At 36.1% G+C, this 72,089-nt stretch overlaps 1 protein-coding gene across 2 annotated transcripts; it reads right to left on the bottom strand.

Moving 5' to 3' along the window:
* Positions 1–28,436: 28,436 nt before the first annotated feature.
* On the bottom strand, positions 28,437–71,685 carry FRK (fyn related Src family tyrosine kinase). 2 transcript variants are annotated; one of them, XM_015858635.3, is made up of 8 exons: positions 70,629–71,685; positions 54,282–54,403; positions 46,819–46,982; positions 46,095–46,263; positions 37,689–37,847; positions 33,275–33,456; positions 31,093–31,258; positions 28,437–29,288 (listed from the first exon to the last, which is right to left on the bottom strand). In XM_015858635.3, the coding sequence occupies exons 1-8, from the start codon at positions 71,051–71,053 to the stop codon at positions 29,080–29,082; spliced, it is 1,596 nt and encodes a 531-aa protein (XP_015714121.2). In that variant the 5' UTR covers positions 71,054–71,685; the 3' UTR covers positions 28,437–29,079. The 2 variants fall into 2 exon arrangements, with proteins under 2 accessions (XP_015714121.2, XP_085397928.1); XM_085541802.1 differs by lacking the exon at positions 70,629–71,685 and adding an exon at positions 70,190–70,510.
* Positions 71,686–72,089: the final 404 nt, after the last annotated feature.

Raw genomic sequence — 72,089 nt, 5'->3', positions numbered from 1 at the left:
GATGAGTCACTACCCTGCTCTTCTGACAGTTAGGATTGTATTCATGGGTGAGCAGGTACTGACCATCTACTGAAACGCACACACATTAACATGTGATGCTCTGAGTCAGCGCAAATCTTTGGTGCACAGCTTTAGCCCTAACACTGTGCAACTCAGACAGTTAGGGTATGCATCTATGTAGGAGAGGAGAACCCTTCTGCAGATGTGGCTACCAGGTTGCTTTATGTAGAATCTTGTTGTTTATGACTCTGTGATATCTGTTGGACCCAAAGCTCTGCAACAGAGTATGCTGTTGAGTTTACAGCTAGCATTCATCCATCTCATCTTTGAAAGATGACATCTAAGCAAGTTCTTCACACAGCTGCATTGCTCTCCTGATACTGCATTAGAGAGTGACCTATTAGAGATAAAAATTATCTTTCTAATAATTGACATTTTTCTCTTTCATCTTTCAGATTTTGTTCTTACCAGACTACACTATTACTGTATTGGGTATCAAGAATAGCACATTAAGCCACAGCAATATAAAAAATACGAATCATCTGACAACATATTAGGAGACTGTGGATAAACTCATATATTTTTATAATGGTTTAGTGAGTCTAGAGTACAAAATAGCTATATTTCAGTACCATTAATTTTTGCCCATACTTGAAGTATTCTAAAAGAGATAAAATTCAGAGTTACAGGGAAAGTAGACTGTCCTGTGCAAGATTTTTGTGTACTAGTAATTAAAATATATATTAAACAACTAAAACAGGCTGATGAATCACAACATTAAAGAAATCTTCTAGTAAGGTCAACTGCATTATCCATACTTCTGGTAAGCAATGGGGACATTAAGATGAAATACCAAACTCTTAGTAGCTAGCAGGAGGGAAAAAAAAGGATATTTTAAGGATATTGTGTAAATATAAAATGCAAGAAAGCTTTTAATGTTTTCAATTGTGCTAATAGTAGCCCCTTTATTTTGCTAATAATTAAGAACATATAATATAACCTCCAGAGGGAGGAAAAAAAAAAAAAAAAAAAAAGGAAATCATTAAAACAAAAACATTATTTTATCATTGACTAAAAAATCAATAAAAATGCATCATTTTTTAATAACAGCAAAAGTTCACTGATATTGCACTGGTTTTATAGATTGGTTTTATCGACAGCAACATATACCATTATTAGCTCTTACATAAGAGCAAGAAATTGTTCTGATCAATTTATGCTAGGGCATGAGTATTAGCTATTTTAATTGCTTGAATTTTAGCAGCATTACAAGTTCCACGGATAACTCAAGTAGATAACAATACACTCTCTTTCAGAAATAAAACTTGGCATTTCGACAAACATCATTGCATCCTGCTTTTGGCCAGTGCTAGTAATAAATAAAATGTGATGCATTCAATATTAAAAAAAATGAAAGTGTTGGTAGAATGGATGTTAAGTGATCCATATATGCAATAATAAGTATCATGGTAAAAAGCCTTATGCTACTATCCAATTTTATTTTTTTTTCCCCAAGGGACTAGTTAAGTAGCATTTCCAATAAATTATATATTATATTAACTTTATAATGTGTATTTGCATGAAATTTGTAAAAGAACATTGAATCTTGAATAAGTGCTTTTTTGTTACTGATTTTAATAAGGCCTTCTAAACAGGAGTTCACATCTTAAACAGCATAATTAAACACTAAGTCATCATTAAAATATCTTTACAGATGCCCAGACAAATCCAGTGGAATAATAAGAAGAAATAAGAATTAAAGGAAGAATAATAAATACTGTGCTATAGGGTGATCTTAGTAAAATAACTTTAGAAGTCATATTTTGTATGTGATAGGAAAGAGCTTAAGGTTTTATTAGACTAAGTTTTTAAGCACCTGTCTAATTCCTTTGAAACCAGCAGGAATGGAATACATGCTTCTCTAAAGCAAAACAGGCACATGTATGCATTTTGACAAGTTAGCGACTATACGGACTATACGGATTCATTTTTGTTGATTTCTTAGAGCATTCTTGAGAAATGGCAGCATGATGAATGCTCCATCCTCCCTGGACTCATATAAGGGTTGGTCTCAAAAGGAAGAATGTCTTCTAGATGAGGACTCCTTCTTGAGAAGGAGTGCTGTACCTAGAGACTCTGTTGTCAGTTTGGTGAGTCAACTTTTTCTTACCTGTAATAACTGATATTCCAAATGACAGTTTGCCTGGCATTGTAAAGAACTTCTAAGAAGCAATTGCCCTGATTCTATAGACCAATGTCTCCATTAGAGCATCTGTATATAGGGATAAGAGATTTGGAGGATATCACTGGTCTTTGAAGCCCAAGTGCACAGTAGACATGTATATTATTAAATACATCTGGACTAATCTATGTTGTATTGTACTTTCTGCACCCTTCATTGTACAAGGAGTCCATTGTACTCTATTGTCCATTCTCATGCCAGTAATATTAGCCCAGCAATATTAACAATATGGAGTAAATATATGAGGTATGGTTGAAGTCCCAATGGAGAAATAAGCAGGCAACTAGTTTCTGTACAATCATGTGGAGTTGTAAGATAACATTATAGTTACTTATCATCATCTCAAGTGCAGACACCAGCCTTACACCTTGTTCTGAGCACACTAATCTGTGTTTCCACAGAATGGAAAAGTCACAGTATTCCATTCTGTTGTATCTGGACCACTCCAGACACACAGTTGCAGCAGTCATATTTCCAGATCCAAATTCAGTCCAGACACAAGCAGGCACCAGCTTTTGGAAGACATTTATACCAGATGTGTACAGAATCTGTGAAGCAACTGTTGTATCAGCAAGTCCATCTGCTGTTTGGTCTACTTCTGTTTGTCATGTGTGACATCCTGAACATCAGCAAAGCCTTCAGTCAGAAAATTCAGTAGTGACAGAGTGCTGATCAGGTATTCTGGTCCAGCATCTTCTGGGGAGGTTTGAAAATCACAAAGTGCGATTACAAAATACTTATTTGCCTCTGAAAGATCGCATTTCAAAAACTTTATGGACAGGTAAACTATTGTAGAGGCCCATGGAGGAATAGTCTCAGGTTTGAGTTCTGATACATTCTTTTTCTGAACTAAATTTGCATTACAATGCACGTGTTTAAGTAACGTGAGGGGAAAAAAAAAAAAAAAAAGAAAAAAAAAAAGAAAAATTTCTTCCATAATAATATTTATGAAAACAATGAAAGTCAGGATTTTTTTTTCAGGCGAGGATTATTTTGTGCATCTAAGGCACATTTATACATTCCTTCTTAAGCACTGTACTATGGGAGAGGGGGATGGTATATCTAGCTAAGTTTATCTAAAAGGACCCTGAGCCCCCAGTATCTTCTTTTTCATTACACATCTCTAGCACCTTATTTGGAATTCTTTCCAACCTTTAGGTAACAGAAGTTAGAGAAGATGAAGACCTTAGTGCTGTCTTCAGTATTCTCTAAAAAAAGCTTTATTAGATAAAGTGTACATCCAGAGAATTGCACAGCTTTAATATTATGATGTTGGTTACTCTGGAGTATTGGATGAGAGTACTAATATAACACGAGAAAAATAAACTAGACACAAATAAAAGGCTAAAGGATTGTTCCAACTCAACTCAATTTGAACTTAAGTTTCATTTCCTCTGGGGCCATTCCAATCTGTGCCAGTTTTTCCATTTACATCAACCTCTGCTGGGATTTCATTGACGGTACTGTATCTGCTGAGAATCACGGTTTAAGGATACCATTAATTATGTAGCAATTTGCCTTATATCCTTACAGAAAAAGCTACTATTCCAAGGTTCCTTAGCAATTCAACATTTGGAATAAAGCCCACAATCAAGAGCATTATGGAATATAAGAGAGATGTTGTATCTTTCAAAAAGACGTATTTAAAACATTGAAAATTGTGCTATTTCAAGAACATTTTTGTGATTTTACCAAAATAAGTTAGTGTGGTTACTAAGAGATTGAGGGGGGTCGGGGGGAAGGGGGGGGGGGGAAGGAAGAAACAAACAAACAAATGAAAACAAAAAAACAAACAAAAAAACAAACCACCAATCTTTTTAAAATAGTCTTTTGCTTGAGAAGTTTATTAAGGTGAAGAAATGTAAAATATCAATTATCTTCCCTTCTTAGATAGAATAAAATTAGTGCTGAACTTCTGTAAGTCAAATTGTTTTAGCAGAGACTAAAGTTAAGCCCTGCCTGATAAATTATATATCATATTGATGTACATATAATGAATGTAAGTAGGAAAGAGACTGCAAGCGCACCACTATTACTGTTCAGAATGGATAGATCAACCATGCTATATAGCAAATCAATCTAGCATACTAGAATAGTACAATAATTAACTACAAATTAATGGTCAGTAAAGAATTAGGCACACAATAAGCCAACTTCTTAGCCATGCAAATTGGCACAAATGTAGGACCTGGCCTGCTCTATGCCTCATAAATCATTGATATTATAGACAATATGATGAGAAATCAACATCCAAAGGTTGCTTAATTTAGCCGTTGCCCAAAGGTGGGATCATCTGTACCAATGTCATACTTACAAAAGCTTGTCCAGTCTATTTTCAAAATTGTCCCGAAACATGAAGTCAGAATCACAAAATGGTTAAGGTTGGAAGAAACACCATCTTGTCCAAACTCCTACTCAAGCAGGTACACCTTGAGTAGGGTTTCCAAGACTAGATATAGAAAGTTTTTAAAGATCAACAAGAAGATTCCATAACCTCTCTGTGCAACCAGTGTCATTGCTCTGTCACTCATGCAATAAAGTATCTCTTCATTTTTAGATAGAATCCCTCGTATTCCAATTTGAGCCTGTTGCATCTTGTCAGTGGGCTTCACTTAAAAGAGTGAAGGTTCCATCCTCTTTACACCTTCAGATATTTATAGACACTTATGATCATGTCTCCTGTGGAGCCTCTTCTTTTCTTGACTGAATAGTCCAATAGTCCAAACTCTCAGCTTCTTCTCATAGGAGAGGTGCTTCAGTCCCTTCACCATCTTGGTGGCCCTCTGTTGAGCTGTTTCTAGTGTGTACGTGTCTCTTTTGTACTGGAACCCAGAACTGAGCACAGTGCTCCAGGTTTGGCCTCACCAATGCTGAGTAGAGGGCTTATCTTGACCTTGCCTGATGTGACCAAGAATACCATCAAACTTCTTAAAAGCAAGAGTACATTGCTGACTCATGTTCAACTTGGTGGCCAACAGGCCTCCTAGGTCTTTTTCCACAGAGCTGCTTTACAACCAGGGATTTCCTGGGGTTGCCCGAGGTGCAGAACTCTGCACTTTTCCTTGTTGGACTTCAGGAGATTTTTGTCAGCCCACCTCTCTAGCCTGTAGGACCTTCTGTATGGCAGCACGGCTCTTTGTCAAGGCACTCCCACTTCATGTCATCTGCACATTTACTGAAGATGCACTCTACCTCATTATCCAAATAATTAATAAAGATGTTAAACAGAACTGGGCCCAAAATCAATGTTGTATATTGACTCATTGACCCTAGCAGAATCCTTCTTTTTTTAATCAGAATTTTTATTTTCTAGAAGTCTAATCCAAGTCTTCACTGCTGAAATGCAGTGCTTCTTTGATACAAACACAGGTCAAGGAAAATAAATTGCAGTTTTTTTTTCATAGTCTCCTTTTCAGTCTTACTCTCCCATCTAAACCATCCCAGATTTTCTATCTTTCTGCATCAGCTACAGTTTATCTCTTCTTTTTATTCTCTCTTCTAGTCTTTCTCACTGTTTTACTCATGGAAGAACTACTATGATTACTGAATGCATAGATACCTCTGTATAGTGAAGTCTGAGCTCTTTAAATACATGGGTATTTGGTTTACTATACCAAGCTGTTTGACTGAGAAGAGGTTTTGCCTTGAAATAAGAAAATAAACCTGAGTATCTGTGTTTTGGCATCTTTCAATAGCAAAGACAATTGCATCTGATACTGCTATTTTAGAAGGATGAAATACATTCAAGAATGCCTAATCAGTCTCAATATGTGTGGGAGTTTAAACATGAAAGTGTGCATAAAATGACATCATTCTGATTTTTCCCCAAATAGGATGGAAGTCCTCTTATTCTCATATTACGTTCCGATGTGCTTTGATACTCAGCATCTTCTGAAGGGATTAGTTTCCTTCTTATAGATTTCAAAATCCTGTCAGATAACTTGCCATTGCATGCTGAACTTGGTGATGAGTTTCAGCAGGGTGAATTTCATTTTGGAGCAACAGGCACTAAAATTCTGATCCATGCTATCTAATAGGAAAGTGTAATCTATAATATTTTATCATCTGAATTTGTGTTTTACTGTAAAAACAGGGAGATCAAAAGAACTCATTCAGCATAATTATTCAACAGTGCGCTTCTAAGCTTCTGTCTTTGCAGTATCAGTGCCACACCTCAAACCCTCCTTTCAATCAAAAACTGACTTTAGGAATTGATCAGCTGAATTTTCATGTTAATGGGCATAACTACTTTTTCTCAGTGCTTGTTTTAACAATTCCAGTTTATGAATTATTTCAATCCTGCTTTAAACAAATTGAACAAGAGGACTGCCCTGTTCACCTTGCTAATCTCAGAAATAAACATTAGTAGACATATTTTGTTTTTGTTAACTCCAGGTTTTCTGGAGTGAAGTACTGAATGTCCTGGCAGTATCTCTCACGGAATCTCTTCTTCACAAACACAGTTTATTGAAGCAGTTTGTTTGGCCCAATCTTTGTTCTAACTTCCTGATATTGTTCACTTAATTGTGAACTTTCCACTTCAGTTATCACACAGCTACATGTATCTTGTTCCTTTAATAACTCCCATCAATCTCCCAGAATTCGTTCAAGTTACTTGCAATATCACCCTCACCTCCAGCTATTAAAGCTAGGGTGAATATTTCAAAAGCAGCATCTTTCTCATGGTCTCTCAGATAAATCTGTCTGTGCAGATCATCTTCAAGAGTACTGCAGTTCTCAGTACTCAGCAATATTAGCTCCAGTCCTGAAAACAGTAAACATTTACTCAGGTTCAGTACTGTGTTTATTCCATTTTCATTTCAGGGTGAGCCCATACAGTGCAAGCTCCACATAAAGCCCATTAAGTGTTGTAGATATGCCCTGGTTTATTTCTCTTAACCACAGAGTATCCCTGACATTCAGATTCAGATAGTATACCGCTGTGCATTCACACTTTTCTTCTTGCAGCTCACATATTCAGACAGCATGAGGTCCCAACACAATTCTTTCTATGTCTGTTCCCCGATTCTCTTGGAGAAGAAATCTGGAAGGGGTTTCAACAGGGAAAGATAGTGCCCAGGGTAAAAGTCAATCACTACATGTTTGTAGTGTTTCCAGGCTGAACAGCGATGTACTGGGCTGTAGGATGATTTATAAGCATAATTTATTCCTAAGGTCTTTTGATACTTGTACTTTTGATGCACTTCTTAATTAAGAACTTCCCTCACTGTAAACACTTTAGCACTATCTGCACATGCCAGTGCCTTATTTTTCTATCTTTCCTTGAAACACTTTTTGCGTATTCATCTTATCAGTAATAACAGTTGCAGCCTTAAAAAAAAATATAATAATCAGAGGGAGAGAAAAAAGAAAAATGAACTCTACATCTTATGTTCCTTAGCTTCATCACAACGCTTCCATTTTCTTTCACCTTCTTTTCACTGCTTTTGAGGTGAAAGGAATTGTAACAATAGAGTAGTATTACCTGCAGTCATAAGGGGTTCTACTAATTGGAAATGACTGGCTTCTAACCTATGGCATTACTTAAGCTTCAATGTTTTGTTCTAAATATATATTCTCAACTTGAAAGTTATTAGTGAGAGAAACATTGTCTTTCCAATTTATTCAAAACAGTTTTGAACCTTCTAATTCTGAGTGTTTCAGATCTTCTGCTATAGCTTACAGTTTAGAATAAGATCTGCCTCCGTAACAAAATTTGGTTAACTGGACAATTCAAATGAAAGGAATAAATTTCCTCTCACTGAAGCTTCTTGTATCTGCAAAAACATTCTCGGGGAAAAAAAGATTTATTTTTATCTTCGAAATTCTGAACTAATTCTGACTATAAACAGGCAGACCTTGAATGTTTTTTCAGAAATCACTGTTAAGACTGTAGTGATATTTAATTGTGAGATAAAGATTCAAGTTAAAAACTGAAACCTCTCTGTAAAGATCACAAAATTTCAAAAATTATAGGTAAGAAAAGGTTTGTTTAGATAACTTGTTCGTCTCGTTGCTCCTTCTACCAACTCAGACACATTGTCAGCAAAATCTTGCTGGCTGCAGTGCTCAATCTACATCACAAACCATCTGCTTGAATTTCCACCACTAGAGATGAAGAGTGGAAGTTTTATTCTGTCAGTCAGCTCTTACTGAGTTTTTTGTCTCATTACATTTCAAACTTTTAAAAATCATTTTGTTGCAAATAGAAAAATGCTTTTGTGGATTCACTGTGGTGAAAAACTCAAAACATAAAGTTTCACATGAAGCTGTAAAAAAGCAAGAACTGACCAAGGCAAAGCAGAGCTGAACTGCTTCTAATAACCATGCAAGCCAAAAGCTTACCTATATGCTTGAGGGGAGTAGAACAAAGGGTTAAATATCTATTTCAGTCAAATGCTGATTTGGTTCTACATCTGATTTGTTTCATGCTACTGTAAGCACCGAGGAATCCCAAGCACCTGAGATGGAGAGGAGAAAATTTTCATAACTTCTCCAGTTACTATTACAAGTTCCTAGAGTAACAATCCTAGTTCCTGTTTCTTCACTTGACAAGCTAGTGTTGTTAAAACTTCTTCAAGTAATTTCCATGAAAGCTTCATGAAACAGCCATTTTCAAGCTTCAAAACGTATACTGAAGAGAAGTCAGGATTTTGGGGACATGGGCTTAAATTCAGCTTCCTTGAAACTGTGTCTCTACATGATGAGAAGACTGGAAAAAGCAGGAATGGTCTCAAGTCTAGCCAGGCAAGTTCATTTGACACAATATCTTAAGAGTATATTCACCTTCCCCATAGTATATGTCTCTTCCAAAGAAATGTACTGAAACATGAGACTCTGTCTAATACTCTTTGGATGAGAGTCCATAATATTTTATGTGTTGGCTTAAGGAGATTTACTAATGGTCACTGGTGGCAAATATTTTTAGACTTCTGTCCAAGCCAGCATCCCTTATCTGATTCTAACTACAGATCACCTGCAGGAGGAAACTAATATTTGTGAACTTGCTGGCTCCATCATGCGTCCTTCAAACAACACGGCAAGGCCAAAACACTCCAGATTTGTAATTTTTCTTAATTTAAATGACATATCTGTTTTAAGAAAAAGTACTTTGAAATACAAAAACTGTGCAATACTTCTGATGACTGCACCTGAACTGCCTGGATAGAAATGAAAAAGTACATTTGTTCTTTGTGATAAGCAAATTGAACAGAGTGAATAGAATGCATTTTGTGTTATGCATTCAAAGCTGAGCTAGATTTTTTTATAATTTGACAGTGTTTTAGAATAATGATGATTGCAGTTAGAAGAGAGATGGCTGCTACATTCAGCACCAATCCTTCTTCTGGTTCTTTTTCATTAGATGGCTATGCTTTTGTGCAAGTCACATAATTTTCTGCCTTAGTTTGTCTACAGTTAGCAGTTTGCTACATAATAATTGAGTTTGGAGGTATATTCAAGCAAGTCATTGTACAGATTCACAAGATTTCTAGAGAGATCACTACATGCAGTCACAATGCTCCCTAATAAATCACCTGAATACTATTTGTAGCGAATAGTCAGTGTTATTTAAGTACCATGTACTCATTAAACAACATTAATTAATGGATATTACTTGCAGATTTTAATGCAAGAGAAGTAGAATCATTGATTATTTTGTGACACATCCTTCTGCACTATGTGGTTTAACAACTGAAAGAGTACAGGAGACAATTAGAGCTCTTGGGAAATGTTCAGGAAGTACATTAGTTGCCATATTTTGTCTGGCAGAATGTGGTTAATGTAACATCCTACAGGCAGAGCATTTAGTAATTAATGTATAACTGCAATTAATTAAGTGTGGGACTCATCTAAATGAATATTTATGTCAACAAATGTAGATATATACTTCCAAGTTACTCCCACTGAGCTCTTTTGTAGTGGTAGGAAGATGGCATATTTAGGACACAATCCATCCTAACCATCCAAACTACATCAAAAATGTACACTCTAAAGATTCCTTTCCTTCCATCTATGGTAACGACAAAAGGAGTTGCAATGACAAGCTGAAATGAAGATACTGGAATTATTTAGCTAAGAATAGGTAAGCTGAAGTCTCCATCCAAACTGAGAGTATATACACATAGGAATTTGATTAATGGTTCTACCAGGGAATTACTGAGTGAAATTCAGTAATTTATGCACTCTGTTGTGTTCCTGTTTCTTCATTTGCACTGAGATGATCATGAGATTTATTCAGTATGAAAACCTTTACACTACTCAAGTGAGGGAAAATATTTAACCACATGTAATAATGCTAAAAGTCACCAGTGTGAATGCCATTTTCAGTTCCTGTTTAAAAATGTCTGACTTGGTTTCAGCCAGTGATTTTACAAAGACAAAATGCCAGCTGTATTTATTTCTTATTAGATTAACTTTCCTCACTGAGCATTTCCAGTCCAATCACAACAAATAAATTTTCTCTTCAAATATTACAATATATCAATATTAATGCCATGATATATACATTTTTTTCCTCCATCACTACTTTTCTGCACTAGTTATGTCTTGCTTTTTCATAGTATGTTTTCTTTCAGTATACCACAGACTTAAAATAGAAAGCTGGATCTAAAGGCAATCTATAAATGTTAATGGTGGTGTTGCATTATTTTTATCCCCTTACAACAAAACTTCCTAATTAGATATTCATCCAGTGACACAATGAAGTATAGCAATAACAGGAGAAAAGGGATGTAGAGTCTCTTACATGGCCCAGAGCCAGACCTACAGCTATCTTGAGATCTAAGTGTGGAAATTAAAGCATGCACTTTAGAATATAAAGTAATTAGAGCAGTAAGTAAGTAATCTGAATGGCAGTAATTTGTTCGTCATTGCTAAACATAAGTTTAAGAAGATACTTAAATAAGCATAACATAATTTTAAAGTATAAAAAGTTTATAGAACTTCATTAGAATTCGTTACAATTGCAAGAAGTGCTCCTGCTTCTGACAACACAGGTTCCATGATTGGCTAGCAGTAAACTCTCATTTCAGGTTGCATAAACTACCACACAAAGTCTGGAACTGGTTGTATCTGAGAGGTATGAAACTCAGAATATTCTCTATTTTGGCAACAGGACTGTCTTGGAAGATATACTATCCAAACATTGAACTTCACTGAAGATCAACAGTGTCATCCATAACTCCGTGAGAAGATTTGATTGCTAATAATTTAGACACCAGTTAAGCGCACAGTTATAAGACCTGAGCTTAAAGGGAAGTTGGTTCTATTTTGAGCTAATAAACAAGAGTATGGGAAAAAATATCAGGGGGAAAAAAACAAAAGTTACAATTTCCTAAGGAGATGGATTGGTGTGTATGGAAGAAAAGAGACTGCACTGGAACCAGATGGAAGCTACGTTGAGTAGACAAGCCCAGAATGCAGTGAATGGGAAGTTTCTAATCTCACTCTCACTCACTGATTTGTGCTAAAAAGTAGTAACCTTGATAGATCTCGGGGCATGAAGGCACGGTATTGCAGTGGGGAACAAGCACGTATCTCTTTCACAATTAGGTCCTCCTGACAGTATTTTTTCTGTCATAGGATGTTTAGTCATGATTCGGCAAATATGTTGCACTGACAGCTATATCTTTTCCTAGGGCAATTTCCAACCTTGCCCCAGAAGTCAGGAACATTTAAAAAAATAATCTTTTTTACAGTCTATGGGATCCCCCAGCCTCATGTATTTTCAACTTTCATATGAACACTTTTACTTTTCTAGGTTATAATTGAAATTATTTGTATGAACATAAAATAGTTTCATGACAAAAAATTTTATTTAAAATCCTTAATATGGTGTGATTGTGAACAGGCCTCACTATGATTTACTTCTTGCCACTGGTAACTGGGTGACTTTCTTCCTTTTTGCATAAGACTGTAATATATACATTGGGTCATGAGTGAAACTTTACAAGGAGAAATCTCTCTGGGAAATGTAACAGAGGAAAAGTATTATTCCATTCTGATGTGAAACAATAGGAAAATCATTTTTTAGAATGTGTCAGCCTGACGCCATTAAATGGTGAGTCTGCTTCCTTGTTTCCACAGTTACCTTTTAAAATGCACCTTCAAGAGCTGCAAAATAATATGCAGATGTACATAAATCTGTTTACTATTGTTATTTTTACTGAAAAAATTTACTTAGAATTACGCAAGAAATAAAAACTAGATCTCCATTACCAAGCTAAAAATACAGAAAAGTGAAGCTGGAAAACAGTCATGTTTTAACGACACATTGAAACAGCAATCTACATTCCTCTGAGAGCCCTTCATCATGTCTGTGCTTATGTACTCTGGTTTCCATTAGATGTTTCTGGAGATGAGAACACAACATCCGTATGTGAAAGGCTATTAAAACATTAAGAACAAGAAGAAGCTAACCAGACAGAAGCAGAAAACAAATAGCTTGTGTATTGCAGAAATGAAATGGTGTGTATGGTCTAAATATAAGCATGGGAGCTCAGGATTTGTTCTTCTGCCTCTGGTGAATTTTATGACTTTTAAATAATAAACCCATGCCAAATTAGTTTACCTAGTAATGATAGCTGCACAATGACTGTAGAACAGCCTACAGGAGTTGACATTTCTTCCATAAAAAGTAGCTCTGTGCCTCATTGTCAAAGATGTATTAAGGGATGAGATAGTCCCCAGAGATAGTAATGACATTTTATTTAGAACTTTTGAGAAGATTTGGACAATATTCAGTATATATCAATGGCAGAAGAAAGGTCGCCTCTGACTTCATCCTGGCCTCTTTGTCACCTTCTTTTGCATACCTTGCCCATGATAAGAAATCTTGGACTTTCAAAGTTTTGCACTCTTTGTGTGTTCACATCTGAACTCCAAAGCCTGGGGTGGGTTTTAAGCAACTAAATGAGAAACTGTTTAATGTATAAGCCCAGAGTTTAGGACTGTATGTGGCAAGTAAAGCTGTTCGTATTAAGAAATTGGATTGCTTAGTGCTAGCCCAGCAGTGCTGGTGTTTGGTTACATGGGAACAGATAGTGTTGAGACATAGTCAAGTAAAGGTTTATTAATACAGTACTTAGTATTGCTGTAGTTGAAAAAAATAGACAATGAAGCTTTCTCAAGCCATTACACTGTCTCTATATTCATCTCCATTTTTCCCAGCCTAATAGCAGACATAATATTTGCATTCATAGATTCTAGACCACTTACATAGATTGTGCACTTCAATGTAAATCTAAGAGCAAAAGCCTAAAACAAACTAGTTATAAATTTATATCCTTGAAAAGCTACTAGGAAAAAAATAAATAAATCAGTTCTCTCAGTTCCTCAGAATCAAATATCTAAGCAGGTGCTACATTTATTACTATGGATGTATTGTTGCCAAAACACAAAAGGTAGAGATAGTAATCTTAGTTTCCAATATGATGTGTTGCAAGTATTACTAAAAAAAACTTACAAAGAGTGGATTCTCCTTCCAAATTAGATGAGCAACTAAAGATCTGATTATGTCCAAACAATCTCATAGCTTGTTGAGAAGTAATTACTGGATGAAAAGTAAGAAACAAAATATGAATGATTGCTCAGGAAATTATTTTGTAAAAATAAATTGTTTTGTAAAAAGAAGGCAACAACAAATTAGTTAACACTTTTCACGCTTTCCATCAAAAATCATCTTTCCTTTGTATTTCTTGCATAATTCTTCATTTTTTATCGATTTCAGCATTTTCTCTTTTTCAGTTTTTAAAGTCTAAAAAATAAGACATATTTTATCTTGAGATAAATATAACACTACACTTTTTTTTTTTTTTACACTGATTTTACTTAAAGTTTCAAGAAGTCCTCACTGCATATAATATGGAATTTATCCATCATTATATATTTCTGGTTAACTATACTGCTTTATGCACAATTTCTAAATCTGTAACCATAGCTCTAATGGATTCACTTTTTAAAAAAAAGGATTTAATTTTAAAAAGTAAAATTAATTAGAATTCCATTTTTAGTCTATAAACCCAGGGATTATTTGTGGATTAATATAACATTCAATATTTCAGAGATTTTATACGTTAGAGATAATTCACTTGAATTCTGTGTCAAGAAGTATTTGTGATATCAAACTATTATATTTAAGTGTTGAAATATTCTCTTCTCTGTTCTTGTTTCTTTCAGTTAGTGGCAAATCCTTGTAGAGACTAGCTGTGTGAAGTTCCTTAAAGGAAAACAATATTCTCCTTTTATAGAGATTTTAATATTTTCTGATTTTAATAATTCAAATTACAATGTAATAATTGCAATAAAAAGCAGAAGTGCTTCCTTTGTACAGCAGCAAATTCCAAGTTCTTTGACATAAAAAGAATTTAAATACATTTCTCTTTCTAGAGAAAGGAAGCATCTTAATATCTGAAGATAATTTAGATTCAGTATTTCACCATACTATTATTAAACCATACTGACATTTTAAAATTAAATACTTTTACTTGGATGGACATTTTTAAAATTCTTTAAACTCTTAAAAGAAATATTGAAAAAAAGCCAGAATTAGCATTTCTGATTTCTGCTGTGTAATACTTTATTTTCTTCTTCACCCAAATATATCCGGTGAAGAATTGCATAGGTCACTTCTTACAGAGCAAATTTCTTCTAGGGTTTTTACAGGATAAATAAATATTTTAAATATTATAGATTTGTCATCTGGAGGAAAGAGTAGGTCACTTGACAGATTCTCAACTGGAGACACCTAACTAAGCTCTTCAGTCTTTTATATGACTCACTTTTCAAACTTGCTCTTAACATAAAAGAAAAGGATGGTATTTATGTTTATTCAAGGGCATTGTGAAGGGCAGCATACTGCACAGCTAGTTGTGGAAATCCAACAACATTAAGAAACAAGAAATGAGCAGCAATCATTTCCCTCAGCATGTTTCTTGTCTATATGCTAAACACTTTTCTTTGAATGCAAACGAGCTTAGAGGTGGTCCTTCTGTAAGATACCAAAAGTTGTAAATCTTCTGATTAGAAAAATAAAATTAAGCTCTTCAATTAAGTACTTGCATTGCCTCCAGTATGTGACCTTTCATTTACGTTTATTTTTACAGGTTCTTCTATTTGATGAATTGAAAATGAGTTACAAACAGTTTTGGGGAAGATAAATTTTTATCAAAAGGTAGCTTATACAAAATGCTTCCAAGAAAATTAGATGCAAAACTAGTGGATTTGAACATATTTTTATGGACTGAATGACTACATACCATTGTATGTTTAAGCCATAATAAAAATTGCAGTTGAAAGTAAGAAAAAAAAATAAGCAGTAAAATGAGAGTTTAAAATGAAAGACTGAGTAATAAATAAGAAATACTTAAAGATTTATGGAAAGTTTTAAAAGAATATTTCCCAGTGCTGCATGTGAAGGCATACTAAGTAATAGAAGGTATCTTTTGAACTCATCAAATAGTATGTTTAATCATTACAGAAACTGAGATTTCCTTAAAATATAGAAAACACTGTGAAAACTGTTCTTATTCTTTCAACTATTTGTTCATAGGTTAGAGAAGTACAAAAAACAAACAAAAAAACCAACTCTGATAAAATAATCAAAACCAGATCTTTTTATTATTATTTCAGTACCATAGGTGAATATTTTAAATAAATACTTCACTCAGAGCTGAAGAAGCTGACCTCATATTTTCGATGATCTGTCTGCCTGCTCTTTATTAGCATTTGTCTCTGTGAATATTTAAGAGATCTTTTCTCTATTTTTCTACCCAGAATTGCAGTGGATATTCTGAACATAGATCAGTTTCAGTGTTTTTGAATCATAAAGGTGTCACATTCTCGGTAACTCTCTCAGCAGTTTTCTTCAGTATTACATTATTAAGAAACACTTTTTGTCTTAGTATATTTTAAAAGGATGAATGATGTTTTCGAAAGAATTTGCTTCACACAGCAACACGCACATTTGATCCAAATATCACTCTTACGATGTAATTCTTGGCACACTATCGCTGAGCCATGTAGCAAATGTTTTATCTAGTTTCTTTTCTTTTGTCATGTATCCTATTGAGATTTTCATGTTTTTTTCTGAGCTACAAAAAAAGAAGGAAGTTATTACTATTACTCCTGCTAAGAATGAAGAAACACTCCTTTGCATTCAATAATGAAAGCTGTCTGAAAAATTTCGTGTTTGGATCAGAGATCACCTCTACTTGTCTGTCTCTACTTGTCTTTGTGCTGCAACAACACATTTGGTTTCAAAACTTACAGTAAGTCACGTGCACAAAAGAACACTGGGCTCAAAGGACAAAATAATCTGACTGTAATTTAAACTGCAGCAACTGGCATCCCTTCCATGCTAAATTAGAGCACTTTGCAGTGATACACCACACAGATCCAAGGTCAGAATACATCCCCGAGGAGGCAATAGTTTTGAGAAATGCAAGATGCCATCTGCAATTTCTTCCTTGTCCCAGGGATGGAGAAACACTCTGTTTTTCCCTTCCACTTCCACAGTTCTCCAGCAATTTCAGTTATTATGAAAACTATCATCATGAGATATATCAAACTCCATTCACTCCACACACCCTTTTCTTCTTTCCCCACCCTCCAATTAGGCATGCTGGAGAAGGACTGCCAATTCAGCCTATTCAATAGCCATATTTATGAGTCATAACACAGGAGCTCCAGATGGAAGACACTGCCAACATCTCCCTCCAAAGTTATCACCATTTCAGTTCCCATCAGTCTACCAGCAGCTGGGAGTGAAGAATCAATCACTGCTTTCCCAGCTCCCTCTTGACAAAGACTCAGCAAGTTTTCCTTTGCATCCAGTCCTTGGGGAAGGAAAAGCCTGAAGCTTCTCACTAACTTACCACATGATTTTTTAGCCAAACTTGCCTTATGAAGAGGATTTTGTCTTAGCATTCTGACTTGGCTTTTTTAATCTGGAGAATTAAAACTTCTGGCTTCTCAATCTAAGCATGTGTCTTGCAGGTGAGGTCTCGTCAGTCTTGCTTCCATCCAAATGACAGAGGAGCATTGCATGCATTATTCTAGTGGCAGAGTAGCAAGTGGTTGGCAAGCCAAAGGCATGTCTGGGTTAGCATGCGGGAATTAAGCTCACTGAATAAATGTGATTGCTCATGCCCATTCTGCAGTTGGTAGTAGTCATAGGAGTTGGCTGATGAACTATGATAATGCTGAGAACTGAGTTTCTGCTCTGTAGCAGCAGACGTGGCAGGAGGTGGCTGTTCCTTGAGCCAAGACAAAAATTGAGAGTGAACAGTTGGAGCATGCTGGCAGCAGAGTTTTGGCATGAAACTGCACAGCAAATGCTAAGTAGTGCCAACATGACCTGCTGGGTGGTGCTCTGCCATCAGCTGCACTTGAGTATAACTGCAGTAGCCAATACCTTGAAGGATACCAAAGAAGCCACTGCATAACATACATAGTGTCTTCTAATCAGTTACAAGTACCAGCAGTAAACACCAGGGAATACTGCTCAGAATTACAAGGTTTGGCAGACAGACCTTCATTTCCCTTGAATAAAGAAGTCTCACCCCCAGACAAGGATGATTACTCCCACAAGAGATAATGGACCTGCCTCAGTGGGGATGGGGACGTAGACTGAAAGTGAACATTTCTCAGGAATAGCCTTCATTGCCCAAAATTTGCATCTTTTTGTTGTGACCAGGCCTGCAAATCTGAAGTCTCACCCAGGCATTTCTGCTACAGATTCAGTAAAAGAAAAGGAAAAAGAAACAGATCTACACTACACATGGTATTTCTGTTTCAGGGGCTCTGATGAGAACTCAGTCAAAGGTGTTCTGATTGTTACCCTTGGCTAGCCATGTGGTAGTGGTATTTTCCATGCTGCCCGGACAAGAGTGGGCATGATCACTTTACATACTTTTAAATATATTAATCTGTTAAAAATCTTACTCCAAGACTACTGGCATTGAATATCCAGGGGAAAAGAAATAGGGAGAAGGCTGAAGAAAGCCAGAGCTGCAGGACAGGGAGGATTAAAAAAAATAATAATAAAAAAATAAAAAAATTCAGCCTAAGAGAGAAAAAGCAGTAAAGACAAATTCAGCAGGGAAATGAAATAGCACTACGCACAAATATATATAGAAAGAAACAGAGAAGAAGGAAATCTGCTTCTGTAGGCTAGCCTTTTGTGAATATTACTTTTATCCCTAGATTCTATATAGGTAGCAGACCCTGCTTTTGCAGAAAACCATGCATTAGGAAAAGAGAGCTTGAATAACCTATGGGGAAAAAGAAAAAGGGCATAGGGCTAAATCATAGGAGTCAAGGATTTAAAAAAGTGAACTAAAGGTACAAAGCCAGAAAATACACTGACAAATTCATATATTCTACATAGTTGCTTCATTCAACATAAGACATTGTTCACTGTCCCCAGTCCTAGGAGACATTTTATTCACCTAAAAATATATCTTCATTTTGTTCAAAATCATATTTTTCTTCTGAGATACAGGGATGTCATTAAACAGAGGGCATCTGACATTGCCGCAGGGCTTCCCAGTTGAAAAAATGCTCTATAGACTGAGGGAATTTGGCACCCTTGTATTGATACTGTAATCTGAAGTAAAAATAGATGCCTTTTTGCACCTTTTATACTTAGAAGTCTCTGGGGAAATCAGGTAGATCACAACTGAGCTAAGATTCCAAATTGTCAATCAGAAGCAGAAGGAGTTTTCAAAATTTTAAGTAGGTGAAGTGGATCACTCCCAGTTTTGACCAAAAAAGTGGAAATGGAAGGAAACCCAGCCAAATTCCAGCTCTTACCCCTCTGATTTGTCACAGCATCCCTGAACAGATAACTTTCAGCCTACAAAGGAGTCTCTATGATTCCAGTAACCCCTCCTCCGCCACAATCTATCTCCCTTTTTCCCAAATTCATAATCGACAGAAGCCCTTGTGAAATGAAGTGATAGAGCAGGCTTTTTTATAGATGATATTCTTCTGTTTTGTTAGAAGAGTGTTCTGCCCATTCTTTAGCTTTCTTCTCCCAGCCCACCTGTCACAATTCAAAAATGTCATGTTAATCTTTTATAGGCAGACTCTTCCTGGCCTCTGCCTAGAAACAGTAGTAGCCTTAAATAATTGATATTGGTGTGTTTCTGCTCTACTTTCTTTTTTGAGCTCCAGTAAGCTTCCACAAAGGAGAAGAAGGAGGAATCAAATAAGCAAATGCTAGTAAGTATCTGCCTCTGCACCCACTGTTTACTCCCCTCTTTGGAAAGACAGGAAGGGAAATTCTCTCAAAAATGCTTAGGACTGAATAGAAGTCAGTGAATAGGGGGGCTTTCCATCAACAGCTGAAAGGATCACAGCCAGGCTGAGCAAGGATCTGCTTGTCAATATTGTGTTTAGTAGAGTGACTGAAATATATTTGGGTGAAATATGGGGCAAAAGGGCAATTTGACCTTGCCAGAATCGAACACCTAGGATCTTATATTGCCTCACAAGCTGTTCTCTAATTCAAATAATTTACGGCTTTGCTGAAGCAAATGAAAATAGATAGATAGATGACAGATAAATAGATAAATCAATAACAAATATAGTTCATGAAGGCTACAGGACTGCTGCAGTCTCCCTTCTTTAACACAGAACATTGGGCAGAGGGGAGACTCAGAAGCAGAGGTCTGGCTGGAAGCTCCCCAGCAACAGCCCCTGGCAGCAGATAGCTGATGGCAGCCAGGTTCCCCCATTAGTATCCTGATGCCACCAGCCTTTTACTCCCTGGTTCAAAGCAGATATTGAGGACAATGCTGTCAAATGCTTTGTGTGCTTTACTTCAAACACTGAGGATCATGGTGAGTGTCCTGCTGCTGCCTTCCATTTCTGCATGGCTGCCATCTGCAGGCAGAGAAGATGAGCCAGCAGAACTTAGCTTTTTAGGATTATACTCCAGAGGAATGAGGTTCTCACTGGCACTTCCTAAGTACAGGCATGAAATTGTTGATTATTTTGTGGCTTCTGGTTTGTCATATTAGAAATAAATTGGTGAACATCACGTATTAGTTGCCAGGAGATTTGTGGTTTCCTCTCCAGCTCTGCCCTGTGCTCACTGTGTTACCTACAGCTTGATGATCTCATTCACCAAAACTTTGAAAAATCCTTTCATAGCATTTTTATCAGTGCTGCTATTTTCTGCACTACAGAAGGAAATACAGTCAAACAGCCAAAGGAGTTTGTAGTTTTGAAATTGTGAGGTGGGTTTCTTGGAACTATCTTTTTCCTAGAGATGATCAATAAATGATATATTAATCCTACTGGACTCTTATGATGTCACAAGGAGACATCATGTTTTCACCTCCCTGTCTTGGAAACATCTAGAGGACAGCTCCAGGTTTTAGCTGTCATGGAGTCTCTACTCCAGTGCTGGCTTTTGGAGCAGAACACTTCCTCTATATGCATTCTCTGTTTTCGTCTGTCTTTTTTTATCTCACCTTCATTCACTTAAGATAATTATTTTCATCGTTTTACACTGCAAGTCACAAGTTATTCTGCAGCAGACCATTCCTAATCTATTAACTGAACCCAGTAACTGCATATCTGCACTAATATGGTGAAAGCTTTTCAGCTGAATATTTGCAGTGTATTGAACTTTTGTATTACCTGCGCTGAGTAAGAAGTTTTAAAGCTATTTTAAAGCAATTTTAAAGCTAGCCCAAAACACTGCTTAGGAGGATATTTATTAAACTTTCATCCTTCTCTTTTGAAACCAAGATACTGAACTTGGAATACTGCTCTGTTAGCCTTATAATTACCAATTTCTCAAAATATATCTCTACTTGAAATTGCAGGGAATATATCTTCCTTGCACTTGTTGATACTTTCTCTAGTCTACTTAAAAAGCTGCAATTTCCTAATTTTGAAAGGCCTACCTGAAACACTGGAAGGTTTCTTGACTGCCTTCATTGCCAGAGAAATGCATTCATGTTGAGAAAGTGCAACTGTAAGTTTTAATTTTAGAAGGAGAGAATTTTAGATTTACTCATAAAATATGAAAGATAATAAAGTAATAGATCAGACTTTTTAGCCTTAAGAAACAGCACCATTATAATTTAAAAATTGGTCATACTGTAACTCCAAATCAATATTTGAGACTTGCACTATATTTAAATTACATTGCTCTAAAGTATATTAAGAATTCAATGTTGGAAATACAGATATTCCACAGATCAGACTAACAAAGGGTCAACTTAATAAACAATTTATATCTTTAAATATGTTTCCCATAGTAATGGTCTAAAATCTATCCAAAATAAATCTTGTATAATATCTCATTATAACTCATAATTTAACTTGATGAAGAATTAAAGAATTAACTTATGGTTATTCTCTAATACTCTGCATGTTTTATCTCTGCCCTTAAGAATCATTTCATGTCATAATTGATTGCTGGAGCCACATCTCTTATCTCAAGGATAAATAAGAAAAACTTCACAAAATTATTTTAAAGCTTTGGGGATTGTAAGAAGTTGTGATATGAACTTATCAAACCTCCAGAAGCCACAGTGTAGATAAATCTTTAATCACTGTATGAGATAGGAATTAGCAAGCATCCTTCCTCTTGTCTACTGTGCCAATTTATTAGAGGAAAATTGCAGCTACAATGCGTGCAAGTGAAGTGAATTTTGTAAGTGTTTTCAGGCGTCAGACATGTAATGACATGAGCACATATAACTGTGATGACGGGTTGGGACATCAAAAATCATGCTATCAGATCATCTTCAATTTGTTTCATTCCACCACTGGCCTAATGTAGCAATCTATAGCATTATTAGGCTGTTCAGAACTATAGTACGAGCACAATGAGAGATGGGCTTGATACAGAAGTGCTTCCAGCTTTTCTCTACTATGGACATTTGTCTACAACTACTCTGTTGGATGGGGTATTTGTACACATATCCACTGTCTGCAACAATACATTATTTAAAGGTTGAACTGTCAACACTGCATGCTTCTGTAGGGTTGTAAGGACAGTCAGTGTTTCTCTTAAAGGCCTCCAAGAGTAACAAAGTTTCATCTCAGTTTTGTTCTCATGCTATTGAATCAAGGTATTTCTTTTCCCACCACCGTTTCCTACAAAACCAAGCTCAAGTTCCTTTTTCAGACACTTCTATAAGTTTCAAAATTTAACTGCTCTCACGATTCCTCTTTCATTCTAAACTCCAGTGTGATATAAATCAGACTAGTAATTTTAATTGCTTATAGTTTTAAGGATAACAAAGACTTTTATTCAGCCATTTCTCATCAACAGAAGGCAGTCTGTTGACTACAGTAGCAGTGTAGCCTATTATCCTAATTTATTTTATTGTGTGTCAGGACAACAACAACAACAACAACAACAAAAAAAAAAATCAGAGAATAGCTTTCCATGGCCAACCCGAAGTTTCATGGAAATTAGAGTATGCACAAAAGGCAACTCGTTAAGAAGACAGGCAAACCTGATGGTTGGACAACGAGAAGAGAAGATTGTTAATATCCAGATGGTAAGATAATAGTGTGGCTTCCAGCAACATTGCTGACTTTGAGAGCACGTGGCTTGTACTGGTTTCAGCTGGGGCAGAGTTGATTTTCTTCATAGTGTCTGTTATGATGCTATGTTTTGGCTGTAGGAGAAAACCAATGTCAGTTATACCCCAGTGTTTCAGTTGTTGCTGAGCAGTTCTGCACAGAGCCAAAGGGATATCCCATACGATATGACATCATGTGAAAAATCCATAAAACTATAACACTCAGAGAAACTGGCTGCAAGGCAACTAGGTTCATGATGTGGAATTCTCTCTCACATCAGTTCAAAGTTTGGGACTACTGAACAAATCAAGTTTTTGTAAGGTAAATTTATAAGGAAAATTTTCATACTCTACAGTACCTATTATCACATGAGGAATGTTACAGTCCAAAGCCAGCATATCAGTGGCTAATAGCCCCTGTTACATTGCTGCATGATGTAGCTGACTCCATAAGAGATGCATAGCTAATAGAACCTGTGGAATTTTTGAAACTCTTGACCTTGCTGCAGGATAATTCAGTTCTAGAAGAACTTGAAAGTTAAATTTTTCTTCTTCTGGTTTCTGAGAGCAGTGTGGAACTGATATTCTGGTAATAGCATAGAATTGATAGATATTTGTTTCCAAGAAGGTGTCTAGTGGAATGAAAAAGCTGAATGCATTGCATTCTATTGCTGGTCATTTTTAATTATTGACGGAGTAATAGAGTACTTTGGAATGCAAACAGCTTTGTTGTTTGGAAGAGAAAATTAATTTAGTGTAGAAACATGTGAGTAAAATTTTTAAAATGTTAAGAAAAATAAAATCACAGGAAAAAAACTGTGGAAAAACATACAAAACCAATGACAAAAATCTTACTATGCTTCTAAGCAGAGATATACATCTAGATACACAGAGAGACAGTAAATTAGAATAAGAATGTTTTGGTATTTCTAAGTATATATATTTGGATTCTATAACACATCAAAAAATCCAATCAGTATATTCAAATACTTACACCAAAGTAATTAGAGAAAAGAATACAATGCAATAGTTTTCTTTTCTTTGATAGTGTAAATAGTACAACCAGCTTATCTGAGGAGTCTAAATTCAGCAATAGCTTTGCTCTGAAATAGTTTTCCCATCTATTTTCAGAAGATATGTGTGATTGTAAAAGAATGATAAGCTTCCTACATTTCTTTTTTCTTTTTCTTTGTTCTTTCTTATTTCCTCCTCCTCCTCTCTCTCTCTCTTTTCTTTCTTTGTTTCTTTTTGCTTGGTTGATTTTGTTGATTGGTTTTGTTGTTAGTCCTGAAAGGTAGGACTAAAAAAAAATTCTCATGAGAAAAATTCTCATTCTTAGCATAAGTAAGAAGTCATTTTACTCTGTATGAGTTCCAATCCTCCTGTAAGAGCACTGATAAGAACTAGCAGGAGGGTGCAAGGGGGGATCTCTGTGTAAAGAAACAAATATGTTGCTGTTCACCTCGCTTCTCATATATCTGCCTGATTTGAATACAATTTACTTCTTTGAAAATACTGATGGGAAGCAAGGTACAATTTTTATCAAGTTCTTCAGTTAAAGTGATATGTAGGTATAGAAATTGTCTAGAATTCATTTCTAGAATGCTGAATTCTTCAACTATGCATTTTAGTTTTATCTACAACTTAATAAATGAGTGAATTGTTCCATACAATGTGGCTATGAAGGTTTTTCACTGATTTCCCCAGCTTGCTTTCCTATGTCATTTCTCATATTTATGAATTCATTTGTTTGTTTGTTTGTCATTCCTGAAAGGCCTGAAACTGAAAAATATGTTACATGGACATATGTAAGTCTTCACAGTTCAGCACTACATTCAAATGTATACAGAGTCCTTCTAAGCAAAATCTGTGGCAAGTAACTGAGGCAGAGGTCAGTCACCTGCTGAAAAACACATCATCCCAGATCACAGAATCACAGAATTGTAGGGGTTGGAAGGGACCTCTAGAGATCATCGAGTCCAACCCCCCTGCCAAAGCAGGCTCCCTACACCACGTCACACAGGTAGGCGTCCAGGCGGGTCTTAAATATCTCCAGAGAAGGAGATTCCACCACCTCCCTGGGCAGCCTGTTCCAGTGCTCCGTCACCCTCACTGTAAAGATGTTCTTCCGCACATTCGTGAGGAACTTCTATGCTGTTCTTAACTTCCTATGCTGTACTTTTGGGTATTTTACTGATACTGTCAGATATTAATGGACAGAACAGGAGCCAACAGAGCAGAGATTTACCAAAACTCTTTTTCTTTCAGAGAAAAGCTGTGCAGCATTTTTACCTGCTCCAAGGTCCATACACTACAAATAGCTGAAAAATTAATTGCAGTGGCCATGGGAACACTAGGTGGACAGGAGTCCATACCACTTCAAATGAGTAAAATAGTTGCACACAGAAAAGTATAAGGAAGAAATCATTTAAATGATTTGAGTCAGGCTCCATTTTGATGCACAGATAGCTTATTGAGCCTGCACCAAAGTGAAATCTTGAACTCTGATGGTCCATTTCCTTTCATGAGTTACAAATCCACACAAAGAAAATTGCTGCTTGTAGTCAAAGAATTCAGGGGACAAGTATGAGATATGAGTGATGGAAGGTTTCCTTTTGCTTTACTGTGTGTTTTGTATGTCTGTATATGTTCCAGAATACAAATAAGGCAAGAAAGCATTCTCCAATAGGAGTCAAAATTAAAAACCAAACAGTCTTTAATACTTAGAGATCAAAATGCAATTGCAATGCTCCATAACTTTTTGAAAAAGTGAGCATTTCAGAAAATATATGTTCTTCCTTTCTGATTGGGAATTTTTAAGTTATCTTTTGTAAGACCACATAAAATGATTTAGTTCTCAAAGAATAACTGAATTACATAAATAAAACATTACATAAAGATGTCTCAGTACAATTTATGTGAAGTGAATTTCTCAAGAACCGGTCTATTGAAGAAACTTCAGCTTATCTCTTTCTGATCCTTTTATGCTATCTAAACATAGGAATTTATGTCAGCTCAAAAAAATCTATTACTGTTTCTCATAACTGAATCCGTTATTTTCCCTCCATGATCCATCAGTTAAAAACAAGTGCAACAGGAGGCTCTGGCAGAACACTGAAAATAAGAGACTTCAAAATGGAATAAGTTAAACCTATCTTCCTGTGCACTATAACTGGAAATGATAACCTTGATGTTTAATTTAAATCAAGTCATAGAAAAGACTTCTGACTATAATTGTAATCTGTTGTATTAATAAAATGATTGTAAATTGGACTGAACTTGGAAAAGTTTTGCTTGTTACATTGCCTGTAAGCAAATTGAACTCTATGAAGGTTCACCACCCTTGGCCTCCTGACTTTCCTGGTAATGGATCCATCTGACTGCAGACACATGTAGAGATAGAGCTGAGGAAAGGAATGTTTAATTTTCCACATTAGTCTTTATTTCCAGCACTTTGCTGATTCCACTACATTGATGTTTTTTCTCTCCCTCTTTCCTCTGTCAGCCCAGGGAAATAAAGTAGGTGAAAAAATTAAACCTCAAATTAGTGAGACAACATTTTCCTGGTGCAACAAGGGCTGGCTTTAGGGTCAGGCAAAACAAGGAAGCAAATGCAAGTACACAGATTGAAGCCAGAATGGAAAATTACTGGTTTTCATAGTAGCATATGTGATTATAAGTTATGCCTCACTCTACTTGTCAAGGGCAGCAAAGCAGCTCTACCAAGCACCACTCTCTTGCAGGGCAACTTAGTGGAGAAAAATGAACATTCTGGTTTCATCACTTACATGTCTTCCTGCCTTTCCCTGATTTCCTTTTTGGCTAAGAAAAAAAGATTTAGCTGGTTGCTGGCAACACCAGTGAGGTATATATACCTACAGTAAGTCAAATGGGAGGGGCCAAATATTGCTTCAGTGCTGAAAACAAATGAATTTATTTGATGTGATATCTATAACAAGACTCATCAAAGTGAATCTATCTCCTGCTTTCAGCTAGCACTGCTACAAGATCCTTTTTACCTCCACCTGAGGACAGAAGCCAGCACAGAGCATCCTTACAAGCTGATAAAATCCGAAATTCTGAAAACTTTACTGTTTCCCAGTTTGTTTGTTTGTTTCCTGACAAATCACCTTTGGAAAAAGAAAACAGAAAGACTCCTCTGAAATGCACTTTTCTGGCCATTTAAAAGTTTATATTTCTTTTACCAGGATTTTTAATTGGGAAAACTTTAGTTTTATTTGCAGTATTCTTAATGTTCTCAGTCTGAAAAAAGACAGAGCTTGTACATCAAGACTGAAAGTTTGATACATAGGTCTTTCTGAATAACTGTGTTCCTGCTTTTACTATATAAAACTTTCCTGTGGGATTTGCTAACCACATAATGTAACAGGGCTAAACACAGTTCCTTGCTAGAAGAGAGAAACAAGGACTGATGGAAATCTGATATCACAAATAATATCTTGCTTGGGCCAGGAGCCAATAGTTAACATAAGTCTAGAAACAAATAGGAATGTTATTACTACACAAGACTTTCCCTGTGACTCTCTCAGATAATGCCATGCCAATTCTTATCAGGATGGATTTGGCAAGGCCATTTTACTTCTTCTTTCAGAATGGCAATGACTTTCCAAAATCATATGAATGTTGGGACAACTAATTAATTACTGCTCAATTCTTTACAATTGTAATTAGTATGCAGAGAGATACTAAGAGAAATTCTCTGAACAGAAATAGAGGTGAACAGACAACACTAGAGATTCTACAATGTAAGAATGACAGAGGAAAACAAATAAGGATAAGTATTCTGGATAGAAAGTACATAAGAGATGTGTGTGGGAAGGAAAACAAACAAACAAACAAACAAACAAAAAAGCAGTTCTGTCTTCCAAAAGTACAGGAAAAGGAAATTAAAAATTAGAAGCAAGGAACTGAGATGAATATATCTGAAGTATAACATGAAGAAAAGAGATGATAAAGAAAAGAGGTAATAAAAGACATACAGTTTTAAAGTAATTAATCTTTTATTTGTACTCTTTCTTGATATTAAAGGAAAAATGGTAACACATTTGTACTAAGCTCAAAGTATCTTAACACTGCACAGCTCTTAATTCCTGGATTATGTTGTTAAATAATTAACTGATGAATCATAAGTAAATAATTGAAACTTGGTTCTCTAAACCTCACAATTGAGAACATAAAAATGCCACAGTGATATTAAATTTTAGCACAACTGATAATGAAGTTAATTAGAAAAGTTGATAGAAAAAAAAAAAACCTTCTGAAGTCTACAGCTGTAAAAACTGCTTGCAGAAACATCTGGGTCCTATTTTCCCATGGAACAGAATAAAATAGATCGTCAATTATTTAAATCTCCTACATTAAACTTATATCTGGAGAAAATGGAAGCGTGGATTGCAAGTTCATCTGCAAAATACCTAGATGTGCTGTGGGCCTTGTCCTGTTGGAGAGGAAGGCTTATATAGTTGAAGGGTTACTCTAAAATGCTAAGGCAGTCATGATTTAAATTTCAAATAATTTTTTCTCCAACATTCCCAGACTTAGAACCAGAAAAAAAAAGACCTTACACTTCAATAGATGATAGTAACTCAAATACTAACATTTAAAACAAACTGCTTCAGAAATCTACTTATAAATGTGTTTATTGTTGTTAAAGAAGAACATTATACAAACTAGTAAAAATCACTGTTCACATCCAAACATGAAAATAATTCCTTTCTCCTCCCACGAACATCTCTTTTATTTTCTGATACAGCAAAAGAATGAGTACTTCAAGTCTAAGCAAGGCAACTAATCTAGATTTCAACATCATCACAGTCATGAAATTTCTATATTTTTTTAGTATAAGAGAACTTTCATAGCACAGATCCTGCTGTGCAGAGTAATCAAATTTCTCCACAAGGACGAACTAATAGGGATCAAAAATCTAAGAACCGCTAAATATGTAAATATTCCAATAAGGAAATTATAAATTGCTATGGTTTTATTAAAACAGACTTATTTCATTTATTCATTCTTGTGAGCTGTTATTTAAAAAAATAAATAGAAGGTTGTTTATATTTTAGAAGCCTCCACCCTTCCTGCTTCCTGATGTTTAGCCTTGAAAAACCTTTGCCGCCAGTAAAATCAAGTGTCTTCTTGTGCCAGTACAGGTGTGAAAATGTCCAAGTCCTCCTTATCTTCTCATCCAGTTCCCCATCTGAGGTTAAACTGATTTCCTTTTGGTCACATTCACTTACATTTCCTCCTTAGTCCCTGCCTTGGGGTTCATTTGATGGTGGCATGGCTGTCCATATAGGAGTCATTGTCAAAGAAGTCCTCCAGCTGGCAGTACAAGGCCTCAAATGTGGGCCTCTCACTGGGCTCTGTACTCCAGCACTTCAGCATCAGTTCATAGAGTGCCTTTGGGCAGGTCTCAGGCTGAGGGAGTCTGTATCCCTTGTCCAGCATCTGGATCACCTGGTGTCCTGACATACCTGCCAACATTTCAAGGCAGAAAGAAATAATCAGGTTACCTGTGTGTATCTGTCTCCCACTGAGACAAGACAACAGATTGCACTCCCCACCTGCAGTATGTCTAAGGGCAAAGTTGGGAGCAGGCGGGTTCTGTGCAACACTAAAAAACCACAAAAATCACTGGAGTTGCCAAAACTGCAGTTTAAAACTACATCCATCACATTTCAGTCCCTTTATCTCTAACTGCCAATACCCATGTGAAGCATTTCAAATGGATTTGTCTGAGTGAGAGGCTTCTGCTCTACTGCTCTACTATCAGTTTTTACCAGAATTATTTTGACACCTGTTTCATTTACATTTAAGCTAAAGATGAATCCCTCTGTTTACAGCGGCTCCAAAACCTCCCAATAAAATCTGTCCTGCTTTTGAATTTTCCTCACATTTGGAAAGTTTTCAATAACATCAGTCCTAATTTTCCTGTGCTGCAGTTATCCTGTGGCAACTGTGAGTCATGGAGAAGAAGCAGTTCCCTCATCTTTGCTATACCCTTTTTTGTATTAAGGCTATTGTTGCATTCCTTTTCAATTTTCTACTCTTTAAACTAAATCCTCAGCTATGTAATCTTTACTTCTTATTCTAAGATCTCTGAATTATATTTCCTTTGTACATTATCCATTTCCACCGTGGTTCAATGTAACCTTATCTCTTAACAGATCACCAAGGATAAACTCCTGAAAGTAATATCAAGAAAGAAAATAACTATTTCTACTGTGAAGTTAAAGGCAAACTATGCCTTTGCCATGGCATATTTTGTGTGTTTTGCTAAACATATTTTCAGACAATGCTGAGAACCATGGTGTTATCTATAATATAATAATTTGTTTAAATGTATGTGTGCAAAAACAATTTATATGAGAATGAGGTGAGGATTTGGGGCTTTGGGTTTGTGGTTGTTTGTTGTTTGTTTGTTTTTCCAACATGCCTTCCCAGGAGGTGAGGGTGGGAATCAAAAGGCAAAATCAACTCTTTTATGGTAAATATCACTGTGGGAGTCCATGAACTGTAGTATATGCTGAATGTATCAGCTTATAGGCCTTTTAAGATGCAGCACAACTTTTTTTTTTTTTTTTTGCTTCAGTCTTGCCCTTGTGTTCTCCCCAGCACAAATGTGTCAGTCAATCACTTTACTAATCTCTAGTGTTACTGCAGCCACTGTTCCTTGAGCACTCCTCAGAATGCTAGGCATATTGGTTGCTCCCACACCATTAAATCTATACTTGTGTTTGGTGAAATTTTATTTCTAGACCTTCTGATTCATTTCTTTACAAAAAATTTCTACTGCAATAGTCAAATATGAGGGAAGGGAGGAAAATTACCCCGATTCATTTTTTGATGGCTTCTTCCTGAAGTACCTGTGCAGTATTTTGCCTGTGATAGTCTGTTCTTTCAAGTGATGTTCACAGAAGAAGAAGAAAAGGGTGCAAGTAGGTGGGAGCAAAAAGACCTCCCCTTTTCCACATTACAGCATTTTTGATGAGGTGCTGGATGAAAACAAGCAATTGCCTTCTGTGTCTGTGAAATGCAGGTTGACTCAATCGAGAGGAAGCTTGAATGGCTCCTAATTACAGCCCTTGGGAAGTTTCCAGGAAGCCTGGGGTAGCCAGGTCTGCCAATGAATTGGCCTCATCTGATCAGCCAATTTTCCATATTTGTGGAAAGTTTCAAACCCTTCAACACACTTGTAGTACAAGCATTTAACTTTTTTATGTCATTCTTAAAGTAAGACAGCAAGTAGAAATCAATCTGTAGGTAAAAAATACTTACCAGGATATGGCATCTTCCCATACGTGATTATTTCAAAGACAAGTATTCCAAACGACCACACATCTGACTTAACACTGAATTTGTTATAGCGGATTGCCTCAGGGGCTGTCCACTTCACTGGCAGTTTTGTTTCAGCCCTAGCTTCATATATGTTTTCATTTTCTACCTGTCATGGGTGAAACAAAGAAACCTGATTTAGGAGCAGAGCACGAAAGCACCTGACCAAGCTAAGCTCATGCTTAAACTTACCAAATGTTTGCCTTTCATGGTATTAAAGCATGAACTTACAGAAGTCTTTCATTGAATTGGGCTTCACAGTTTAGAAATACTATTGTTCATTGGAGGCCTTTCTAAAGCATTTATCATTTCAAGCAATAACGCAGCACTGGAGTGGTTTGTGATTAATTATAACCCGCTACTGTGAGTTCTGGATCTGGCATGCAAGATTTCAGAAGTCTGTCAGAAGTGGCAGTGGATGGATCTTGCTGACACTAGAGACCAAATGTCTCTGTGTCTGTCATCAGTAAAGAGAGAAGGGAAGAGCAAGAGATAATGAATTTTGGAACCTTTGTTCTTTGATTTATTTCAGTGCTGAAGGGCTATTATCTTTGATAACAATCACTTAAACAGGTTTCAGGACCAAAGAACAATCTGAGTGATTCAAATTAGCATTAGCTTACAATGGCAGCAATTAATTCATGCAAAATGAAGAGAAAATACAGATAGAAAAAGGAAAACTATTTGCTTGGAAATGTGAGTTAATTTTAGTTGGTAGTAGAATCATTTGCATAAAGTTTCATAGAATGGACACCTAGACTCTGAACACTTATCCTCTTCTTAATTTTTAAATGCAGTTTAATGCACATCTGCCACATTCAAGTCTCTGTCAAGTTTTTCACATACAAATTCAGGCAAATGTAGAAACTAATTTGGGGGTCGGGTTTTGGTTTTCTAATATAGAGTGTCTTTTTCAGCTCCAATAATATAAAGCACTGAACGAATGGTTGTTGTGTCTATGTACGGACACACTTGGCATTTTGACTTAAAAGGCAGAATATTCCTAAGTCTGTCAATGTGACTCTATAACTGAGTATTTTAGTGAAGTTCAATTCCAACAAGAAATGTCAACCACTGTAAAATATTACATATAGTCAGCAATTTTCATTTAAAAATATATATTTTTTCATGTTAAAAATGTATAATTTGATTTTATGCACAACTGGAAAAAAAAATTAAGCAAAAGCCCTTTCAAGGTCTCTTGATTTCCCAAGAAATTATTTTACAGTTCAAAATGTAATAAATATGAAATTAAATTTCTGCTGATTGAAGGGGAAAAAAATAAAAAAATAAAAACAGCAAATTAGAAGCAGAGAGCAGAGGGCTTTTTTATCTGCTTTTGCTTCTCAGTGGAAGAGCATAAATCAATAAACACAATAATAAGACTTCAGAAAATATGGACTACATATTGAAATCCATAAAATACTGCAAATCAAGTCTTCCCAACTCAAATCATTTTCAGAAGTCGAAAATCTCATTTTTACCCCACAGCTCTTTGCTGAGATGATCCTCCTCAGCTTTATTTAGTATTCCACATTGTCAAAGCATAAAGACGGAAAAAATAAATAAATAAAGAAAGAAAGAAAGAGCAGAATGGGAAAGAACTTGAAACTGCATCAGATTTAAATGTCTGAGACACTTTATGAGCTTCACAGTTAGTTGTGCAGAGGAATAAGATCCATTTATGATTGCTACCTGCACTCCCAAGTATCTTGAAGGCAGTGGGGAACTAAAAACAGAGAAAATAGCTATAAATATATTTTTATATGTCTTCTCTTACAGGCTCAGGAGTATAATTCCTACAGTCTCTCTCCATGTGCCAGACACTAGTGTTGTGTATAAAGGCTGAGTTGCAAAAGGTATTGCCTGCCACGTTCCTTCCTGGGTGGCTGGGAGACACATACCAGGAGGACATCTTCAGATTGACAGAATGGTACAAACTGGCTTCTAACCTTGCATGGAATAATGCAAGTAGAAGATACAAGGGAACACACTAGAAAACCTTTTCTCTCTGCACATGCTTTTTTGCCTCAACCCAATTATTTAGAAGCTACTGTATATCCCTTAGTTGACCCCTTCTAACTTTCCTCCAGAGTTGTAGTCGATTTACCCTCTCATGACGCACCTTAAAAACTCTTGCAAGTCCAAAATCTGCCACTTTGTAAACACTGTGTTCACCAACAAGGACATTCCTGGCTGCCAAATCTCGATGGATATAGTTCTGAGATTCAAGATAAGCCATGCCAGAAGCCACCTGAGCAGCCATGTCTATTTGCTGTGGCAGGGAGATGTGGTAGCCTGCATCATCTGTTTTAAAAGAGATAGAAAAATATATTTGTGGTATTCAGATACTAACAACGTAACAGTTTACAGGTTCCGATAGTCAGTACAAATCAAGACAACTGCGTAGTACAATAAACCCATGACAGATATTATGGAATGGCACTATTTTAAGTGAGTCATACAGCTAGTATCATGATAGTGTGAAGGACTGTCCTATCTTGTCTGAAGGAGTAGATACTAAATATCTGGTTGCTCTAGGCTTATAAGAAGCTGGTGACAAAGAAAAAAAATATCTGCTGATGGCAATGCAGATGTTTGTCTTTCTGAAAAGTGCCCAACCCATCCCAAAATGCAAGCATGATTTAATGCCAGTACGTACTGGGTGTAGCCAAAGCTGACTACAGAGTAAAAATAGCCCTTCTGAAAAGTTCTCCAATGACTTTTTCTAGCAAATACACCATCTGCTGTTAAGTGTAACTCTCATTTTCACTTTCCAGTCCACTTATCTGCTTCATGCTGTTATCATTGTTGCTGCTACTCAACACTAGGACTCTTCCGGCTGCTTTCAAGCTGCCTGTTTCTCTGGTAGAACTTTCTGAAGCAATGTGCATGCCATTCCACTACTGTAAAATCAGCAAGAGCCAGAAGAAGAGATTTGCAATCAAAAATTGGCTGTTCAAACAAAGTAGTAAAAGAACTTTTAGCAGAAAAACTTGTTTCCACAAATGAAGAAAGAGTCTATAGGACAGGAAAAATGGCAGCCATAAATAGTAAGACAGGTAACAAAAAAGTGTCACTGGATTATAATAATTTAAAACTCAAGACCAGGGATTTTGTGGCATTTTGAGAGCAGGTGAACTCATCATAGCAAATAATTTGTACCCCCCAAGGAAATCTAGCTAAGCAAAATCAATGTTTTCTTCAGGCATCACTGACACCCAAACCCAAACTCTGGACCACGGAAACATGACTGCCTATTTCTGCAGCAATACTCAAAATAGCTTCAACTTTCTCTTTCAGAATCACAGAATGAATCTGAACAGTAACAACAAAAATCTAAGTGTTTGCTGCTACGCATTTTGGCAGTTCTCATTTTTCACTGAGTATGGTGACTTTTCCTTACTGCCTCAGTGTTAAAGAAATAAAACATTTATAGCTGGTATTTTGAATTGACTCATAGTAAAACTGTCTTTGTATTGGTTTGCATAGCTTCCTCCAGTTCTGACATTTTATCTGACCTAACCTTGCAATCACTCCTTATGAAGAGTGTGAAATACCATTGTTTACTAATCTATTTCATGACCTCCAGGTCTTGAATTACCTGCTCACCTGAATGTTCTAAGATAAATAGGTAAAAGGAATGAATTTTGAATGACTTTATTTGCTCTCTTTGTGTATTGTCCTCCTTCCTTTTTGAGTCTAAACTCATTGTCATTATAATCTACCACTGAGATTATTTATTTTTATTGTTGACTCAAAAATTCTTTTCTTCTCTCACACATGCTGCTTTAACCTTTAGAAGAGAGAGAGAAAAATCAGGCTCTGTAAAGACCCATGTCTTAACCATCAAGAAAATATATTATCAGGACACAGAATAATAAAGCACTCTGATGTTTTGCAGTTCTGAGAACTGACAAACATCTTTTTTCTTCTTTTTAATCTCACTGGACAAAGGTAAATCCACACATTAATCTTAAGTTGTATTTAATCAGAAAATAACTAAAGATGTACCAGTACCTGGATGAGTACATGGGTTTTGGAAACTAGTTTCTACAAGTTCCTTCATCAGCTCAGACTGCAAACTACCTCCTGGTGAAAGCAGACTAAGACACAGACAGATCTGAGAACAGGTTCATCCTTGCTCTGACAATGCTCCAGGCTGGCCTGCCTCAAGTTTGCTCCAATACAGAGAGCAGAGGAATGTCATGGCAGAAAGAACAACTCGTGTTTAATGAGCTGATTCAGTGCAGAACAGGAGTCAGAGCTGATAAATTCTCTTTGTGTTCTTTTTTTCCCCTCCAGGACATACAGGTGCACCACGTTAAAGAACAGAGACAAGATCCAGTTTTGTATGTGGAATTACTGCTGAAAAATGATCTTCTTTTGGGTCCTTTTTGGGATCTGAAACCATGTGGGTGCCTGCAGTAGCCTTTAGCAGATGTGCCAATTGAGTGAAAGAAAGCACAGGTGCTCTACTGCACTCACTATGGGAGTATTGCTACAGAAGTTTCCAGACTAGAGCCAGCTTCCATCTGTGAGATTCAGAGCAGGTTGGAAGAGTTTACAGCTGCATTCATCTCAGTATAAATGTGCTTTAGGGTTTTTTTTAAGTGTTTCAAATAAGGAAAAACTATAACAACAAAAAGAAATCCAAAGTTAGTATAACTTCCACATCCAAAACTGAGCGGTACTTATGAATTTATAAAACTTTCCCATGGCTGACTCCTTATCCTATAAAGAAAACATAGCATTTCTATGCCCTTTCCTACTAATATTTTTGACACTGATATCCTTCATTTATGAAAATTTTATGAGAGAAAATATCAAAGGCAGCTCAGGGTCTGCACCACATTATAAAAAATCACAGTAGCTCATTTAGGAAAGACAGGTAAATATTATCACTTACAGAATCTTGGCAATAAACATATAAATGCATATCTATCTGCCCAGTTGAGAGTATTTCATTGGTAATAATTCACCAAATTTCAAGACAGTTTCCTTGCCAGAAAAACAAAAACAAATCAATCAATCAAACAAGCAAAAAAAAAAACAACAACAACAAAAAAAAAACCACAGGTCTATCAGAACTGATAAACACTTTTCCTCTTTTTATTCCCCTCTCTGTGACTTCCTTTTTTTTACCCATGGACTACATACAAACAGCAGCCTTTTGGAAATTTTTTCTGATTCTTGAAGTGTCTGAGTCTCAACAATGCTTATCAGGAGCAATGCACTGACTCCCAACCAATGTGGATTACTTCCAGACAGAGCTTTACTCACGCTTCAAATCTGCTTTCTTATTACTCTCACTGATGACAATTGGTTCTCTGACCTAGTAAAATACCTGTATTTCTTCCCCTGCCTCTTAATTCTGTTTATCTCCTGGTGCATAGGCCATCATAAATGGAGAAACATCACCAGGTTTGTATTGGTCATCTTTACGGTTATCTTAACAAATGCCTGGAGACCAACTGATTTTCAATAGTCTCTGGTGCAAGATTGCAGGAATTAGTGTACAAATCAGACTGTGTGCGTTCACTGCCTACAGCAAGGCAGCTTCTATCCATATGCTGGCAACTAATTTACACATAGGCTGCAGAGCTAATGTATCCTAATGATATTGTGCTCCGTGTAAGAGAGACCAATTTTCACCTGTGTTAGCTGTGATTTATCCTGGCTTTCTCAGAGTTATTTCACCCATGCAATAGATATTTTCACAGACAGCAATCACTTTCTGATGTGCCAGGCTCTTTCACTCAGATAAGCAGAAATCTGTACATAAAGGCACAAATATGATACGGATGGAAATTTGTTCCTCACAGTCTCTGACTATTAGTATTTACTATTGTACACAGACATTCAGATAGTCTGCCCAAGTTCCTTCCAGCCCCTCTCTGCTTAATTCCTAAAGAGGCTGTCCCTCTATTAGAGATTTCTTTAGCTGTAATTGTCTGTGGTCTGAACCTTACTCAAGAAACTGTTCCACAGAGAGGATGGAGGAAGGACAGTGTTACCTCAGATAGTGTCTACAGTAGTTGCTAGGTTTTAAAACTTCATTTTTGATTATTATTTGCCTTTAGAAGAGTACATTTAAGTGCTCTTGATAAAGCACTCGATAACATAAGTAAGGAATAAACTCACAAGGAAAGACTTGCCCTGCTTGATCATAGATTTCAAAGATGTTAAGTACAGTTTGTGGAAATACGTCCATTTTGTGTCAAGTGTGATGACTTCTCTCTTGCCATGCTTATTTTTTTATTCTGTTGATGCATGTTCCTATCTACTTATAAAACTGGTGAAAAAAATGTGTCTCAGATGGTAAGAATCAAACTTTGAATGTCATTCTATCCTACTTCTCCAGTACTTTGACATGTCAAAAATTCATAAACCTCTTCCTCTTTTCTCATCCCCAAGTATAGCAAATAATGCAGTTTTTCATGTTAAATCAAGTGTTGTACTTCTATCTTTGATATCAGTGTGTTTACCAAACTGAAAGCTTGACATTCCTTGAAATGAGTTTATAGCTATATGCTTACTTTGAAGGTATTCTATAAGACTTCCATATTTCATCAGCTCCGTAACAATATAAATTGGGTCCTCCAAAGTGCAAACAGCATAAAGTTGTATAAGCTTTGGATGTCTCAAGTTCTTCATTATTTGTGCTTCCCTCAGAAAGTCCTTTGGATCCATTGAACCTGAAACAACAACATATAACAATACATAAGCTAAGGTTATAGGGACTTTACTACCAGTCTGTCAATCTTACAGGAATAACCACGATTGTTTTCTCTCTCTCAAAGTACATTAGCATCTCAAGTCTTCACAGTTCCCAGAGAAAACAGACAGCACAACAATTAATGAGTGAAATATGCTGTTGCACAGGGACAGAGAACATACTTGTTCTGGTCCCCAGGAGTAGAAGAGCTAAGATTAACCTCCCACAGGCCTCTCCCAGGCAGAAAAAAGGTGAGCGTAGAATGTTAAATGATACAATTTATACAAACAATTATGTTACATCTAGTAAACAAAATGCTCAGAAACTGAGGTAATAATAATGAACATAGAATTTCCGACAGAAAAAAAAAACAGTACTGCAGTAAGAAACTGCTGCACTATTCTTATCAGCTACAGCAAGTAAACAATGACAGCACTGAAAATACTTTAGTATATAGGGAACAGATCCATGCAATTTATATACATAAATGCAAATAGCTACTTATAATGTTTACCAATATAGAAACACATCAATAAATATATATAATTTCTTTGCGAATACTATTTCTATACTCCCTTTTAATACCTAGTTATCTTAATTGCTAATGATCTCAACATTTTAAGTACTACATAAGGTCATACTACCTCTAGTTCTATTCATATATGCAGTGGATCAATTTATAAACTAAGCCAAATAAACAGTGTAGAAATGGCACAGGGAATGGACGTAAGTGGCAAAGCTAGGCTTAGATTTCATACTTCCTGAGTGGGGGATTGATTAGGAAAAGATATGCACAAATGAAGAAAAAATGTTTTGTTTAGGGATTATCCAATAGTGATTAGATATTCTCAGACGTTTGGGGAAGACAATAAATAACACCTTCTTCATCATACTTGTAAAAACAAATATGAAATTATCCAGCCACTCAAATGTTTTTTTCTTACTAAATCGAAATATACTCATTAAGAAGAGACTACAGGGAAGAGTCAAAATCAAAACAAACAAAAAAAAACAGCAATACAAGCTTAGTCTGTTCTGTGTCATGTTTAAAAACAGGATTTTTTTCTTGGTGTAAGCAGACTGAGTCATTTAACAAACCAGCCATGCAAGAGTAAGAGTCTTTATTTCATTTTCTTGAACATTAACATTAGGTAACTGACAAGGTTCATTTGGGAGCTTAGCTCTGCATCAAACATGGATGTTTAAATGGAGTGAAATGCTGTGAGGAAGCTAAATGGCTCAGCAATAAAACTCCACCAGAAAATCTGTTCTACAGAATGAACTGGTAAATCAGCCTGGGTCACTTCACCCAGTACCTACCTTGAATGCTGCCACCTGAGCAGTTCTTCAACCAATTTCCCAAAACATAACAGCTATGTGTGGTTTCACATCCTTGCATCAGTGCAATGGAAATGACTGAAATATGCTGCTGACTGATGTTGTGAAAAGAAGAAAAAGCCACTTGACACTGCAACCTGAGAGAGCAAAGACTGTTGCAAGGGATAAGTGCTTCTCTTCCCTGGTGTTCTCATACTTTACTAGACAATCTCACAGGCTCCAATTTGACAATATTTTACAGGATGTCATTAGAAGGGGGTGGTGAAAGGCAATGGATTTCCATGTCATCAATAAGTGGATGGCAGCCAATAATACATCTCCTTAACTGGTACAGGTTATACCCATTTCTATTTGTCACTATCAGAGGAAAATGGGAAACTGGATGAACAGTAGATTACTGATGGATGTTCTCTATAAAGAAGAGATGATGAGAGTATGATGGAAAAAAAATAAATATCTGTAATGCTACCCTATGTCTTTTTTTTTTTTTTATTTAGAGCAGCATAGTCAATATTTGAACCTACCACAGATCCTAGATCTCCAGTCAATAAAAAGTAACAAATGGCAAGAAAAAGAAATTCCAACCAAGTAGAGCTGTGACCAGATTAGTAAATTCTTCATTTTTCTTAGCTAATATCTTTAACATATGTTAATGAATTGTTTGAGTGCTACCTACAAAAAGGGAGAGGAAACTAAGCCTGTCATAATAGCAACAAGAACACTACATTTCTTGGAGGCTGTTGAAGTAAATGAAATGTGTAAAATATAAAAGCCAAATGGAGTTTCATTTATTTATTTATTTATTTTAACTTGGTCATTGAATTACATGTTTCTAAAGAAGTAACCATTTTCACCTGTAATTGGCAAACAGAATGTGAGCAGCAAAGTACAGTAGGCAGAAAACACTTCATCAGAAAAGCAGGTAGTTTATGTGTCTTATAATACGCCAATTTGAGACTAGGTTGATCGCTACTTGAAGAAAATATGTATTAGATCAGTATTTTTTTGAATGATTTACAAATTGGTAAACACCAAAGTCCTTAAGAACCAAATGTTAGCTTGTGTTTATTTGATGTACTTTCTGATGTGTTTCTTTGTCAGAAATTTCTAATACAAGCCTACTTAAAGCAGATATATCTGTACCAATTACTTGTTCTAGAGTTGAGGTAGCTTTGCATTATGTGATTGACATTGATAAATTGAAAATGAGTTAGAAAGAAAGGTCAGTTATTTCTATCTAGTTTCCACTGGCCTAAATGTAAGTGGTCCTTAAATACTTGATATTAATTATATATTAGATTAAATATTTGATAAGCCCTTCTGGACAGACTTTGCAACTTCTGATAAACCTTCAAAAATGACTTCAAAGTAACCTTGTACTTCAATGAACTTGTGTAGAGATTACACTGAGCATTATTATGATCTTCTGAATAAGTTTGTGTATAACAAATACAAGTTCTTATTAACAAATGAGACTGAGTGTAAGCTTTTCAACAACATGAGGAGACAGGTATCCAGCAACCCTCAGTCAGTGTCCTGACCATACACAAGTGAACTTATAAGGTAATGTAAGGATATGTACTGAAGTAAATAGAGAAAATAATTTCTTTGTTTAGGAAAACAGAAAATTTCCTGTGTGAATTTTTTTTTTCATTGTATAAGCATTAAATATTTTACATACTAAAGAAGTGAGATTATTACTAAAGCTTCTCATATGACTACCAACCCAAAGACTATTTTGGGAATGCTTCCTAAACAAACTGCTTGGGAAGTTTCCATGAAAAGAGAGATACTTGGGAGATGGTTTAGAATATGATAATGACAAATGCATCTGTCAACTTGAGCAGGCATAAGGAACTTTCTCAGATATGATTAACTGGTGATGATAGATGTCTGCTTTATGTACTGACAGTTGAAGAAATAAGCTAAGCCCAGGAAATAAGTTCTATAGAATCCATCATGCTCAGCATAGGACAAAGTGCAAATCCCTGCTGCAACATTTTCCACTTAAGTAGAAAAAAGCAATGTCTTTGCAAGTAAATGAAAACAAAAATATGAAGTGATGTGCTCCGGAGTCTACAGCAAGACAGTGTTGTGCAGAGCAAAGAACAGGAAAAGTAATTGATGCCTTTTAGACCATTTTCTTATCTCTGATCTCTACACATCTTTGACTGTCGGTCAGCAATTCAGACATCTGAGATGATGTTCTTTAAAGACATACTTTTTTTCTCTTTCATTTTTTTTAATTCATAAATCCACCTTTTTTTTTTTTCTTTTTCTTTTTTTCCTTCTAAAATGTCACAGATACAGCCAAAGCAGAATAGACCAAGCAGCAGACAACTATCTGAGTGTTGGCATCACATTACTACTGCTCTTTCTTACAGCCACAGTATTAAAGATCTATAATTCTGTTCCTTCTAGATTAGAAGCCATAAATTTTAGTCATTGCAGCCTACAAAAATTAATGTTTCAAACTTACTCCCAGCTGAACTGTGTGTGTTCAGAGTGCTGCTGAAACACTTGAGCAGTTTGCATCTGGAAGCATGAAGGAGGATGCCATTGGCTTACAAAATGTATTTCTTCACTCACTGTGGAAAAGTAGTTCTCCATAGTGCAGTGGACATAGAAAACAAACAAACAAACAAACAAAAAACTACGCTGCTGATTTCTTTATTTTTTTTAGCTGAAGTTTGATATAATTGGATCCTCAGCTATGCACCTGCAAAATTTGCAGCTTATACTGCCTTTCTTTTTAGGTTTACTGTTAAGAGTGCAGATATCTGAAGGGTATACTCATGGAATTCTCCTCTGAAGGAGTTTCACTTCCCATGAACCAGCAACATATCCATACTGCAAAAAAGACCAAAGTTTTACAAGGCTGCACTAGGGATACTGTCACCAAGGAAGGTGATTGTACCCCTCTGCTCAGCCCTGGTGAGACCTTACCTGCAGTGTGCTGTCTGTTTCTGGGTTCTGCAGTATAGGAGACATGGACATACTGGAGAAAGTCCAGTGAAGACCCATGAAAATAGTTAGGGAATTGGAGCATCTCTCTAATGAGGAAGGGCTGGGAGATCTGGGACTGTTTAGCCTGGAGAAGACTAGGAGGGAATTTTACCAATGTATGCAAATATTTTAAGGCCAGTTGTCAAGAGAATGGTGCCAGACTCTTTCCAGTGGTGCCCAGAAACACAGTACAATGTGCGTAAACTGAAATACAAGGAGTTCCATCTGGATATAAGAAAAATCTTCTTCACTTTGATGCTGACAGAGCAATAGAACACGTTGCCAACAGTGGCTATGGAGTCTCCTTCTCCAGAGATCTTCAAAACCTGTCTTGATGCTTTCCTGTGCAGAGTGGTATTGCTTGAGTAAGAATGACCTCCAGAAGCAAATTCTCAATGTCTCTGAGTCTCACTCAGTGTCTCTGGGTAAATGCTAATTTGTGACATGTACTTGAAAGTACATCACAGGCATTCTGAGGGAGCACCAAGAAGAAAAGGAAATGAGAAGGAAATGACAAAGGAAAATGGGAACTCTTCAGCTTCTCTCCACCACACACCTGAAGAGACACTCTAAACAATTTCCTTAGCAGAAATCTCTTAAAAAAATAAGAAAAAAACTTCCTGCTCCACCAACAGTTATTTATTTTATCAGAACCAGGTCCTAGTTTGGAAATGATAGAGACCACTATATGGAAAACTGCACAGAAGATCAAAGAAAGAGGAGCATTGTCTATTATAGACAATATAGAGCATAGAAATGACTGCTGCTACATCCTGGCTTGTAGGCTACCTTACTGGTGTCTCACCTTTCTATGCCATTCTCCACCGGGTGTTTAGTGAAGTAGTGCTAAGGGTGTAACTAATATTGCCAAAACCAAGGAGGGAATCAATGACTACTGCTTATGGAATTTTACAAAATGTTTGCATTAGTTTCTTTTGCAGCATCAGGAAGATATAAGACTAATGCATCCTTTCAGCTACCCAAACCTCCTACTAGGTAGGACTTGTGTCTGCCCTAGTTCAATGTAAGCCATTGTGAAATCAATGAGTCAGCTACTGTTGGCCTTAATAGGCACAGTAGAGTTAAAAGAAAAAAAAAAAAAAAAAGGAAAAAAAAAAAAAAAAAAGGAGATGGAAAAGATATTGATTAATCAAGTCATTTCACCCAGCTAAACTACCATAACACAAATAGTATCACTACATAAGGAGCTTCTTCATCTGTACTGTACTAGACTGTGAGAAAGCAAGTTGGTGAATAATATGTTTCTTCTGATGTAAAATCTTAACTTTTAGCTAACAAATCTATTATTTTTATTATCTTATAATCTTTGGTGAGTTCAAATTTTTCTAGAAATAATGTGTTCTCTGTATCCCAGTAAAACATGGAATGGGAAGTGAATAGAATTTTAAAAAAATCTCCAAAGTTCAGTTTGGCTTTAAACACATTAAACTCTGCTTCAGTTATAAAGCTTGATTTCTCTAATTCTTTTCTTTTTCTTCATGTTGAGTGTTAATAGCAGTCCTTCAACTTAATAATATAAAATGGCAAAAAGAAAAAAATAGAAAAGAAGTAATCAAATTGCAGCTGTAACTTGGTATAAGTATCCCAATCAAGTTTCATGCATTTCTGGGTAGTCTTGTCAGTTCTGATTGAGTCCATTTTTAAAACAGGAGTTTCACAGAGAACTGAAAATATGCACTATTCCCATTATACAGAATGAGAAGATGATGAAATAGAGTTTTGAAATGAGTTATTAAGAGATGAAATGATTAGTTTAGCTTTGCATTTTGCATATGCAATACCAGATAAATGTCAGCTGCACATTCTTCATAGCGAAAACAAGTAGAAATGTATGAACTGCAATTAGTGCAAAATCTTATTATTTTGTTTGATGAGAAACAAATCTTTTCCTAGAATGCTAATTGCCTCATATTTTCTGGAAGATGGAAGAAAATCTGTAGAAGAAAACTTAAGATTAGCCTTGTTCTTCATTCCAGTTTAGTTAATTTCCTTCCTTAAATATTATTTACAAGATTTCGTGCTTTAGAAAGAACTGTTCAGTCTTTTGCAAGAAAATAAACTTGTCCATATGTTTCATTAAATCTTTACAAGAAAGTAAACATGAAGAAATTAGTTTGGAGAAGAAAAGCAAAAATTATACTGGACTGTCAAATGGATGGCTAGCATGTAAGAAATGTGATGCAATTCCCTGCCTCTACACAGCTGGACTTGCTCTCTCTTTTGGCAAAGAAAAAAAAAAAAAAAGGTTAACTCATAGAAAAAGCCCAGTGAAGATGGTCTTAAAAACATGGGACACATAAAATACCTGAGCTACTTGAAGAATACTGCTTGTAGATTCAAGGAGAAAAGGTCTGGGTACAGACTTCTTGTTTCAGATGGATCCCTGCCACAAAATGGCTTAGCACTGGAAATGTCTTAAAACAGTGAAATGGACAGAAATTTCAAAACAACTTACGTGTTTACTAGATCAGTATGGAGATGTGTCAGCTCACTGAAAATGTATGCTGCTTTTTACGCTAATCATAGAATCATAGAATCACAAGGTTGGAAAGGACCTGTAAGACCACCTAGTCCAACAGTCCTCCCTTTACCATGCCTACAGAAAAACCCCTAAACCATATCTCCTAGCTCCCTAGGAGATAACTATAACTAACTATAGGAGGACTTTAATCTGAACATTTTTCCTGCTTCAACAGAAAATAAAATATTCTTACATGCTTTCAATTTGCAAATTCAAAATTAATCAACATTATTATAAAATAAGATAATCCTAAAATGTACTTTAGATTCTTCCCTTTTCAGGAAATCATTTTACTCAAGTAGAGCTCAAGAATATCTAGTTGTTCTGTTGAACCAAAGGTCCCAATTTATTTTACTTCCTGAAACTGAATCATTAATGCTTAACATGAGCTTTCTTTGTTTATGACAACAAATTTTAATGTTATCTTTTACAAAATGTAAATGCCACTCATGCTACCTTTCTTCTCTATGGGATTTTTGCCATCTGCTGGCAGTTGTTTGTTGCATAGATTACTTTAAGGTGACGAAACATAATGAAGAAAAAATGTTAAAAGCTGTCTTAATCGAAAGATTATATAATTTTCAAATATTGTATATTAATGTTGTTTGTCAAAACATGATAAAATGCATTTAATCATTATTAATATTGAAGTACTTCTTAAATATGATGAGCTTAACACAGGGCATATTTCATATCATAAAGGAAGCCTTATAATATAGCACCTAGTTACTAGGAAAAATTGTAGGGACAACAAACCAGAATTAAATGGATTACTTCATCTACAGATTATACTTGGTCACTCAGTTCTATTCCAGCAATATAGTAGCATACCAACAAAGGTAAATGGTCTGGCCGGGTCACTTTTTTGAGTACTAGAAGAATTTTTGTGTAATATAAAAATTCTTCTAGCTCACACAGAAGCAGAAAACTATATTGTCATTCTAATGCATTGAATCATAAAATGTCTTGGGTTGGAAGGAACCCCAAGGACCATCAAGTTCCAAACCCCTGCCACATGGAGGGCTGCCAACCTCCAGATTTGGTACTAGACCAGGTTGCCCAAGGCCCCATGCAACAGGGTCTTGGACACCTCCAGTGATGGAGCATCCACAACTTCTCTGGGCAGCCTGTTCCAGAACCTCGCTGCTCTGTCTGTAAAGAACTTAAACCTGACATCCAAATATCAAACACGACCTGGACACTGAGATTTATTTGCCTAAATACAATGATTTTAAAACAGCTACACATAGGGATAGGATCTATTTTTAGTAGCACTGGAAAAACAATAAAGCAAATTTGGCAACAATACACATTATTAACATTTAAGAGCAATTCACATACCTGGTTTTAATGTTTTGATTGCCACTGGAGTGGTATTATTCCACAGTCCTTCCCATACCTCACCAAACTGACCAGATCCTAACTTTTTCAAGAATTTCAGAGATTTTCTGTCAATCTCCCACTGATCAACAGTTTTATATGACAAATCAAAAGTAGAAGGAATTTGTACCTGGTAAAAGAAATTAAATAATACATTTAGATCCCCTTTTGTATCTCTTTTTCTTTTTTTACAATGTTAAGTTGAAACAGACATGAGTGTTTCCTGACAGCACATATGAAGTAACTTGAGGACATAAAATAAATTTGGTGGTTTTATCCAGAAATAAGGAATATTCTAAAGAAAATATCCTGAAAGTAAAAATTAGAAATCATCCCCTAGAAAGCTTTTTGAACAATCACGTCTTGCTTGCCTGAACCTTGTGGTCTTGCCTCCATAATTACTTACAGGAATCTGAAGTTATGAATCTGAAGATTTTATCGCTTATCGCCATATACATTTATTAAAAAGTGGTATTAAGAAATCATGATTTAGAACCTTTTCTCCTCTAACCTGTTCAAAATCAACACTTCAGCTTCAAGACTGAATGTGTATTACTATCTAAACATTTTGAAAATAAGCAGATCATCACCATTCCAATTACATATGCAGATACGGGGCTAGCATTTTCTAAATGATGCTGCAGACTTAGCTTACAAAAATATTTGCACACATATTTACTCTTACCTTCAGACATGGCTTTCCAAGCACCACACAGAGACCATCACTGTTCTTACTGTAATAGTCAACAAACTCATTCAGAGTTTTGAATGTTTTCAGTCTACTTAAGAAAAAGCCTTCTCCATCCAGTCTTCTGATCCTGTAGTGCTTCACTGATTCACCATCAAACACTAAGAAGATTTAAATATATTAAGTTTCCAGGTATTAAAGCAGCAGTACAATATAGTTTATGAACAAATCAGCAAAAGGGGCATTAGTTCCTAGAGGTTTCAGTGAGGAAATTAAAACATATTTTAATTTCAAAGATGGCAATGGTACAAATTCTTTTACAAACCACAGCTCACTATTTAGATAGCTTAGCATATCCAGTCTGCCAGTCGTTAACTATTCATATTTGGAGATTCTTGTTATCACCCTATGGTGTGACACAAACATATTTAAGGACATAACTATTGAGGTGGTTTTTGTTTTCCATCTTTTGGAACACCAAATCTTCCAAGAGAATCTAATTCAAAGTAATCATTTGATCAACTTTTAATATTTCATTTATCAGTATTAGGATTCCAAATAGCCTCTTTTGGATCACCAGGCATTTTTAGAGCAAAACAAACGCACAAAATGTGCCATGTGATTTTCTAGACATCACTCATATTTTTCACAGGTTTTATTAAGTTTTGTGTGTGCTTGGAATATGTAAAAATAAGACCGGTAATACACTGTTTTAAGTAGCTGATAACTTACCACTAAAATGTGATTTGTTCTCACCTATACTTCCATAAACAAAAAGGTCTTTATCTCATTTGGGTGCATCTCCTGGTGCTCAAAGTGTTCTTTCCTTGGATTATCACACCAGGCTTTGTGTGGAGGGGTAGGTTTCTGTGGGGTGGGACTAGTGAGAGGGAGGATCAACAGTAGACCAGAGATGGAGAAAAATGCACTCAGCTCGATCCTTGGTTAGAATAGCTGGTTTAACTCCTATCAGTGCCATAGCTGTTAGCTCTAATATTAACAGTGCTCTGTCTAAAATGAACCTAGATGGTAATGAGAAACTCTGACTATGTAATGCATAATTTAACAGGAAAGTTATTTAAGCACTAGAATATAATTTTTGCATCTCAAACAGAAGAGACGTGCATCAGTAGAAGGTTTCCTGATGTGGGGAGTTTCAGGTGGAAAAATGCTCAGCACTCAAGGAATTAACAATGACATTAAGTGAGAAACAAGTATTTGAAAGTGTGAATGGGGTTTTCTTCTCTTAGAGCTTGTGATGGGACACAGGATGCCCAATTAGAGCAGAGGTTACAAGATTAAGAAGCAAGACAAAATGGAAAATATCATCTACTTACTTTGTGGGATGGCAAAGAGGAGAAACATTGGAACAGGAGTAAATGTGAAACAGCACATTTTGGAAAAAGACAGAAAAAGGTAAGAAAAGGTAAGAAAAAGATGATAAAAGAATCAGAGGCTTATTATCCCCTCCCATTCATGAAACAACATGGTACCTTTCTATGAGAGCTCTAAAGGGGAGCAGGGCTTTTCATTTGCCATGCTAGTCCTCATCACCCAACACTACTCCTTTTCCATAGGCTGGGTGGCTATTTCCAAACCCATTGGTAGAGAAGATTACCATTATTGTCCACTTCTCAGAGCCCTCAAACAAGAAAAAACTGAAAAGTAAAGAAAAGGCCTTCTGCTGTTTACCTCTATATATGAACATTTAATTTTTAATCACATTAGTAATAGTAAAAGTGTGCACAGCTACATATTGCACATAAAAACAGATGGTTTATATTAATGGTTGCTTTTAATTAACGATTATAATATATATTTCTCTCACCATTCCGTTGATTAAATAATAATAATAATAATATCCTCCTTCAATAATTACTGTCATATATAATTTTCCTACTGTACTCTGCAGTTGTCAGGCCCAGCCACCAGAGGGCATTTAGGAGCTGTTAGGGAATTTTACATCTGCCACAGGTTACATTTTTAGAGAGATTAATTGCCAGCTCACACTTCTGCATAAGGGCCAAAAAATAGAACATTTGTAAGTACAGATAACTCCTTCAGAATCTTCAGATTCTGAATCTTCAGGCCTTTTTTAAAAACTTATTTAACATGTGTTATTAGTATTTGCTCAACTATAAAATATACGTACATTTTTGTAATGTAAGACTTGAAAATCATGCTAAAGGAAATTCAATAACAACAGACTGAAAATGCATTGAATTTTTCAAAATTTAAAGTAAAATTAAACTGGCCAAATGAATTGCTATTTGTGATTCACTGAACAAAAAGCCAGAAGAATGACTGTGTTAATCCCATCTCAGTAATATAAAGTAATAGAATGTAGTTTGTCTATCTGTTTTATTCATCAGAAGTATTATATTTGCTACTTTTAAAGCATCTAATCTTAATGTAAAAGTCAGTTCAAAACGTGCTCTACTTTTTTAAAGGATACTTGTTTGAAACTGTATGGCACCCATATAGAGGTCAGACCACACCAGTGCAAACTTCTGACTTTTTGTTTTCTAAGTCTGTGAGTAATGGTTACTGGACAGGAATCAGCTTATATTGGATTCTGTAGATACCAAATGCTTTATCATGGTTAGTGATATTTTTCTGCTATTCAGATTATTCCTCAAGGTCATGTCAAATTATGACTCGCCAAAGTCTTCTCTTCTTATCACATTGAAATAAAACAGTGTTTGCCAACCAGTAGGTCTAACCTTTTTACCTCAACCAAGGAGTGGGATCTGAACAAGGAAATAATAAGAAACAGTAGTATAACCATAACATTTAGAAATGGCCAAAGAGACAATTTCTTAAGACTGTGAAGGAAAATAATGTGTTAGCCTACTGTATAATACTTGATTGCCTTCACATTCTTGTAACATTGATGGGCTTTGGCAATTTCATAGTTTTTTTAGTCTCATTGTCAGAGATGCAGCATAGCGCAGCTTCTCTGCCGACACATGATGGAACACACATGGAATTCTGGGAAGAGGCAGCCATAACCCCTTAATGCTTTCAGACTCCCTTAAACACTAACCAGACAGGATGGGACTATGACTTCAGCTTCACACAGCTTGACAGCAACTAGGTTTGAAGACTGCAGTGAATTTATCATGTAATTCCTTGTTCTTTCCAAGCAAATTATGGCTCTCCTTAGATTTCTTCATGGTTTTGGCTCTCTCCTTCCCATCTACATCAGTTTAGGCCATGGAGAAATACATTTTGCAATCCCAAGGAAGGTAATAAAATTATTTTGTTGCCCAAGGCAGCAGAAGTAAATTTTATGGTGGCATCAGCAGCGACCATATCCTCACCAAATGAATAACAGAGACACTAAGACATCATTACTGCTAGTATCCCAGCCGTTCTCCCCCATCACTTGCACTGCAGAGTAACCAGCAGGGAGAGTAAAAACCGAACCAACCTGGGGACCACAGACCTTAATTCTCTTCTATCCTTCCCAGAAGGGAAGGAGTTCTAACAACAGGGCCATGGCCAGGTGCCCCAGGTGAGGCTGGGAGGAAAGCAGCTGCTTGGATTACTCCCACTAGCACAGAGGGGGTACGGTGGCTGCTCCAAGTGCAATTTCCTATTACAGCCATGGTTTTGTCACTCCAATCAATTTACTTCCTTAAATGATTTTGGTTATGTTTTGTTGTTGTTTTTTCCCAGGCCTAAAGGCAATCTGGACTAGTGGAAATCACAATTATTTTTTTTTAGGAGCAAGAAGAGGAAAAAAATGGATTGTCATTTAATGCCATCAGAAACCATTATTCAGTAAGGGATGAAATAGAGAGTCTCCTGCTATCATTGGCAATGACACTCAATTAAGCTGAGCACATCTAAATTATGGCTTTTAATTAAAAAGAGGCAATGTATAAGATGGCACCAACATGTTTAAAATTTAATATATTTCACACCAGATGCTGGAGTCATCAACATAAGAATCTGTCTATAACATGTGCAATTTTTAAATGAGAAAACCTATTTTTAAAATGTCAAACACTTTAAAATGATAGCAACACAGTGCCTGATCTAGTTTGATGTGCTTTCCATTTACTGTTCACAGCTAAGAGAAAGCTTTCTGAACATCACTTTTTGTTATTCATTTAAATAGTCATTAATAATGAAAATATTTTACAAAGTATGAGTTAATCCAATTAAGGAAAGCTAGAAGTGAAAAGTGTCATTTTAATGAAAGGCAGCGTCTTATTGATTTATTGTGTTTGGTGGTTTTTTTTTCCATGTTTTGTTTGTTTGTTATCTAATGATGCGCATTCATTAACATTACGTCTCTTACATTTTGCCCATATGAGTGTGATATCAAACATGAATATCATGAAATCAGTTTTGGGAAGCTTGAGTATCTCTGTTCCTTTTCTGTTTTAGATTTATTATATTTAAATGTAAGACTGGACAGTGATTATAAAAACACTTTCTGATAGACTTTAATTCTGAAAGGTAGGTTATCACTCTTTAACTATTATCACCATCTTCTCTGGAAGGAAATCAAAGCAGCAACAGCAGGAAGAGTAAACGCAATGAATCCTACGGAGGATGGGATCTTGGGGTTTTGTTTGTTTCTTTTCTTGGGGAGGGGGGACATGCTGTGCAGAAAAAAACTGGAAACAGATATTAGAGAGATATTCCAAAATACCAAGTTGTGATTTCTCCCTGATCAGTATAACTGCTACCACAGAGATATCAAAGCCATCAAAGACCTCATAAAAGAAATAGTCCTGCATCCCTATTCCTCAAGTTCCTCATGAAAACAGTGTATTGGTGCTTCAGCTTGGAGGGTTCGGTAACTTCTGATGGAATAAATAAGAAGGATTCAGAAAAAAAGTGCTTATTTCTTAGTATCTGGGGATCTAAACAACTTTCCATCCAATTCCCTCTTCCTGCAGTACAGTTCACTTCAACATTTACTTTTGGGAGATCATGTACTAGATCTTTCAAAGTAGATATAAGTGATGAGATTACGGACATATAATATCTCAACCACTATACATATTATTAAATTGGAAGCAAACAAATAGCACAACACACATCAGGCACCATTCAGTCAAGTCTGTTCAGGAAGCAGCAAATAATATTTAACTTCTTCAGGATGAAGTAGCATGTTGAGGCTAAATTACACTCCAGACTGGGAAGATGCTAAAATGCAGTTGTAAATTGTTTCATTATACTGTCTACAGACTGTGTCAGAGTTTATTTTCTTTCTATGCCTAAAAGAATACAAATATTTAGTAAATCTGAGATGACACTTGCATACATGCTCAGAAGACATCCCACACTTGTGCTAGAAGGAGGGTTGCCTGCTGAAACTGGAGCATTGCCTCCATATATATAATGTTCTTCAGTAGTTCTTTCATCTAACAAACCAACATGGAAGAAATCCAAACTGATGGTTTCACTTCTTGCTGTTATAAGCCGTCATCAAATCTGTTCCCAAAGAAGCTTACACTGAAACCTGAAAAGTCTGCTAGAAGCTTACTTGAACTAAATATAAAAATCAAATACCTTATAATATGTTTCCTGGAAAAAATGAGCAGTATTAAAGGATGGTCTTATCCCATCACAAATGCTGGACTGATATCTATTTTCATTCTCTTTGACTTTTCACTGTGCTACTTCATTTGTACACAACGTACTGCTGTTTTCATCTTGGAGAAGTAGATGGGAGGCAGGCTAAGCTACTAAGATTGTTAATCTTTTCTAGCAGGCTAGACTTGTAGAAAAGTAATAATTAAATAATAATAATACATTTCCATCCAGTAGATGCACAAGCATAAGATTTTTCACCAATATTTATGAAGGTGTCACATATTCAAGCACCAGCGTTTAACAGATAACACAAGCATAGTTACCCTTCCCTTCCTAAACATACTGTTAATGAACTAGCCTAGTCCTTGTGTGAAGTCAGTTCACTGGAAGCTGAAACCATGTAAATCAGGGCAAAGTTAGCACATAGAGGGAAAGCATTTTGAACAGTCTCTGGCTATAGTACAATCTTTGGATAAAAGGTTTTGCACACAGTGACTCAGTTCTGTCACTGTTTGGTAGCAATCTAATTCCTTGTTTATGTTAGTTTTCATATCAGTGCTTCTTAGCAAGAGCAAACTTCCTTGAGGGTCAGCTGAAAAATGTGGAAGGAACTCTCCCAGGTCATATTTATTTTGTAAATTGTCTATTTCCATCCATAAGGAACATATATTTCCTTGTCTTTGTAATAAAAAGCAACCTTCCCATACTATCAAAAGACAGTGCAGACATATACCCTTTCCTTCTGATGCAGAAAGAGAAGCCAAGACTACATCAAAAGTTTATTAAGCTGCTTAATGCATTTTTTAGTTATGCTTAGAAGGTGACTAACATAAGCATCCAGGAGGAAGAGGAGTAAACGTGAAAGCATCTGCTTATACACATTATTTGCTGACATAATTCATCATGGAATCATCATGAAATCATTTGTGTTGGAAGGGATTTTTAAAGGCCAACTAGTCCAACTCCCCTGCAGTAAACAAGAACACCTACAATTACATATTCTCAGAGTCCTGGCCAGCCTGACCTTGAATGTCCACAAGGATGAGGCATTCACAATTTATTTGTGGACATCAAAATTCTTCATTGTCTTATATAATTAAAAATGTAGAGCACATTAGAAAGTCTGAGTGTAGAAACTCATCTGAGGGACATCTTTACACTCTTGTACAATGGTAAGACAGGCTTGATAACAAATGTCCATAGAAAAGTACCAATTATAATCATTTCCTTCTATTACAACAAACATATATTACACAAAAAAGGATGGTGTGTATATGTATGCGAGAAAATAAAATAATAGTATTCTTATTTGAAAGTCTTTTGGATCAAAACAACAGACTGAACGTATACTTAAAAAAAATAAAAATCATTATAAGTCTTTTTACCAATGCTTACAGGCAACTTTTCAATCAAGTCTAACTGATTCTGAAGTACAGCTTTGAAACTCGTTTGATCATTTTGCCTCTGAAAACAGGTAAGCATGAGCCTAAGGCAACAGAAACCTCATTTTCTTAAACACCAGACATTTGCTGTGATATGTTTAATTTTTATTTGTGTACCAGTCAGCACTGTGGTGTAGAGCAATAAGGCATTTTTGGCATTAAGCTATGAAAAGTGGTTTTTTTGTTTGCTTTTTTTTTTTTCCAAAGCAACTGAAGCACTGGAAGTACTAACCACCTTATATATTTTTTTCTTCCGAACTTATTAACAAAGAAGATCTATAGAAGAAAAGTTAGTACAACCTCAAATGACTCTTGCAATGTTTTCTTTATATATCTCCTGGGAAATAAATATCATCACAGATTTTTATTTCATTTCTGTGTACATTGTTTAAAAAAAATGCAGAAGCCCAAATGAGCTGAGAAAATTTTAAACATAGGTTAAGATGAAAAGCTAAAATATACCTGAAAGTGAGTATTCGCCTTTTAGACTTTCGCTTTCTCGGATAAGGAAGGCTCCTGCCCGGTTTCCAGGATACAACAGTTGTCTCTCAGCATCTGCTCGCTTGATTGGTCCAAAAAACCATCTTAACAAATAAAAACAATGAATTTTAACATTCAGCAAAACATACCAGAAAGACAATTAGGTTTTATGAACTTGCTGAGTATTTACTAGAAGTTAATGTGTGGTATGATGATTAGAATCCCAATAGCATAGAAGAAAAGATTACAGGAAAGCCTATAAAGAACATAGAAATTCATTGTTAGAAAATAACACTTGGGCATTTGAGTAAAATCTGGATTCTGCAGCTAATTAAAAATACTACTGATTTCAAGAAAAAGAAAATTCAAAAGTGCCTGGCTGGCCTTGTCTCAAGAAAAATTCACCAAGAAACATTTCCAATGCTGTCATAACAGAAAGTGATGCCAAGTCAACTGATGCCATTTGAACAATGTAGAGCTGCAAGTAAGCACTTAATACTGATGTTTTAAAAGTCAAATTTCCCCAAAGCTGCACTAGGGTTCCTAGTGGCCAGCCATGCTAGGACCTTCCCTATCCCACTTCCACGTTGATATCTCAAGTGAGTTACTGGCAATTTTCCAGCTCTGCTGCTGTTCAACAAACCAAAAAACTTTGAAGTCAGTGCAAACATCAGAGCATCTATATTATGTGAAAATTATTCCTGTCTACTCCTTTCAAAGTAACTGCAAGATTTCTATCACTAACACTTGTAGTTTCCAAAGTTTTATGCAAGCAACAGGAAAGTAGCTCTCTTGCTGTATGGTGCTGAGTGTAAATTTAATTGAAATAAGAATGAGTCAGCATTTTCAACTGGGACAGCACTCCGCTTCCATCTAACAAGCATACAAACTACTTTCCAAGATTAGCTCTGCCCCTTATTTGAAGTAAATGGTGATATATAGTTATCAAAATTATGCCACATACTCACAAGCAAACTCCTTTTAAATTAATCAGAGATAAACCTATTATGCAAACTTTTAAGATAAATCAGTTTATCACATGACACATAAGTTGCCTACTCAGCTACTTGATTTGTCAGTTGCTAGTGAAAAGTACAGGAGGAGTCATCAACAAATTACCTTAGTGTCTGTAATGCTTCCAATCACCAAGAGAAATGTATGAAATAAATCAGAACATTGGGTGAAACACTGGCTGAGCAAGCATGAGAAATGATAGATGTTTTTGTATGAATAAAGAGGAAATAAAAAGAGGTAAAATAGACAGTGCTAACCTATGTCAGGTATGTTTTATTAACAAAAGAAAATGAAACACGCATACTATAGACCTCATTCCTGCTTTCTGATTTGATTCGGATAACATAGGCCTTGATACATATTTGGCAGGGGAAAGAATCTGATTAAAAAGCTAGAATGCTGTAGTAGCTATTTTAATTAGTAAACATCTGAATTCAATTATTTTAATTAATTCATTAATTAACCTGAGAAAACTAAGTAATCAATAAATGTTCAAATCCTTGACTCACATTCTCATCAAAGCACTGAGAGGACAGAGTACAAGCTTAACACCATCCAAATCCTGCATAAAATGTATCTGCTCTAATAACTAGAAATTAGAATCTTTCAGCAATTTCTAAATACACATATTCAAGAATAATAACAAAAAACTAGCAAACAATATGATTTTAAACAATTTGTATTGATACCGTTTTGAGTACAGAGGGATGATTTCTTCCATTTGAATATGATATCCTTAGTCCAAAGTCATCAAGTTTATAATAACAATCCAGTACTAAATTCAGTTCAGTATGTATAAAAATAACCCAATAAATTCAAAGCAAATAAATTAATTTGCTACTCACATTTTCAACAAATTACTCCAAATTTAAAGTCTATTTTCATTATGAATGGAAGTTTAAGTTCCTTTTAAAAAGGTTTAAGGGCTTATTTCTATTTCTATTGATTGAGCTTATGCTTCAAAAGGCTTAACATTTTACTTTATCTAAAAGCATGCATTTTAGAGGAAAAAGTACTCTAAGGGATATAATAAATCAAAGTATTTGCTCACCATGAGGTATTGTTCTGTGGAATGGGGAAGTCAGACCGAAACAATACTTAGTAGATCTATTTGTTTTTCAGAGCTCAAATTTAGGTGAGTGTTTTGAAACAGAACTCTTGGAAAAGCAAAACTGAAACATCAAGTACCATCCACTGCCCAGGTTACTTAACCATTACATTCTCTGACACCTGTGTATCTCCACTGACACAAGGCATTTCAGGAGGATGCTGAATTAGCAATCCATACATTATTTCATTCTAAATATCCAGTCATAATTTGAATGAAGAATACATGAAACAAATCTGTTTGCAGCCTCCACCACTAGCTAAGCCTTATCAAGACCCTTTTCTTGCCCCATTCCAACTAATGTTCTAGGATTTATCCCTTTCCTAATTCTAAAGTAAGTTGTGCACCAATCCTTAGCCAAAGATACTGTCATGAGCTAGACAAATACATCCTGAGAAGACACATATTTCTACAGCCTCCACCTTCTTGAGTGGCTACAGTGCCATCCCTCTCCAACTCTAATACTTACCTCTCTTCTAATTCTACCATTTGCTTTTGCATGGGAGAAACCACAGCCAAAGACATAAAGACACTCTCTGCCACCCCCCAAAATAAGACTGAAGTTAAAAAATTTTGTTGGAGCAGTTTTTTGGCAGCATGCCCTTTCTTTGGGCAGCCCCCTTGAAAATTCACTCTAACAAAAACTCTAAGACTCAGAATGTCATCCCCCATTTGGGACCTGACCAAGATCTTCTGAATTAACATCTGTCACCCTTCACCTTCTTGTAAATTTCACCAAATCTCTCTTAGCTCTTTGTTAGCTGCACTAAAGCTTGGCACAGAAAATGATATGGAAGTTCAGACAATGACACTCATTATCAGTAGAGCTCATCAGAGTACAGCTCCCCACCTTTATTCTCTGTCTTCACCTACATTTAATATGCAGAGGAGCAAAGTAAAAATCAGCTCCACAGCATCTTATCTGTAGGGGCTGTATTTGTTTTAATAACTAGCTGTGTCTGAGATGAAAGTGGATTATTTGTTTTTCATTCAAGGACTGGAAATAAAACAAAGCTAAAGGAAGAGGTCCATAACATACTCTGAATTTTATGAATGCTCAACTAAAAAGGAAAATCCTCATGGCCAAATCATTAGTAAGGACTACATGGACTACATGGCAAGATCATTCAAACATTGTAGAGGCACAACAGAAAAAAAATTGCAGGAAATCAAACTCATGAAATTGGTTTTCAAAAGCACTACATGCATAAAAATTGACAGCATAATCCTATCCTTGATCAGCACTTTATGGCATAAGGGCATCTCACTTTTCATTTTTCTTAAGTGTTTGTAACTAGAATTTACACTCCCATATTAGGGTAAATCTCACAATATCACTAAATCTAAGCATTTTGGAAAGTTTGTTTTCATGCCCACTAACTGCAATTAGAGCAAAAGTCTTGGATGAAGGTAAAGAAAAAAAAGATTATGTTGCATAAATAGTGGAACCAAGTTGCACTTTCTTGTGGAAAGCAGAATGCTAATACAATAACTAAAACCAATAAAGAAAAGCTTCAGTGGCTTAAATTATACATTTTAAATGTCTCAGCATCTACATTCATAGAAAGTTGCAGTTGCAAAATCAAGAATTCTGAAGGAAGAAGGTGGTAGTTTTCTTCTTGCTTTCCTGACATCAACTTAGCCATTTTCAGAAAGATCCAGTTTATCATCTTTTAATTACATGGCTACATCCACTGCTTCCTATAGATTGAATACGAGTGCTGCTCACTGAATAGTAACCCTGTATTTTGTTTTGTCAGTGCATAGAACGAGTTTACTTACGGTGTGTTTTAGTCTCTGCTTTCAATACACATTATAAAATTACACAAATGGCTAATTTTCTAGAAACCTCTATTACTCTGTTCATGATTACAGTATTTGCATGCTTTGCATATGTTCATTAATCTATTTGGGGGCTCTTTTGTTTGCAAACTATTATTTACAGTGGAAGAAAAGTACAAAAGGGGACCAAGTCAATAGAACATTATCATAAAAATTTTCTACTAATTTTGAACATCCATTTTGAAATGTCTAAGGCTTAACTTTCAGAGAATTCAGAATTGTACTGTTTGTAATAGTTTAGTCAGAGACAAATATTTGTTAGCTTCAGGAACTGTTTCACGTAAGACAAGGATGGGTGTGTAGAAAGTAAAAGAGAGAGAGAAAGAGTAACAGATCCTCTTGGTTCTTATTTAATTCCTTTCATCATATGACCATCCTGTGATCACTGCCCTTACTCAGCACATGGAAACCTGAACAGGCTTGCATGTGTCACTCTTCACTGCTGTTTTCTGAGCAGGACAAAGAGTGCTGCTGAGCCAGCTTTTAATCCATGCCAAGTTTGCAGTCTGCTGTGGGTAAACATTCAGTGCAGAAGCTGGGACAGAAGTTGACTAAGGGAGCCCCCAGTGCGTCCTCTCTGTGCTGAGAAGGTGGCTCATTAGAATTTGACAATCGTTATCTGTTTGGTTACAATATATAAATTGCAATTTTATTCACAAATGCTTGGTTAGTATACTTTTAATAAGGAATAGCATAGCTTAGCTTAGCATAGCATAGTCCAAGTTTCTGAGCACTTCAGTGCTAAATAAAAGTAATTGAGGACACTTTCCAAATACCTCTTGAGCACTGTCAATCACAGTGCATCAACCATCTCTCTAGGAAGCCTGTTGTACTGTTTGACCATCCTCATTGTAATGATTTATTTTTTTCCCAATCCTCATCCTGAGCCTCCTCTTATTCACTTTGTGCCATTCCCATGCGTTCTGTCATTGGCTGCCAAACAAGAGCAGAGCTTGTAACTTCTTACTTCCCCAAAGAGCTGCAAAGACAAGCGAGGTCTCCTCTCAGACTCCTATTCTCCAGACTGGACAAAGAAAGTGTTCTCAGCCTCGCCTCACAGTACAGGTTTTCCAGACTTTTGAGTAAGCAGAAACTGAAAAATCTAAGCTTAGGTTTAAGGTCTTTTAGACAACAAACCCTGCTTCCTCGCTACCTTCTTCAGGCCTGCCTGTGACTATCTATAATGCCATATATCCCTCATTGCCATTTATTATCAGATACTGAAGGATGCATGGGACAAAATGTAAAAGAAAGGAATTTAAAACTGTTAGTAAAGGAATGCATAGAACAATGTAGGAGGGTGAAAGAAACAGGAAATTAAAAACTGAATGTAGAGCAGACCATAAGACACCATCAAGGGGATGGAAGAAAAGAAGGGAAAAACATGGAGCTAACAGTAGATGAAGGGAACATAAAGACATAAAAAAAGCTGAGGATTTCATTTAATGCTCAGGATCTATAACCCGCTGCTGCCTAAGCTGTTCAGGAAATGTTGGCCTCCGGATTATTCTCCTCCTATTCAGGAAATTTTCACAGACTAACTCCCACTTTAAGTGTTGCACTTTAGAATTCTTTTCCCTTTTGCTTTCTTAACTTCATTTCATCACTCACTTTTGAACTGATCAAGAGAATACTTTACTATTCACTTTAGTCATGTGTTGACTAAAGTTCAATGTTAAATGCACTGCTTTAAATCTTACTTCCTAAAGTACTGCCATCAACAAGTGAGTCGGAATAAGACTTAAAAAGTGTTAGTAACAACAGCTTTCTACAGTCTATATACAGAAATGAATTAAAATCTTGGTGTGATGCATGAAGTTTCTAACTACTACTAAATACTTGAAATAAAAATATGTTTAAAATGAACCTTTGCAGTAACACAGCTCAGTTCTGATTACTTATTTACAATACTCAGGAAGTAATTTCCTCCACTGAAACTAGAAATTCAGGTTCTCAGGGACAATTAGGTAGGGCAGCACTTTTTTTTTTAATCTTACGCAACAGCATTAACCTTGCTTCCTACGTAAAGATCTGAGTCATGTATATTGCTCAGATCCTTGTTGCTGTGTAACTTATCAGAAGTGAAATGAAGATGAAGACTATCCATATGTACTTTGTGATGGACCAGAAGCTTCTGAGTCTTTTAACAATGACAGTGGGTGGAGTAAGTTGGATATTCTTTCTGTGTGGGAAAACACAGAATACATAAGTAGTTCAGAAAAAACAAAGGCTCATTTCCGTGTTATCTAAATGAAAGAGCTCTATCAAAACCAACAGCATATAACTATTTTATGTTACACAAGTACATAGAAAGCTGCCTGTGTTTTTGAAAGTTATATTTTGTGGGCAATGTATATTAAGTCCCATTTTACATTCCACACTTTGAGGTCAACATTATAAGTTTTCATTTAAAAAAAAAATGAGGAATACAAAGAGGAATACACAGTTTTGGAAAATAACAGACCACATTTTTTTCCTGGCCCTTGAGTGACTTTTTGTTAATGTTCTTGTCAACGGGTTATAGCTAATGAATTGGCATTTTTCCAAAAATACTAAATTTATTGTAGACTTGCTTAACTGGTGAGATGAAAAATACAAGAGCTGATAACTGAAGAGATATCAGAAAAATAAAAGAAGAAGAAAGAAATAAAATGAACTTATACTTCCCTATATATTCTCTAAACAAAATATTATCATTATTTTTGAAGGTACTCAAACTGAATGTTTAAAGTTGTTTCTTATTTCTGTTCTCAAATGGAATTTCCATTGAAATATAAACTGTTCTTTTTTGTTGTTTTTGCTGTTGTTTTATATTTTTTTGTTTGTTTGTTTTTGTTTTTGTTTTCTTTAATAATTAAGTTATCTGAAAAGAAGTTCAGCCAAACAATACCCTACATACTCTCAAGCCATGAGAAGGTAGCAGCAGGGGTATCTAAAAAGTATTCTAGGCAGCTGAAGTCTGTTGTGGCCTATGAAACTGCTTTGTTCTGTCACTGTTTTTGGTGGAAATAGTAAGCTGCACCTGAAAGACCAGGTCTGCCAGAGCTGTAGGGACTTTTACAGTAAAGAACTGCAGGGGACTGTTTGGATAAGGTAATGTTCAATAGTGAGTGTGGTAAAATCCACCACAGAGATTGGCATTTCCTCTTACAGTCCTGATCAAACTTACACTCTTGTAAACATAAATACAAAGATTAGTCATACAAAGGTCCGTGACGCATTGGGTATACACCATTTTGGTAAGTACTTCAGTAGAACATAACTACACTAGTGTGTAATTCTGTTAAAAGAGATTATGCATAATGTTATGTTAATTTTTCACTTCTCAGTAATGATAGCTGACTGTGCTGTAAATGTGTTGTTGAATATGCTCTGACGCCTGTTTTAGAGAGCAAACAGTAACAGGGCCTGAAGCACCGAGGTCATGCCTCCTATAGGAAAGCCTGTAGGAAAGGAAAATTCTTTCTTAGGGCAGCAGAATAAGGAGAGATGCAAAACATTTTTCAAACTCTTTGAGTGTAGTATGTGCTCCAGATTTTCCTTTGTTTTAATAGTTGATGGATCCCAACTACCCTGTCAATTGCTCTGTGGCAAACCCTGTTTGTGAATTAGATATCTTCAGGCATCATTCTGGCTGAAATCTGCAGTAATCCACACTAGTTTTTCTCTTATCCAGGCTCACCCACTCCATGCTCATAGCCCTGCTCTTTTTCACAAAAGATTTCCACTGGCCCCTCTAGGCTTAGGTAAAAGCGTGGCTACTGCAAAAACAATCATTGTGCCTCTGAGACAGAGCCTTCAGGTTAACACCTTTAGCTCAGTAATGACAGGGAACTGACTATTAAAGTTTGCTCCCAGTAGTGCTTTTGTACCTGGGTAAGGACTTCATTTCATTTTAAACTTGTTCTAAAACACCTGTCTTTGGAATAAATGAAAGGTTACCATCATCATAATTGGGCATTACCTTGGGCTTTCTGTGCGAAATATAGCCACATAGTTGCTTTAAAAAAACAACCACCAATCAAGAAACAAAAAAGGTATTCCTGAGGCCCTAATTTCAAAATAGCATTATAAATCCTTGCATCCGTGCTAGTGTGTCTGCACATTTGTTAACATATACCTGAACAAAAGTACTGATATACAGTTGTAATATTCCCTAAGTGTAGCAATAACTCTGCTATTCATAACAACCTTGGAACAAAGCTGAAGCCATGAGGTAGCCTTAATGTTAAAGTGGTACAGAGAACACTAATAGCATCAATTGATTAAACATTAAGGGAAACTCACTCAAAAGCACAAGAAAATTTTCCATCATACATTCACTTAAAACATTACTGCCTTAAAAAGCACTGAATTGATTTTTTTTTTTCAAAAATAATTCTTGAAAAATTATTTTCTTTTCAAACAAAGAAAATTATTGCAGCACAGAAGAGAAACCTTCAAGAAACAAAAATACCCCTATGGCTGTTAATGATGCTGATGTTATCTGTCCAAAGATTTTGTGCATTCATACAGGCACATACTTCCACACCCTGTTGCCAGTAGCAGACTTCTGTGATCTTTCAGTTAAATTTTCAGTGGGAAATGATCAGGTCACTCAGTTTCCAAGGGAAATCTGAAAAGAACTATGCAGTCTAATACCCTAAGGTGATACCAAGCCAAAGAACATGAAATGACAGAATGGTTTGAGTTGGAAGGGACCTTAAACATCACCTGGTTCCAATGCTTCTGCCATTGGCAGGAATACCTTCCAATAGACCAGGTCACTCAATGCTGCATGAAGCCTGGCTCTTTACACCTCCATGGATGGGGCATCAGCAGCATCTCTAGGAAACATGTTTCAGTAACCTCTCAGTAAATAACTTCTTCTTCATATCTACTCTTAATCTACTCTCTTTTAGTGTAATACTGTTACCCTGACATAATCTCTTATACACTGATGACAAGCTTATTAACAAAGTAGTCTACTAGTTTTAGGGTAACCTTTTGAGGTTGAGAGATGAGGAGGGTAACACTCTAAAGACACCTTTGACTTCCAGAAGAAAAGCTAGAACATCCAACTCCATATCAGTGTGACATCTGCATGTATTATCAGCCCAAGATGCACAAATATGGTTTATTTCATAAGAGAGCACAACATTATATTAGAAAGTTATCTCATCATCAGTGTTCCTGCTTGATTTTTTAATCATTTTTACTCTGAAATTAGAGCAAGATTGAGGCTGATCTTTTTTTTTTTTTTTTTTTTTTTTTTTTTAAAAAAAAAGGGAATTCAGAAAACAAGCAACTGTCCACAGAGAGAACAGGGGTGGCCAGTCACACAGATAGTCATAGAAAAAGCACTGTTTTCAACAGCTCCTACATGCAGGACTCACATAGAAGATAAGCACAGACAACCTCATTATCTTCTCTTCCTGGACTGACAGAGACTGGGTCACTGATGGTGGTGCACAAACAGCGCTCCCCAGGTTCACAAGCACACAATATTCACCGCCAGATTCTTGTACACCCCTTTCCACCTCTTTCTATCCTTCCACCTCCCCAAGATCCTTCCCCTGCACATTGCCTCACTGGTTGACACAGTCCCATCAAACACTCCTGGACCACCAGGTTTGCATCTCATCACCTGCAAAGTCCCAGGTTGCCTGTTTCTTGAAGTCCCACCAACTAGTGTGACTGATGCGACATACTGTTATAAATTAGTGCCACTGACTAGGTTTGTTCTCCTCATCACCTCCCTTATCATGTGTCAGCCAGGCTTGTCTATTCTGTATAGCTCCTTTGACCAGATAACATCAGAGCAACAGAGACTCCTGCATACCTTCACAGAGACTTTTGCTAAATAAAATGTTTGTTAGTTTCCAAAGGGAGGCTGAGTTTTGGGAATTCTCTTCACTTCTGAAATTTGCAGCATATGTCAATTCCTAAATATAAGCCTCAATATTTTTTTTTCTTTCTCTTCTTTTGTGCTGAGGCTTGAAAGTTCCTGAAAATTTGCTTGTGCCATAAATACAAAATATATATATATTTATTTTTTCAGGAAACTAGCAATGTAACTGCTTTAATGAGAGAAATCTAATGAAAATGCTTACCAACATTACTGCAGATAGATACATCTATAATGTAAGAAATTACAAATTACAAAGTAATCTTCATGGAAGTAAAGAAAATATCTATTTGTGCAATCCTTTCTGTATCCATCTCTTACGACTGAATTCATTGTTCTGTTTTTCTATTTTCATTGATTAAGATAAGTGTACAAAATACTTTTTAATCTAGTTTAAGAGATAAAAAGAAGAAATTTGTTTATGATCAATATTTTGTTTGATCTTTTGAAGAAAAAAAAAACAAAAACAAAAAGAAAAAACTATTTCCAGATGAATCCTCAGTGTATCTGGAGAATTGAAAACTGCGAAGATGTCAATTTCCATTCTTATTTCTTGTTACTTTTATGTCTTTCATATTCAGTATGAAGGAGTAAACCTGAATGTCAACATTTAAGAACTCCCATAAGTTTCTTAACTAAGGAGCTTAATTGCTTATTTGTCAATTTCTAATACAAGATGTTCTTACATATGCTTCATAGAATATTATTTGAGCAACACTGCATATTGATCTTTCTCTTAACATGCATAAGGAAGTAAGTAGTAAACATGCAATAGTATTTTGTATTATTTTAATATCACTCATTAAATTCTTCCTTTGCACGTGGACTTTACTTGAATGACTTGAAAAGGAGTAAAATATTGTATTACAAATAAATATATGAAACATGAACAATTATACATTTTCTACTAATCTGTTTTTTAAAAATGCACTAGTAAATTTTTTATTATCTATCTCAGTCTACTGGGAGGCTGCATCTTCAATATAATGTTTGCATGAGGCATTTCGGTTAAACTATAAGATAATAGCACGACACATTCTGGTCTAATTTCTGATATCTTCAGTAAGATACGAGATAAACTTAACAGTAAATTTCTCATAGAAAATAAGTGATGTCTGCAGAACAGGCTGACTCATGAGCATTATGATATACAGAGACTGACAGGTGTGGCTTGTAAAAGAATGGACAGGTGAACCTCACAGTGCTACTTCCTCCCATACCTCACTAGCATGTTGGTGGGGGTTTTTTTTGAGTCATTCCACACTAAAAAATTACCAGATGGAGAAGAAAAGCCAAAAACATGTTTAGGAATGTAAAACTTTCTATAGAGAAGAGAGATGGGGTTTTTTTCTTTGTTTGGTTGGTATTTGTTTTTTGCTTTCTTATTTTATTTTTTTAAATAGCTTCTTCTTCATCTGCAAACAGAAATAAAGAGCTCTACAATGTCAACATCTATGCCTTTGCTAAATAGAAATGACATTAGGTCCATTATTAGACATAGCAGTAATATACCCTGTAACATTGCTTATATAAACATTCCAACATTTGCTGAAGTACAAAAGGCAAAAATAATGACAAAAAAAGTGGGCAGGATTGTGCACTTTTTGTAAGATCCTTTCTGAAACAGAAAAACTAGTATAGAGGTGTCACTGGTTGCACCTCTTAGGGTATCTTGTATGCTTTTATGACTTAATCTGTTCAGTACAGAGTACAGCTCCCGCACATGTAAGAAAAGTCCCAGTTTTCTATAACCAACAGTGCTTTTCACTTATTACAAAATAGTTCTTCACAGAGATACCTGACCTAGATAGTTTAAAACCAGTATAGCTTTAGGACTTAGTCTGTCTGAGCTTCTGGTTACTATTTTTCTCTCCTAAACACCTTCAGAGATCAGTAAGCTCCACACAGTTCTGTGCTTTGTTACACAAACTGCCAAAGACAACTATAGGGAAAACAATAATGGTTGGACAATACCTGGAGAATGTTTTTACTAACAACATCACACAAAATCAACTAATCTAGGCTGGAACACACAACATCTATTCCAACTGAATCTGAAGGGAAACAAACAAACAAACAAACAAACAACCATCAAACAAGACAGTTAAGTTTTTCTGACTGAGATACTGTCTATGTTTTTCAAAGATGTGCTGCAAGGGTCACGTGGGTTTCATGATGCCATAAAAAGACAAACTGCCTATTTTTTTCAACTTTTCAGGGTATTGTTTCAGGTCTTGACATGATTCACTGTCAAATCTTTCACAACATGGTAATAGAAACTACTGCATACTAATCATAATGCCTAAGGTAGATCCTAATTTCAAATAAAGATAAGGCAGTTAAGAATTTATTTGATTCTCTATTTAAACAGACAATGTTATATATTTATATTACCATACTGACAGGAAGTAGGTGGCCTAAACTGGACAAATTTGTATAAACGGCTCATCTAGAAAGCCAGAAACCTTTTGATCTTTTTGAGAACTGATATATCTTTTCTGCATTACACACAGACACATAAATACTGCTGATACTTGATAAAATCTGACATCTTGCGTACTTCTGTGAGCAGTCTCCTTCAGGTAGTTAAGAAAAAAGCAGAGCTGAAGATGCTTGAGATAGCCTTGAAGATAGCATGGCAATTTTGACACAAGACCAATGAAGTTAATTGATAAAATTCAGTGTCTTGTTCCAATATTAAATTGATTAAGTAAATTAGTTTAAGAAAAGCACTTGAAAACATTCGGGGATTCAAATCTCTGGGAAGGTATTTCAGATGCTCTGAACATGTGGTGAAGAAAATGCTGAAAGCATAATCTGGCTTTGCCCGTACCCCAAGCTGTTTTGCATGGTCTTAAGAGCATCAGTCTTCTATACATTCTGCACATGTGCACACAGAAGCACATATATATGTAGTATGCTCAAGTGAATACATGAAATACATTCACTGAAAGAGAAGTCTGAATTCTTTATGAATTGTGATACAGCCATTGCCATTATTTAAAATAAATGCATATTTTGGTGATAAAAAATCTTCATCTACCAAAAACTGGATGAGAATAGCTTTCACACATAATGTGACAGCTTCTGAGGACATGAGAAATATAACACATATAACCTAAATGCCTGTTAATGAACATAGAATCATAGAACCATGCAATCATTAAGGTTTTAAAAGACCTTTGAGATCATCTAGTCCAACTGTCCACATACTGCTGCTGCTCACTAACACATGTTCCTTAGTCCCACAGATTTTACAAGTCCGTTTCAGTGCTAGGTTTACTACTGTTTCTCATGGTGTCTTCAAGAATTTGTATGGTAATACAGAAAGGACTTTTATGAAAGTGATAGAGTGAGAGCACACTGAAACCACAGAGGATCACATTTGGATTTCTGAATTGCCTGGCAAAATCTAAGCTTTCACTTCAAAAACAGCCTCTAGCCATTGTATCTGTAAATGCTACTTTGAAAAATGACCCACATGTATGAAAGGAACCCCACAAGCCTGAATTTGCAGGAAGTTTGAAACAGATCAGCACAGTGAATGATTTCCTTTTCATACATAGTAATTCAGTCTACACCAACGTATGAAACAGTTAAAGTCAAGTCACGGAAAGAAAGGAATTACAGAGACTGACAAAAATAACCTATAAATCACTTCTGCTTTCAAAGGGTAGTATAGAAACTCATTGTGGAATTGACTGGCAAGGCTTTGTTGATTAGGTCAAGGACTCAGTTTCCACTAGCTGAGAAGTATCAGTACATGAAATCTCTCTGAAAGGAGGAATGATTCTGAAATTAGTAAACATTAGAAGTAATTGTGGTGCTCTTCTTTGACCTAATCTACTAGGAATTTGCATGAATCTACTTCCCTTAGCATAGCACTATTATATCAGTAATGTTGGGTGAGTATATGGAATGAACTTGACTTTCAATAAGCAGTCATCAGGTCCATCAGGATAGAAGGTGAGAGGAAGCCCCTTCTAAGTACGCTCCAACTTTCCTCCATAGAAGAGAATTCATATCACTCCAAGAGTTTTCTTTACTTCTTTAGTATGTTATTTTTCTTCATTAAAATTAACTGTCCAGCTGGATTGTATTTGCTGCACATAACTATTGGCACTATGTCTTTTTCTTGTTTAGTTAAAACAAATAGCAGTAATAAAATAAAGGCAGATGAATGTGTTGCTATGGTTCTTGTTTACAGAACAAAATAACAGAAGGAGCATAGAGAAAGTAAAGTCACACTCTTTGCCAAGGAAAGAATCCCAGACATTTCAGCAAGGAGACAAAATTGTCTGCTACTTGAAGGGAACAAGCAATCTTCTACCAGGATGGACAACAAAATCAAATGCATTCACCAGTCCCTAACTAGTTCTGATATACAGCACTATCACAACTATTGTTCTTATTGTTTCAGTAGGATAATAGAGGTGTGAAATGCATGGGATAGGTGAAATGGAGGTCATGGAAGAACCTGTAGCAAGAAATATTCCAACCAGATACAAGTCTAAAAATCATAACCATGAAGTTGAAAAGCTTGACAGGAAATGGCACTAACCAAACTTGTCAAACTGTATCTTTGCCATGTTTGAGCTGGGGTGACTGATTCAAGCATACAAGTCAGAGGCCCTTTCCAATTTGAGTTAGCCTACGGTTATAGGAAATGGTATCTGTATGGGTTGGCAGGAGACAGTGTTGCATACTTATTTTTGTTGAAGGTTACTGCAACCAACTGACTTAGAAGAAAAATTGAGAGAAGACAGCAAGTCTAGCCAGAATTGTTTTGGTATGAAATTAAAAACTTGTTAAATACTTTGGAGGAATTACTTTGGATAACTGTAAAAACTCTTCATTCCTCCTGTTCACTATTATAAAAATATGGAGGGGGAAAAAAAATCAACAAAAACAAACAACTAAAGAAACCAACCGAGCAATTGCATAAAACTTTTCTCATAACTTAGAATACATTATTAAAGAGAGTAAGGTATATAAAAGAGTATAAGAAAATAAAATTGATTCTACATACAGAAAAAATAAAACCAACAACAAAGAAACCAAAGAAACCAAGGTTATGCAGTAAAGCACTTTACACAATTTAACTCCACATATGATGCTGAAGATATAGAATGATAAGAGGAAACCTAAAAGCTGAGACTCTGTTGTGTAACTGAGGAAAATTACTTTCAAAGTATTAACTGCAAGCGGCAATCTTAGATGAGCTGTAATAAAACTACTTGAAAGAGAGCAAAGGCCAAGGTGAGTTGAATTAGAGCCTACCATTATTTCTCTAGTGGTTCAGAAAATGTCTTCCCTGCAGATTAATTTCTGCAATTGGAAGAATTCTTTTGAACATGACCACTGAAAGTGTCTGCCTGAATATAGAAATAGCACAACAGCTGGTCAGCCTCCAAAAATTAAGGTCTTCAGGTTTCAGAGAACTCTTACAGTTGCCCTAAGATTTCTCTGTCACAAAACCTAGAGTGGATAAAAGGCAGGCATAATCATATGTGAGCCAATTTTCCTAGCCATAGGTGGTACAGTGGGCAGATTAGATTGGAGATTATATTTCAGGTCTAGATGAAATTTAACTGAAAATCTGTAATATCATTTCTTTAGAATCAAAATTAATTATAATGTTATTTCTGCTGTCTTTTTCCAAGACAATATTTTTTTGCCAAAACACACCTCTTGCGTGGCAGTCAGTGTTATTTCATGCTGCCTCTGATTGCAGCATACAAAAGTAATTCTGCATCCCAGACTCATCCCAGACCCTACTCATCCTCACTAGAGAGCTAAATTACTGATTTCATGTGAATTCTTCTTTTGTTCTGAATGGTAATTAAGTTCAGACCACTTTTGATGGAACAGAACATAGGCTGTATAGTTAAACCCTCTGGAACTTAAAGAAATACAGTCTGTTCCTTTGCTTTATCTCGTCTCTTTCCATTTCCTGTATTTTAGTTAACCTTGTCCTAAGAGTGATTTGCTTATAGAGAAGAAACAAGACATAAAAAAATTTATATGTTAGAGACTCACCTATCATTTGTAAGAAGATTTAAAGTGGAACTTCCTGAAACTGTTAATTGATAACTCTGCAACTGGTTAGGTTGAGGGCTGTTTGGGTCAAGGGTCATATACTGAAAGCATCTGGTCCACAACTCGTAATTCACAAATGACAGTAGGAACTAGCACAGTGGTATCCTGCCTGAATATTGCCAAATGCGTCTTCATTGGGGTATATATTATTTAAAATACTACAAATCCCTCTACACTATGCCTTTTAACATTAATTTTCTTTCAACCACAATGTCTTTTCCTTGCACACACAGACTCAAACTCTCACAGGTAGGACTACTGGACATTCATTGCTACAAGATACTACTACTCAAAAAAAGAAAATACCTCAATTGATTGCTCCAAACCCACTTAAACCTACAGAAAAGATGCTGTGATGTGTGTTATATGGGTTACTCACGGCTCAGCTTCAATGCTCTGTACAGCAGCTACGTAGTTTGAAGGGATGTAGCCCTGGAGCTTGCGGCCAGGAAAGACTGACCCTTCTGGCAGGAGGAGCTTAGCATACCACCAGCCCTCATGAGATGCATCCAGCACTTCAAGCATATCCCCAGCTTGGAAGCTCAGGTCATCCTCTGTGCGAGCCTCGTAGTTGAAGAGTGCCACAAAATTGCAAGTGCTCCCCAAATGCTGGCCAGGCAGTGGAGGTAAGGGCTTCCCTTTTGTCTTATTCACTTTGTCTTTCTCTCCTGCCTGTGAGTCAATCCTTACCACAGCAGGGTTGGCAAAGACCTGGCCAACATCCTGCTCATCTTCTTTCTCCGAGAATAAGCAAGGAATATAGGGCTCCAAACAGGCGCAGTACTTCTGACAAAAGTTTCCCATTCTGTTTCCTTGTGCTACTCCTCTTCTTTCACTTTTCACAGATGAAATATCCTTGAAGCAATTTTGGCCCCATAAAATCTTAGCATTTTGCAATATTTCTTTCCTTATTCCTCCTTTGTCACAAGATAAAACTGTTTGTGGCACAGCTGGAAGTTCGTCTCCGAGCAATGCTGAGAACTCATTCAGGCAGCTCCTGATTCAGAAGTGAAACCTGGGAATTCAAGCGTGAGAGCAGAAGTGGAGGGAATTTCTGACTTCCTCCTTGGAACAGGAAAGCAACACACAAGCTGCCTTCGGGCTGAACTTTTGGAACAGCAGAAGAACATGGATCTTCCTCTGACACAGCAAAAATACATTCAGAAAATCTAATCGGTTCTGGGGAGTCTTCTCAGCTCTTTATGTTTGTGATGGGATTTTCTTATCTCTTTGGTAATGATTAACCAAGCTGACCTGCGTGTCTCCTCAGCCTCCAGCATGGGCAGCCTGATTATTTCTTTTTACTTCCTGGTCTGAACTGGCTTCTGTTCACAGGGCAGCCTATGCCCGCCCAGGGACTTCACCTGGAGCACACCTGCTGTTTCTGTACCTTACACACCCACTCCCTTTATTTGTTTATTTATTTAATCTGAGTATGGAACCTTTTATGAGGGGAAAAAAAAAAAAAAAAGTAATTTTACTACATACTTTATTCTGTATTTTGAGGAAACAAATTCACAGGCCACTTGCTCTAGATGGATGGCTAATTATACTAACAACATAGAAAAATAATATCTGTTTTCCACCCAGTGAGCAAGCCAGCAGAAAGTAGGTTAACCAGTATGTTTCCTTTCTTAATGCAAATATCAAGTGTCAAACAGCGCATAGGTGTCTGCTTGCTGCTGTGGCAAAGCAGCCTGGGGAGCAATCTGCCACATTTCAGCCATGCAGACCAGGCTGCTGAAAATCACCAGCCAGGGGTGCACATAATGCTTGGGGGGTGGGTATGAAGCACAGAGGACAGCCCAGATATAATCACATGTTGATATTTCAGTGAGAG

The sequence above is a fragment of the Coturnix japonica genome, chromosome 3 (genome assembly GCF_054131305.1).
Source record: "Coturnix japonica strain WE chromosome 3, WE-NBRP24, whole genome shotgun sequence".
Taxonomy (NCBI): domain Eukaryota; kingdom Metazoa; phylum Chordata; class Aves; order Galliformes; family Phasianidae; genus Coturnix; species Coturnix japonica.
The sequence above is the reverse complement of the archived record's forward strand: the minus strand, read 5'-3'. Positions and strand labels throughout refer to the sequence as shown.

What these genes read in the sequence shown, in the direction of transcription:
- FRK (XM_015858635.3), bottom strand. Translation starts at nt 71,053, where the DNA reads ATGGGAAACTTTTGTCAGAAGTACTGCGCCTGTTTGGAGCCCTATATT. An exon ending in CAGAGCATTGAAGCTGAGCC is followed by an intron (nt 54,404 to 70,628) that starts GTGAGTAACCCA and finishes TTATTTGTTAAG; the next exon opens with ATGGTTTTTTGGACCAATCA. An exon ending in AGGCGAATACTCACTTTCAG is followed by an intron (nt 46,983 to 54,281) that starts GTATATTTTAGC and finishes AAATCTTCTTAG; the next exon opens with TGTTTGATGGTGAATCAGTG.